At 60.4% G+C, this 62,619-nt stretch overlaps 4 protein-coding genes across 9 annotated transcripts; 3 read left to right on the top strand and 1 right to left on the bottom strand.

The window, feature by feature from the left end:
- Positions 1 to 2,104: 2,104 nt before the first annotated feature.
- On the top strand, positions 2,105 to 6,246 carry MMP9 (matrix metallopeptidase 9). The gene is made up of 13 exons (XM_062623775.1): positions 2,105 to 2,287; positions 2,447 to 2,685; positions 2,813 to 2,961; positions 3,183 to 3,311; positions 3,392 to 3,565; positions 3,642 to 3,815; positions 3,952 to 4,125; positions 4,211 to 4,366; positions 4,453 to 4,681; positions 4,800 to 4,939; positions 5,051 to 5,201; positions 5,305 to 5,408; positions 5,705 to 6,246. The coding sequence occupies exons 1-13, from the start codon at positions 2,144 to 2,146 to the stop codon at positions 5,812 to 5,814; spliced, it is 2,073 nt and encodes a 690-aa protein (XP_062479759.1). The 5' UTR covers positions 2,105 to 2,143; the 3' UTR covers positions 5,815 to 6,246.
- An 843-nt stretch (positions 6,247 to 7,089) lies between these two features.
- SLC12A5 (solute carrier family 12 member 5) lies at positions 7,090 to 32,749 on the top strand. Of its 2 annotated transcripts, none has more exons than XM_062623746.1 (26): positions 7,090 to 7,255; positions 19,314 to 19,408; positions 19,643 to 19,774; positions 19,928 to 20,074; positions 20,616 to 20,670; positions 21,477 to 21,607; positions 21,789 to 22,030; positions 22,106 to 22,317; positions 24,240 to 24,407; positions 25,583 to 25,681; positions 25,860 to 25,917; positions 26,628 to 26,802; positions 27,632 to 27,750; positions 28,081 to 28,179; positions 28,298 to 28,417; positions 28,554 to 28,658; positions 28,740 to 28,908; positions 29,799 to 29,994; positions 30,075 to 30,244; positions 30,324 to 30,455; positions 30,663 to 30,770; positions 30,906 to 31,028; positions 31,108 to 31,295; positions 31,552 to 31,566; positions 31,897 to 32,030; positions 32,403 to 32,749. In XM_062623746.1, exons 1-26 carry the CDS (start codon positions 7,144 to 7,146, stop codon positions 32,492 to 32,494), a joined length of 3,396 nt encoding a protein of 1,131 aa, XP_062479730.1. In that variant the 5' UTR covers positions 7,090 to 7,143; the 3' UTR covers positions 32,495 to 32,749. The 2 variants fall into 2 exon arrangements, with proteins under 2 accessions (XP_062479730.1, XP_062479731.1); XM_062623747.1 differs by lacking the exon at positions 7,090 to 7,255 and adding an exon at positions 12,561 to 12,824.
- Positions 32,750 to 38,049: 5,300 nt separating this feature from the next.
- NCOA5 (nuclear receptor coactivator 5) lies at positions 38,050 to 55,277 on the bottom strand. Of its 3 annotated transcripts, none has more exons than XM_062623726.1 (10): positions 55,143 to 55,277; positions 52,740 to 52,926; positions 52,142 to 52,249; positions 48,191 to 48,257; positions 44,572 to 44,922; positions 44,190 to 44,305; positions 43,945 to 44,071; positions 41,890 to 42,089; positions 39,635 to 39,958; positions 38,050 to 39,225 (listed from the first exon to the last, which is right to left on the bottom strand). In XM_062623726.1, the coding sequence occupies exons 2-10, from the start codon at positions 52,900 to 52,902 to the stop codon at positions 38,582 to 38,584; spliced, it is 2,100 nt and encodes a 699-aa protein (XP_062479710.1). In that variant the 5' UTR covers positions 52,903 to 52,926; positions 55,143 to 55,277; the 3' UTR covers positions 38,050 to 38,581. The 3 variants fall into 3 exon arrangements, with proteins under 3 accessions (XP_062479710.1, XP_062479711.1, XP_062479712.1); XM_062623727.1 differs by lacking the exon at positions 55,143 to 55,277 and adding an exon at positions 55,128 to 55,133; XM_062623728.1 differs by lacking the exons at positions 52,142 to 52,249; positions 52,740 to 52,926; positions 55,143 to 55,277 and adding an exon at positions 47,691 to 48,092 and having other exon boundaries at positions 48,191 to 48,255.
- A 927-nt stretch (positions 55,278 to 56,204) lies between these two features.
- Positions 56,205 to 61,377, top strand: CD40 (CD40 molecule). 3 transcript variants are annotated; one of them, XM_062623725.1, is made up of 9 exons: positions 56,205 to 56,642; positions 57,787 to 57,868; positions 58,422 to 58,547; positions 58,639 to 58,782; positions 58,982 to 59,081; positions 59,991 to 60,052; positions 60,295 to 60,396; positions 60,598 to 60,623; positions 60,868 to 61,375. In XM_062623725.1, the coding sequence occupies exons 1-9, from the start codon at positions 56,595 to 56,597 to the stop codon at positions 61,021 to 61,023; spliced, it is 846 nt and encodes a 281-aa protein (XP_062479709.1). In that variant the 5' UTR covers positions 56,205 to 56,594; the 3' UTR covers positions 61,024 to 61,375. The 3 variants fall into 3 exon arrangements, with proteins under 3 accessions (XP_062479709.1, XP_062479707.1, XP_062479706.1); XM_062623723.1 differs by having other exon boundaries at positions 56,587 to 56,642; positions 58,011 to 58,547; positions 60,868 to 61,377; XM_062623722.1 differs by having other exon boundaries at positions 56,620 to 56,642; positions 57,983 to 58,547; positions 60,868 to 61,377.
- Positions 61,378 to 62,619: the final 1,242 nt, after the last annotated feature.

Here is a 62,619-nt window from a genome sequence, read left to right as displayed (position 1 = left end):
CCTCTGCTCCCTGCAGAGCCTCCAGAGTCATCAGAAAATCCCCGGGCTGGTGCCAGGAGGAAGCTGGGGAGCAGGGCCGTGAGTCAGTGGGAGAGGCTGGGCCAGGGGCAGACCTGAGGCCAGAGCCCCTGCAGGAGCAGCAGCCCCCGGCTCCAGGAGAAGCTGGGCCATTGTCCTGAGCACCCCGGAGCCGTGCACCCAGCGCAACCACAGGCTGCGGGGACGTCTTTGCTCCTCCTGCCATCACTTGTGCCTGCTCTCCTCAGAGCCCTGTCCCTGCCAACGCTGCTCTGCTGGGCCATGGCTCTGTCCTCGGGGTGCCGCAGGCGGTGCAGTGCGGTGCAGGCTGTGCCATGGCAGCAAGCCCAGGCTCTGGGAGCTGCGGCTCCTGCATGCGGTAGAAATGAGCGATGGGAATAGCATGGGAAAGGCCCAGGGATCTGCCACAGCACCAGGGAAGTCTTGGGCAGCGAGCATGGGGAGCCTCCTGCCTTGCCAAGAGCTGGGCCAGGCATAGGGGTGAGCGGTGCCAGGCTGGACCCCGCAGAGGGCGGCTGGCTGTGGGGGTCCCTGTCCTGCGTTCCAAAGGGAGCAGGTCAGGCTGGATGTGTTTGTCACCCCGGGACACAGCACAGCAGCTGCTTGTGGAGCAACTTCCTGCGCCTGGGAGCCAGGGCTGCGCTTGCAGGGCTGCGGTGGGGAATGAGGCAACCCTGCAAGTTCCCAGCACCGTTTCTTCCCGGTGCTGTCTGTGAGCTCCTGGCACCCAACCACCTGTGGCACTGGTGCTGTGTCTGGCCAGCACCGGTGCCCACCGCTTGTCACTGGGTGGTGAGGGGGTCCGGAGCAGAGCCTGTGCCCATGGTGAGCTCTTCCATGAGCCCCCCTGCCCTGCACGGGCGATGCTCCCCCAGGGATGAACCCCTCTCCTCTTGCCATGCTCTGGCCGTGCTGGGCACTGGTGGAACCTGTTCCTACACTGGCTGTGCCAGGAACGGTTTGCTCCGTTCATCTGGAGCCAGGGTGATGTGGGGAGGTGGTGGCTGCAGGGGCATAGCACCGGGCCTTGGGGAGCACAGGGCACTGACAGCAATGGGGCAGCCCGGGGAGATCGTCCTCGTGGGGCACTGTCAGCAAGAGCTGGGGAAAGGGCACCCACCCCTAAACCTGCAGCTCAGGCAGCGTCGCTGGGCTGCTCCCCCCTCCTGCACGCCGCTGACACTGCGCCTTCCTCCCCGCTCTGCCATCTGTTTTCCCTCGCTCCTCATCCCTGTTTGCTTTCCCCTTCCCCACTCCTGTTCCCACAAGCGTCGGCACTTTGAGAGAAGCAGGAAAACACCATCCCATGGTGAGGTTTGTGTTGTGCCAGGTGGGAATCTGCATCAACAGTGCCCTGCGGAGCAGCCAACAGTGAGGATGGGGCACCCCTGTGCACCCCAGGCATGGAGATGCTCCCAGGGATGCGCTGCCTGGTCCCACAGGGCTCTGCCAGGCAGCTGCTGGATTAGAGGCATCTGTGGGGTGATGAGCCACAGGGATTGCCGGTGCAGGGAACGCTCTGCCCCACTGGGATGATGCAGCCACAGCAGGGGACATGGGGATGCACACTGCATCCCAGAGTCCGAGCTCTGGTGTACAGCTCCCGGGCAGGTGGCTGCAGGCACAGGGCGCTGGGCAGGGGATCTCCTTCCCTGATGCTCACCCAGGTCCTGGCGGGTCTGGCTCTGGCTACATCAGCCCTCAGCCAGCTGAGCTCAGCATGAGTCAGCCCATGTGGTGACACAGCTGTGAGGTCCTGAGCACCTGGCCAGCCTCTGGCCTCCACGCCCCACTGCTGTCCCCACTGCCACCATGGTCTTGAGCAGGGCAATACTGGCAGCCCCAGGACCGCCGTGCTGTGCCCCATCGTCCCTCCCTCGCACCCGTCCTCAGGCTGCACGTGGTGCAGGACCGAGCGTGTTTTGTAAACAAGGTGATGAAACGGTTAAGGCCAGAACAGAGGAGCCTGAGTGTGCGTTTCGTCACCGTGGGAAGGGAGCGTACGTCGAGGGGTCTGAGGGTGACTCACGGCCCTCCCCGACCATAAATAGGAGCAGGAACCGGCACCGGCACAGCCACCGTGCCCCTCCTGCCGCCGTGCACCATGGCCCCCGCGCTCCTGGCGCCGCTGGCCCTGGGGCTGTTGGCGGTCTCCTGCTGCGCGGCCCCGCTGCAGAGCAAGCCGCGGGCGGTGGTCACCTTCCCGGGGGAGCTGCTCAGCGGCTCCTCCGACCTGGAGCTGGCGGAGGTGAGGGGAGCGCGGCCCCTCCCAGCACCCCGGGACCCCGCGGGGCTCCGGGCAGCGGCGGGGGCTCCTGGGCGGGGGTCGGACACCCGGTGCGCGGTGCCTGGGGTGCCTGAGCCCCTCCCGCCGCGCTCAGCCCCTGGGGCTGCCTTCTCCCCGCAGAGCTACCTGCTGCGGTTCGGCTACACCACGGCGGCGGAGGCGCGCACGGGCACCAGGAGCGTGTCCCTGGGCAAGGCGCTGCGCCAGATGCAGGAGAAGCTGGGCCTGGAGCAGACGGGGGAGCTGGACGCCGCCACGCTGGAGGCCATGCGAGCCCCTCGCTGTGGTGTCCCCGACGTCGGAACCTTCCTCACCTTTGAGGGGGACCTCAAGTGGGACCACATGGACCTGACGTACCGGTGAGTCTGCCCTGGGAGATGAAGCCTTGCGCCCACGGGGCGTTGGTTCCCTCTGTGCACCCAAAGCAGGGTCACTCCTGCACCAGAAACCAGGACCTGGCAGCGCTGAACCCCTGCTCCCCCCCAGGGTGATGAATTACTCCCCTGACCTGGACCGTGCCGTGATCGATGATGCCTTCAAGAGGGCGTTCAAAGTGTGGAGCGATGTGACCCCTCTCACCTTCACCCAGATATACAGTGGCGAGGCGGACATCATGATCATGTTCGGCAGCCAAGGTGATGTTTCGTGGGCAGGCAGGGAGCTGGGAGATGGCTCAGCCATGGGGAAGGGGCCCATGGAATCATCACCCCACATCATGTCTGGGATCCCTCCGCCACCTCCTGTGCCAACAGGGCACGTGTGAGCATGTGGGGCATGTACTCAGGGGTCCATGCCCACACCAGGGGCACAGGAGCTCATTGATTGGAGCCAGCTCTGAGGGTGCTTGTCCCCACAGAGCATGGAGACGGGTACCCCTTCGATGGCAAGGACGGGCTCTTGGCTCATGCCTTTCCCCCTGGCCGTGGCATCCAGGGCGATGCCCACTTTGATGACGATGAGCTCTGGACGCTGGGAACAGGCTTAGGTAAGGGCAGAGAGTGGTGGGTCACGGGGGGCTGACGGCACCCATCCAGCCCCGTCACTGAGCCGCCCCTCTCCGAGCAGTGGTGAAGACCCGCCACGGGAACGCCAATGGGGCCGACTGCCACTTCCCCTTCATGTTCGAGGGCCGCTCCTACTCCCGGTGCATCACGGAGGGGCGCACGGACGGGCTGCCCTGGTGTGCCACCACGGCCAGCTACGACCGCGACAAGAAATACGGCTTCTGCCCCAGCGAGCGTGAGTAGCAGCGGCTGCAGCCCCTGCCCAGCCCTGCCAGAGCCCAGCGCTGTCCTCACCCCTCCTCACTCCACAGTCCTCTACACCAACGGCGGCAACAGCGACGGGGCTCCCTGCGTCTTCCCCTTTGTCTTTGACGGCACCTCCTACAACGCCTGCACCACGGATGGGCGCTCCGACGGCTACCGCTGGTGTGCCACCACCAGCAGCTTCGACCAGGACAAGAAATACGGCTTCTGCCCCAACCGAGGTGCGAAGGGACAGGGTGCAGAGGGAGCTGGTCCCTGGGCACAGGATGGGCACCAGAGGGGTCTTGGGGCTGCCCCATGGCCTGGCTGGTGCGCCTGGGGTCTGGGGCCAGCCCCAGTGACACTGCTACACTGCAGACACGGCAGTGATCGGCGGCAACTCCCAGGGGGACCCGTGTGTGTTCCCCTTCACCTTCCTGGGGCAGTCCTACAGCGCCTGCACCAGCCAGGGCCGGCAGGACGGCAAGCTCTGGTGTGCCACCACCAGCAACTACGACACCGACAAGAAGTGGGGCTTCTGCCCTGACAGAGGTACCGTGCTGGCATGGGGTTATGGTCCCTGGCTGGTGTGTTGTGTCCCACCCCACCAGACGCTGAGGCTGGTGCTTTCCCCCAGGTTACAGCATCTTCCTGGTGGCTGCTCATGAGTTTGGGCACTCGCTGGGGCTGGACCACTCCAGCGTGCGTGAGGCCCTGATGTACCCCATGTACAGCTACGTCCAGGACTTCCAGCTGGACCCGGATGATGTCCGGGGCATCCAGTACCTCTATGGTGAGCAGCTGTGGTGCAGCGGGAGTGCCGGAGCCCCACACTGCTAGGCTGGCCCCAGCCTCACTCGCTCCCCTGTATTGGCTCAGGTCATGGCTCTGGCCCTGAGCCCACTGCCCCTGTGCCCACACCCACTGAGGAGCCCCAGCCCCTGCCCACGGAGGCTGGCAGCACCTCCACCACTGAGGAGGAAGAGGAGGAGACACCGGAGCCCACGGCTGAGCCCATTCCTGTGGACCCCAGCCAAGATGCTTGTGTGGAGAAGAACTTCGATGCTATCACAGAGATCAATGGGGAGCTGCATTTCTTCAAGGATGGGTGAGCAGCTGTGCCTGGCACCTCCTGCCCTGGTGTGTGCCGTGGTGATGGAGGGGTGTGGGGGAACACGGGGCTGTGCCAGGCCACGGTTATCAGGATGGCTGACCTTCCCCACCAGGAAATACTGGACCCTCTCATCCTTCTGGGATTCGGGCATCCAGGGCGCCTTCTCTGTTGCGGATGTGTGGCCGGGCCTTCCAGCTGTCATCGATGCTGCTTTCCAGGATGTGCTCACCAAGAGGGTCTTTTTCTTCTCCGGTGAGCTCCGTCCCTCCTGCCTCTGCTCTGGGTGCTGCTGGCGCTGTGAGGAGCCTAGTGCCGCTGTGGCACCTCGGGGCCGGCTGACGCCCGTGCTCTCTCTGGCTGTAGGTCGGCAGTTCTGGGTGTTCTCTGGAAAAAGCGTGCTGGGCCCCCGGGGCATTGAGAAGCTGGGCATCGGCAAGGAAGCCGGGCGCATCTCGGGGGCCCTGCAGCGGGGCCGTGGCAAAGTGCTGCTCTTCAGCGGGGAGAGCTACTGGAGGTGAGCAGGTCTGATGGTGGCAATGGTGCCCACCGGCTGCCCCGGAGAGGGGCTGGGATGGGGGCTCCAGGCACCCCTAAGCATGGCTCTGCTCTCCTCACAGGCTGGACGTGAAGGTGCAGAGGGTGGACAAGGGCTACCCCCGTGCCACTGATGACGTCTTCACTGGCGTTCCCCTTGATGCACGGAACGTCTTCCTCTACCAAGGTGAGCTGGGACCTGGTGGGAGGGAGGTGGGTGGTCAGCCCCGGGCTGCCATGAGCCTCCTGTGGGCAGGGGCTACATCACCTGGGTGCTGGGCTTGGGATGCTCACAGCTCTGGGAAGTGGCCCAGGAGCAGGAAGTGCCGTCAGCACAGTGGGTCCCTGTGGTGGGGGTGGCCGGGGCCCAGCAAGGGCTCTGTGCCAGGGGCAGATCCCTGTGCCCATAGCACATGGGAGGCCACTGGGTTGGGTGCTCGCAGGTCTGGCCTCCCCCTGAAGCTGCTTTCCCTCCTTGCCCAGACAAGTACTACTTCTGCCGTGGCAGCTTCTACTGGAGGATGACGCCGCACTACCAGGTGGACCGGGTGGGCTACGTCAAGTATGATATCCTGCAGTGCCCCCAGCACTGAGGACCTGACCGGACGCCTGTGGCCGGTGTGCTGCTCCCTGCCCACCGCTCTCAACTTGCAGCCTCATCCCTGGGGCATGGGGGGCAGTGCAGCCCATGGGGCAGCCCCAGCTGAGGTGGGGGCTCTGCTATTGCCCAGCACGAGGAGGCTGGGAGTCCTGGGGTTGCCCCTCGGGAGCTGCCTGGCCAGGGGAGCCCCAGCTGGGGAGCAGGACTCTCGTTGTGCCAGCCCTGCCAGTGCCTACAGGGGTGTTTGCCTGGTGCAAAGTACGCACGGATTTCCATGACTTTTTCTTCCTGAGCCAGCTGGGCTGGGATCCACTGGGAGCTGGCGCCCAGGAACTCGGCCAGGGCAGGGCTGGGGGCTCTGCTCCGCTCCTGCCCGCTCTGCCCACCTCCATCTGCCTGTTTTTAATAAAGCCAATCCTTTGGACATGGCCTCCACGTGCTCTGTCAGCTGACTGTGGTGTGGGGAGCCCCATGGTGGTGAGCCCCACAGCATGGTGAAACCCCCAAGGTGCGGGGCAGGGGGCATTGCCCTCCTGGGCTGTGGGATTCCAGCGCTCAGGGGGAAGGGGCGCTGGGTGGGCAGGCTGCAGCCAAACCGCCCTTCTGCTGAGGGCTCTGGGATCCCGAAGAGACACGGTACCAGCAGGGAGGATGTCTCCGGTCCCAACGTCCCCGCTACCTGCCCCACACCATTTACAAGGCTCCCCCGTGCCCCTCCACCGTCCAGAGCCCCTCCTGCCCCTCTCCTCCCGGAACCCCACCAGACCCCGGCCCTCCCCTACGTTCGCGGCTCTCCATGTGCGGTGAGGGACAGGCGTTTGTCCAGGCCGGGACGCGGGGTGCGGCCGGACCCCCCACCGCTGCTGCCTGGGTGCTCCCCCCCTTTCGGAACTGCCCAACCCTGGCCAGCGCCTGCCGGACCCAGCGGAGCCCGGGGCCGGTTCATGGCCGGGGTGCCCGGGGCCGTGGCAGGGCGGGGCGGCCGCAGCCCTGGGGCTATAATTAGCTGTAATTAGCGGCCGTGGCTCCGCGCAGGGCGGGGGTAGAGCGCGGCCCCGTCGAGTCCCGCCGGGGTCCAGACCCACAACTCCTCGTGCACGGCGGCTGCGGGCGGCTCGCTGCCCGCCCCGTCGAGCTGGGCCGAGCCGAGCCGAGCCGAGCCGGGCTGAGCTTCGCTGAGCTGTGCCGATCCGTGTCAGCCCCGTAGCCGCGGGGCGGCGCGGCGGGCGGTGCCTCGGGCACTAGGACCCCGGTCAGCGCCCGCCGGGGCCGCGCTCGGCGGCAGCCGGGGCCCGGAGCCACTTGTGGAGGCGGCGGGGCCATGAGCCGGAGGTTCACCGTCACCGCGCTGCCCCGCCACGGCCCCGCTCCCGGCCGCGGTCCCGACCGCGCATCCGGCGGCGGCGGCCGCCAGCCCGGCCGCGACACCAGAGGTGAGCGCCGGGGCAGGGGCGGCGGGGCCGGCGGAGGGGGAATCTTCGTAGGGCAGAGCTCGTGGGGCACAGCCTGTGGGGAACGGCGTGGGGCAGGGTCCGTGGGTCGGGTCCGCGGGGCAGGGACGAGACGTCGGGGCACCGTGGGGGCGTGCAGGGCAGCCCGGGGCTGGCAGTCGGTCGGCCGGGCCCCTGGGAGGTGCTGGGGACCCCCTGAGAGGGGCTGCCGTGGAGCTGCAGGACTCGGGAGCCGGCGGGAGCAGAGCGGGGAGCACGTCCTGGTCGCCCGGGCAGGCCTCCTCGTACACGGGCTCTTTCCGGGGCTGCCCCCACTCCTCGGGGGGGCTGTCGCTATGGAGTGGAGTGGAGTGAGGCAGGACCGACAGTGGGATCACAGCTGGCTCGCAGGGACATGGCTGCGGGGTGCGAGGCTGCGTGCCCCTCCTTGTCAAGGAGGGTGGGCTGTAGCTGGGCTGGTGTGAGAGTGTGGGGAAGGTGGTGGTGGCGGCGGTGACCCATGGGGCTGCGGTGGGCATGGGGGTTGGCAGGCCGTCGCCCTGCGGTGCCCAGGGGATGTCGTGGCAGGGCTGCGCTGTTACCGGAGCTGTATCGATCCCAGACACCCAGCCGACGGCAGCACTGCGCTGCTCGGAGCTGTGACCTTGCACCCTTGGCGAAGGGCGCGGGTGGGAGGCAGCGAGCAGCTGGATGGGGCCGCAGAGTCCAGGCCGGGCTGTGCCCCCGTGTGTGGTGCCAGGGCTGCGTGTCACCCCATGGCATCCTGGCGCAGCTGGGCCTGGCCCATGGGCTGCACTGGGGCAGAGCAGCCCCTTCTGAGCTGGAGCCACAGCTGGAACCACAGCTGGAGCCCGTGGCCCTCCCGGAGCAGTCAGCAGCTGGGTGGCTGATGTGCTCGTGCGGGGCCGTGTGCAGAGCGAGGCTGGCTGGGGGTGCTGGGGGGGCTACACCGTAGGGGCTGTGGCAGGGATGGTGTCCCTCTGGCTGAGCTTTGACCTTGTGCCCTCGCAAAGGACGGTGGCAGCCCAGCCCTTACGGCCGCTGCCTGGACTGACCCTGCACCGCGGCTCAGTGTGGTGGGGAGCGTGTGCCGGGGGTCGGGCAGCAGGCGGGGGAGCCCTGAGGCTGCCCGCATTCATGCCCCGTGTTGCTGTGGGTGCAGCCCCGGGGGGATGGTTGAGTGACTGCCGTGGGGCTGTACCTGCAGGGCGGCCTGGGGGCGATGGGGCTGGGCCGGGCCGCAGGCGGGGGCTCGCAAGCGGCACTCCTGTCCTGCCCCACGTCACGCTGGGCTGGTAGAGGCCGGGGTGGGGGCTGCAGCCGGCCGCGGGGCTCGGTACCGGGGTGGGAGCTCCGGCCGCGGGCTGGTGCCGCGCTCTGCCCGGGGGCAGCGCTGGGGGGGGCTCAGCGCGGTGCGGGCCCGGAGCTGCCGCCCGGTGCCGGGGGGGGCGCTGCGGGGTGCGCGCGATCTCGGTGCCGCCAGGGGGCGCTGCCGGGACGGGACAGGGCAGCCTCTGGCGCGGGTGTGCCCCGCCCTCTGGCCACGCCCCTCCCGCCCCGCCCCGCCCTTGGCCCCGCCCCGCAGGGGTCCCCCCCGCCCCCGCCCCAGCCCCGGGCTCTGGCCCCGATGCGGCCGCCCTGGCTTGGGGGGGGGCACCGGAACATCCCCGGAGAGGAGCCCCCTCCGCCGTGTCCCGAGGCAGCCCCGTTCGGCGGCAGTCGCCATGGCAACCAACCGGTTAAGGAGCCTCTCTGGTTCCCATGGAAACCGGGCCCGGTGTCATCCCTGCCGGCGGTTCCTGGTGCTGGGGGGGTCCAGCCGCTCTCCCGGACCCGCCGTGGGGCTGTCAGCTGTGTGCGGCAGCGGAGCTGGGGGTAGCCCCAAGCGGGAGGGGGCCACTGGGGACCCCTAGTGCAGGGGGGCCGCTACCCCGGGAGGGCTGGGGGGTGTGTGTGGGGCAGGCTCTGCGGGGCTGTGCGGGTGGGGGATCCAGCCCCCCCTGCCGACCACACTGCTCTGCTCCCTGGGTCCCTGGGGCAGCCCAAGCCCCAACTGCCACGTGCAGCACGTGCCCAAGGCCTCTCCGTGCCACTGAACCTGCTGCGGGGTGCTCTGGTGGGGTGCCAGGGCCGGGGGGCCCGGGCCGGGGGGTGTGTGGGACACAGGACAGCCCAGTGACTTGGTCAGCTGCGCTCCGGTGCCAGACCCTTGGTAACAGCCGCTCCTCACCCTCGCTCAGCTGCAGCCACTGGCACGGGGCTGCTCAGGAGCTCCTCGGCGGCTCTGAACGGCAGCGGGGGCCGGTGGCTGATCGCTCCCAAGGCTGATCCCCGTGCTGGGCTCCCGCTGCCTCTGCCCTGCTGCTGGCAGCGCATCTGGCCCGTGCCAGCTGTGCGTGGTGCAGGGCTCTCGTGATGCAGAAGCTCGCGGCCTCCTGCCCTGCCCCGCCCCACAACCACCCTTCTGCTCTTGGCCTTGGGCAGCTTCACCGGCTCCTGGCCCCCGTGGCTCTGTCACCTTCAGGCTCTGTTATTGCCCTGTTGCTGGCCGCAGGGCCCTGACCTGTCTGCATGGGGATGAGCAAGATCCCTCCATCATTCTGAGGTGCTGCAGAACAGGCAGCCCATGGTGTCATGGGGTGTCAGGACATCGGCGCGGGACACACCATGATGCAAATCTCCTGGGATAGCCCCACTGCCCCCTGTCCTCTTGGGGGTCTCTTCTGGCCTTGTGCCCTTGAGCCCCTGGTGCTGGAACTGCCGTCCAGACAGGGTGAGGGTCAGGCAGGCTGTGACGGTGCCCGGGGATTGCTACAGGAGTGCAGCACGGGCATCTCTGCAGCGCGGTGGCCCTGACCTCCCCATCATGCTGCTGCCAGGCTGCCCGCTCCGTGCCCTTAGGAGGTTTCCCAGCGCCACTGGTGTGTGTCACGCTCCTGAGAGGTTCAACTGCTGCTGGCATCAGGATGAGCAAGGGCTGTGTGCCGGCTGCAGGGGCAGGGCTGTGGGGATGGATCCCCCACCCAGGCTCTGTTTGCCACAGGGGATGCAGGAGGGTCTGGGACGTGCTCAGGTGGCTCTGCGGTGTCTGCAGTTGCACAGTTTGCAGGGATGCTCCATGTCCCAGACCAGCTCAGGCTTTTGGGGTCTTGCATAGCTCAGCAGTCTCCATCCCGGGGGGGTGCAGAGGCATCACAGGGAATTGGTCCAGCTCTGCTGTGCCAACCCCTTGGCCTGGCAGAGGAGCTGTGCAGCTCTCCCTCGTCATTCCTGGGCATCCTCTTGCAGTTAAGTGGGGCACTGATGCTGTGCCTGGCCCCATGCCAGAATCCAGCCTGCACCCGGGTGTGGGGGCCACTTGCAGCTGATTCCCCCCCCATGCCCAGGGAAAGCCAGCTGCCTCCCTTCATCCCCAGCTCCTCTGCCCCTGCACTGCTGCAGCCCCACTGCTAGACCCCTTTTTCCTCAGCCTGGGAGCTGCGGAGTGCCAGGAAAGGGGTCTGGCACTGGCGCTGCAGGCAGCACAAGGGCCATGGATGCTGCACAGGCCATGTCCAGCCTCTCCATTCCTGGAGCACTGGGGCCATATACCCCAGCCCAGGATATCATGCTCATGGGCCAGGGTCAGGTCACTTCTGTGCTGGGAGGGTTGAGCCCTCTCGGTCTGGCTCTGTCCTGGGGACATGTTCCATGTGCCTCACTGTGTCTGTGGGACCCTGCGCATGAGATAAATAAATGCAATTGATAATGTAGCCCCCCATGCTGCTGGCAAATCCCAGCCCCTGAAATGGAGCCATAATCCAGGGATTAGGGGATTAGTGGTCTTTCACGTGCTCCCTGCCCCCCATCTGTTTTAGCAGGAAAATCCCTCTTGTGCCGAACCCACGCACTGCAGCCTCTTGTGCAAAACCACCCTCTTGGTGCTCAGCACTCACCGTGGCCCCTGTGCAGCCCCCAGCCCCCTGCCCTCCACGTGTGCATGGACTCTGCAGACCCCCAGGAAACACCATGCCAAGTGGCTCTGCCTGCAGCCCTGCCTGCAGCCCTGCCTGCTCAGGCAGAATGTGGGGGTCAGTCCTATTACTTGAGAAGAGGCAGCCCCTTGCTCTGGTGAAGTCTCCTGCTCAAGGCTGAGGGACAAGGGGGCAAAGGGATGCTGCTGCTGTGGCTGGGCAGGGTCAGCCCCACAGCATGCAGAGTCCTGGGCTGGGAGGGAGTCTGGGGGCCGGGTGAGGGCAGGAGTAGCCCCCAAGCTGTCCACCCTGCTTGTGGCCATCCCATGGCCCTTGCTGCGGAGTTGGAGTTGTGCTGGTGTGGCTCCTGCTCCCAGGGGATGCTGGGTCTGGGGATCCTGGCTGCAGCAGCCGAGGCAGGGCTGGGGCTTCTGTTAGTGCCCGATTCCTCCTGCCCCAAGGTAGGAGGTGAGGGCCGGGAGCCTCTGCGCTGCAGAGCAGCTGGCCCCGTACCAGGAGAAAGTAAACAATTAATTACAGCCGTCAAGAAGTAACTAACGCCAGCAGGCTGTCATGATCTCAGCGCGCCTGAGGAGATGTTGGGAGCTGCAGCCAGCTCCAGGGCTGGGATCCTCCCGGATTAGTGGGTGAGAGTAGGGGGGGGTTGTGAGCCGCCCTGCGGGGTCCTGCCAGCAGCCCCCAGATCAAAGGTGGCCCCAAGACTCGCGGCTCTGCTGAGGATGGGCTCAGCAGGGCCTGGGCAGTCTGTCCCTTCACAGCCTTTCTCCAGGATCAGCCCTGGATCTGCCGTGCTGCAGGTCGGGAGAGGTGTGCAGGGGTGTTAGTGGGCACTGTGTGACCCCAGCTCCCTCCTGGGGACGCCGGGGGTCAGCCCAAGCCAGCTCCCGGCTGCAGGTAGCGTTTCCAACGCTTGCAGGGTGCGGATGCCTGGCAAAGCGGGGTCAGCAGCCTCGGCCCTGCTGCTGGGTGGTCTGTGTTCCCCTGCTCCCGGGCTGCCCTTGGATACTGGGGGCCTCGGGCAGGTCCGACTGCTGAGGCAGGGGCTGGCCCCCGGCCAGGGCACTACTGCCTGCGGTCGTGTCCTCGCCGCCGCTGCCCCACCCGGGAGCTGCGGGCAGGGTCTCTCCCTGGTCCCTGGGGATGCGCAGGGTCTGTCCCGCTGCACCCCCCGACCCGGTGCCGGTCCCGGGCCTGCGCCGGGGGCTGCTGAGGGCTGGGGGTGCGGGGCTGTCCCGCAGCGCTGCCCTGCCCCAGTTCTGCCCCCAACCCCCCGCCTGGTGCAGCCGGGGGGCGGCCCCGCTCCGCTCCGCGCCCTCCCCCGCTCGCCGCTGCTCCCCTCCCCGCGGCGGCGGGGGCAATGCCTCCCGCATACGTGATGAAGTGAGCGGCCGGGCTGAGCCGTGAGCCCGGGCGCCTCCGCACTGCAGCCCCCTCCCACCGGCGGCGGCGGGGGGCGGCGCGGGGACGCGGCTGGCTGCGGAGCGCGGAGCTCGCAGCTCCCGGGCAGCGGCGGGCAGCCGGCGCCATGCTGAACAACCTGGCCGACTGCGAGGACGGCGACGGCGGCGCCAGCCAAGGTGAGGCACCGGCATCGGGGCTGCCCGGGGCGGCCGCCCCTGCAGGGCGGGTGGCGGAGGCAGCGCGGAGCCCGGAGCCGCGGAGGTTGGGGGCGGGCAGCACCGGCACCAGCACCGGCCGCGGCGATGGCTCATGGTCCGCGGCCCCGCGGGGCTGCGGTGGACGGTGCGGAGCTGTTCCCGCTCCCGGCGCCTCCGCGCAGCCCCGGCCCCGCTGTCGCCGCTGCGGCAGTCCCGGGGAACGGCAGCGCGGCTGGAGCAGCGGCTGCGGTGGGGCCGAGCCGTGCCCGGGGCTCACCAGGGAGCCTCCTCCCGGGCCGGGGCTGCGAGCTGCGCTGCGGGCACCGACCTCTGACACCTCCCGGACAGCCCCCGGCGGCCGCTGCAGCGGCCCGCTCCCGCCCGCCGGTGCCCCCGCAGGGGTCCCCACACTTACCTCCCCACCCCAGCTACCTCCTCCCCACCATCCCCCCCCTCGACTGCTACCCCCCCATCCCTGGCTTCCTCCTCCCCATCCTTTCCTCCCGCCTCCCACATCCCCGTTGCTGCCCCCCCAACCCTCCCTTCTGCCGCCCCCCATCTCCGGCTGCCGCCCCCCCATCCTTCCCTCCCGCTTCCCTCACCTCCGCTGCCGCCCCCCATCTCCGGCAGCCGCCCCCCCTCTCCGGTACACCCCCATCCCCGGCAGACCCCCATCCCCGGTATCCCCCCCATCCCGTTCCCGCCGCCTCTCCCGCATCCTCAGTCCCCCGGGGCCGATGCCGCTGTCCGCGGTGCTGAAGCGGCCGCCCGGGCCCCGCGCCGGGGCCGGCAGGAGCCGTTCGGACCGGGGCCGCGGCGGTGCCGAGCTGAGCCGTGCCAGGACGAGCCGAGCCTTGCCGTGCCGAACCGAGCCTTGTGCTGAGCCGAGCCGGTCCCCTCGATCCAGCCCGAGGCGTGCCGGGCGTGCTGCAGCCCGGCGCAGTGCAGGCAGGCTGGGGCCTGCGATCTGCAGGTGAGGGTCTGGAGCTGCAGCCCCGCAGTCTGTGGCCACTTGGCCGCTGGCTCTTTGGCCGGAGCTCCCTGCGGGGCCGTGCAGCTCCCTCTCCTGCAGGTGCCCTGTGGGGCACAGGGATGGTTTGGAGCTAGGGAAATACAGCAGTGTATCCGAGGGGACCTGTAGTGTCTCTGATCCCCCAGCCCCACACCAGGTCCCCTCGTGGGGTCTGAACACTCCAGCCAGGAGGGGACAGCTGCCTCTGGCAGCTGCTGCAGAAGTCCCTGCTGCCTGCAGTAAGGCTCTGGGCACGGCTGTGATGAGGGTTTTAGTGTTTGCTCTGCTCCACTGACCTGAGCCTGTTTATTTGCTTGTTTATTCGTGGCACTCAAGGTCAGGGCTTGCAGGAGTTTTCTGGGAGCACCTTTCTGGGTTGGGGGGAGCCACACTGGCACCCAGCCGTGCCCTTCCCTGGGCTCTCTCCCTCCCCTTGCCCTCTACAGCACCAGGATCTATCCTGCTATTTCCATCGCGGCAGTGGCGGCAGGCGTTTCTGCCTTGCTGGGGTCTGGCGGGAAGGCTGGGCATGGTGCTACTACAGATGGACCAGGCAGTCTGTCCCTGGAGCTGGGCCTGGTGAGATGGTGTCCTGTGGGCTGGCAGGAGCAGGGCTGGAGGCACTGGGGCCCTGGGGGCTTGGCGGAGGATCTGTGGGGAGTGGTAGGGCAGAGCCCCCTACACCTATGGTGAGGGCGGCTGCTGCAGGGGTGGGGGATCACCCCCCATGCCAAGGATTGCACTGAGCTCTCTGTGCAGGGCCTGTTTGCAGGGAACATGGATGACCCAGGGTGGGTGGCAGAGCTGTTGCATGCCAGCAGGCCCCCCCATGAGTCCTGGCTGCTCCAGCACTGGCAAGGGAGGGACTTGCTGAGCCCAGTAGAACTGCTGAAGCCTTGGGTGCTGCTTAGGCCATTTCTGTTGGAAAGGCCGAGCAGTATCCCTGCACTGGACAGCCTGTGCCGGCCTCATGACAAGGGCTGGAAGGGCTCCAGTCCTGGCAGCCCAGAGAGGGTTGGGACCGTGGCAGACCCTCTGGGGAGGTGGTGGGGAGTTCGGGAGGGGGCAGGACTGCTGTCTGCAGTGTCCAGGCTGGCAGCTTTTACTGCTGTTTGGGGTGTGGAAATGTCAGGCACAGCCCCGATGCAGGCTGCTGGAGGCACTGGGCTGACCAAGGAGGGCAGACCCTGGGCTGGGAGCTTTGCTGGAGCTTCAGTCCACAGCGATTTCCAAGGCAGAGCTCTGGCTGTCAGGGAATTTGGGAAGCTGTTAAAATGCAGCCAGGCAAAGCGCCTGTGCTGAAATCCTGCGCCTGCAGGGCTGGCTGATCAAAGAGAGGATAATCCCGGGTTTAGGAAGGAAGAGGATAGGTCTGAAGTAGCAGTTGGTCCAATTTGGGTCAAGCAGTGAAAGAATCCTGCCCAAAAAGCCATTTGGTGTGCTCTCTGGCTGGAGGGGCAAAGCACAGTCCAGGGTGGGGGGACCATCCTCCACCCCAGCACCGCAGGAGCCGGCACTGCTGCACACACTGCCACACGGGCCAGTGCTGCCCCGGCCACTGGTTGTTGCTGCCTTGGCGGGGCATGGAAGCTCTGCTGCTTCTCCAAGGGGGGCAGCTGGCAGATAGATAACCTTGCTGAAGAGAGAAGGAAGCCTGGGTGGGAGCAGAGGTGCCAGACACCATAAGGGTCCTTTGGCCATCCCCATCTGATTTAGGCACTCCCTGACCAGTGGCCCAGGGCCAGGCCAGTGGATGAGCGGCCAAGTCCCCTTCATGCCTGGGGGTGACAGAACAGCACCATGGCTGCCCCAGACAGCAGCTCCTGCAGAACAGCAGCAGCTGGGGACACGAGCCAGGGCCACGTGCTCACCCATGTGCTCGTTGTGCTGCTGGGGTCACCCTGGGGTGCACCTTGCCGCTGGCTGCGGGCAGAGCCCCGGGGAGCAGGAGGAGGCTTCTCAGAACACTCTGGCAAAACTCAAGGTGCCCTGAGTGCCTGGAGGAGCCCTGGGGCAGCCCCGGGCGCACGAGCAGCTGCTGCACTGCTGCTGGCCCCGGGATGTTGGGACTGGTGCAAGGGGTGCCACAGGAGGGGTCAGTGGCCAGGCTCATGCAGGGGCTCTGTGCTGTCAGCACTCCTGTGCCAGCACCGGGCAGGCCCTCAGGTGCTGCAGGAGCACTAACGGAGGTGCCTGGTGGTGCAAGGGAGCTGGCCCTCACGGGGTGCCATGGACAGGACAGGCTGGCTGTGGCTGGGCAGGAGGAGGCAGCAGCTCTGTTTAATTAGCCCATAGGGGTTGGCTGCTCGGACTCCCTGCAGGCAGCGCTTGGTGCCCTGCACCATGTAAAGTGATTAGGGAGGATTTGGGATGGGGGACATGACGCTTCCCAACCTAATTTAGGGCTGAGTTAAAAGCCATTAGGAGATCAGACTGTGGCTGATACTGCAGCCAGAGCACTGCCCTGTGGGGCAGGTAAGATCTGGGACACAGGGATGGTCCCTTGGCTCTCGGGGTGCTGAGATGGGCAGCGAGGTCGGCCTTTGAATGCCCTGAGCAGGCAGGGCCGGTGGTAACCCCGCGGCGAGCGGGACGGCGCGGTGCCCACAGCAGGGCTGCGGGTTCCTGCCAGCAATCCCGCCGCGAGCCCTTCCAGCCGCCGCAGCAAATTAAAAGGCCGATTCGTGTTGAGCGATCCCTGGGGAGGGGGCAGCTGAGCGCCGGGATCGAAGCCTGGCACAGCTCAGCTCGGCTCTGCTCACACTGCCTCTCCCAAGCCGCTGCCCGGCCTCGTCCTGCCCCCGAGCTGCTCGCCTGGGGCTCTGCTGGGGGCATGGGCAGGCCTGGCTGGTGCGGGGGCACCGGCAGTGTCCGTGTGCCCCGTGGCCGGGAGGTGTCACCCCCTCGGTGCCGCCGGGCCGGTGGGTGGTAGGGTGAGCCCTGCCCTGGCCGGGCTGCGGGGTCCTGCGTGCCGCTGCCTGCACAGAGCACAGATCCTGTGGCAGCTGCTGAGGAGAGGCTGCACCAGCCCCTCTGCGGCAAAATGGTCTCCGGCAGGAGCGGGGAGCGCGTTGTCACCTGGGACCCCGCGGCCCTGGCGCTTAACTCCTTCCAGCCTGGGGGTCAGGGTTCCCCTGAGCCGTGCCCCAGGAATGCCGGAGCTGTGCCGTGTCCATCCCTGGATCCCCACCTCCCGCCCCTCCCGGCGGCACCACCCGGCGAGGGGCTCCTGTGGCCCCTCTGGCCCTGGCAGCCCGGGCGGTGCCGGCTCGGAGCCGTGGTCCATGTGGTGATGCAGAGGGCTGGCGCGCCGGGACAGGGCAGAGGGGCGGCGAGGTTTGGTGCCGGCAGTGCCGGCGGGTTGGAGCACGGGCACCCGGGGGTGCTGCTGTCTGTCGGTGGGGCCCGTCGGGCCAGTCGGTGGCCGATGCCGGTGGCCGAGACGCGGGGGGCACCGGTGCGTTACATAAGCGCGGGAGCGGGCGGCCGTGGCTCGCCGTTGCCATGGAAACCAGCGCAGTGATGTCGTCGCCGGGTACCAGGAGGCGGCGAGGCCCCGTGGGCTCTGCTCTCCCTGTGAGGCCCCCGGGCCTCGGTCTCCCCCCCCCCCGCGCTGACCCTGTCCCCGTGCTCCCCGGCGCTGTCCAGCCCTGCATGGGGTCCCGGGGAGCAGAGGTGGCTCTGACACCCCCGTTCCTGCACCCCTGGGGGTGTCCTATTGGCATAGTGGGCATCCCACATCCACATGGTGCCAGAGCCGGTGCAGTGGGTGGGAGCCATGGCCAGCAGGGGTGTGCCAGCCTGCACTGCTGCCCAGCACTGCTGAGTGCTGGGTGCGGCTCTTGAGACCAAACCCCAGCAAGGAGCATGTTGGTCCATGCTGAGACCCCCCTGCACATCCTTTGGTGGGGGACACGGGGCAGACCACGTGCCAGCCGTGAAGCACATGGTGCCAGGCATCCATCTAAAGGGGTCCGGGATGAGGGTGGGGTGTCCGGGTGCTGCCACCACAGCCATTCCTGCCCAGAAGTAGGGTTGGGCTCTTCTTTCACTTCAGTTGTACTGCTGGGGATGCTGCTGCCCTGTGCTGGAGGGGACCAGGGACTGCTGAGAGATGGGGGACAGCCTGTGGGTCAGCATTACCTGTGGCACTCAGGGCTTCACCTCCGGTCAGCCATGATGAATGCAGATGGTGAATCACCACTGCACGCTGGCTCCCAGGATCCCGAACATGAGTCAACAGGCAGGAGGCCTGCAAAGGACCTGCTCCAAACAGTTGTGGGGTCTGTCCCGCAGGGGGTGGGTGTTGGCACTGCCCTGGACCATGGGTCCCCCCTGCATCCTCTCTGGGCACCCCCAGGCTCTGTGCTCAAGGCCAGTGGAGGGGATGGCTCTTGCCCCTGTCCTGGGATGTGGAGTGGGTCTTTATTCCTGCATGTGCAGGCAGCCTGCCCTGCAGAGCTGCTGCCACCAGCAGGGCCATTGCCCTGGCTGCAGGGCCATGATGGGTGAATGGGCGTGTGGTGAGGAGCCCCTCTCCTCCCACTCAGGGCTGGTTTCTTTGTGCCATAGGGGCCATCACCCACTGAGCCTCTCTGCCCATCACCATGTCCTTTGGCTTCCCAGGCTCTCACTGCCCCTGCCCCCCTTGTTTTGGGCCTCCACTCAGGGCTACACCACTCCGGCAGCACCATCTTCGCTGCTGCTCCATTTCCAGCCTGATTTATTTCTGCTGCTCTGCAGCTCGGCTGTTTTCCTTGCTATTAAGCCGGCTCCGGGTTTCTTCTGCATGAGGTCGTTAATGCAGTGAGCAGCCATGGCCCTGTCCCAGCAGCTCTGCAGGCTCTGCAAGCTGTGGCCTCTCCCATGGCCCAGCAGTGCCTGCCCTCAGTGGTGGCACCTCCAGACACCTCCCTGCCTTGAGGTGCAGCCAGTGAGACTGCAGGCCCTGCTCCCATGGTGCATGTTGTGGAGCACGACCAGGATTCTGGCCACTCGCCGCACTCCCGGGAACCATGCCGGGACCATCCCTGCTACAATTGCATGCAGAGCATCTGGCCGCATCCTGCCGCTGCAGGCACAGCGCTGTGAGTAGCCCCAGCGCGCTCACCCACCGTGAGTTATTGCTGCCAGCATCCTGCTGGGAGGGTTCCCCATGGATCCACACCACTCACCTCACTGCGCGGATGCGCCTGGCCGCGCAGGGCAGCACGTGGCTCCTGGGGACAGGCAGGAGCCTCCCCTGACCATGTGTGGCCCAGAGGTGATGCTGATGGCTGGACACAGGAGCTGCCCTTGCCTGTCCTGGGACTGGGCACAAGTGCGGTGCCCATGGCCCCTACCACAGGAGCTGGGTGCAGCTGCAGCCCCCAGCAGCAACAGCCTTGCAGGGTGGCCGCTCTTGCAGCACAGGCTGGGGCTGGGACTGCGTGGGTGACTCTGCACTGTCCCCACAGGAGATGGCAATCCCAAGGAGAGCAGCCCCTTCATCAATAGCACAGACCTGGAGAAGGGAAAAGAGTACGATGGCAAGAACATGGCCCTCTTTGAGGTAGGGCATGCATGGTGGGAAGAGGGGTCCATGGGGAGGGGGCTCAGCTGGGCAGCTCCCACAGCACCTGATCTGCACCCTGGCACCCAAACAGAGCCTCAGGCTGGGTCCGCTCTGCTGCAGCCATGCCTGCGGGGCAGGCAGTGCAGTGGCATCTGGTGAGGAGCTGGTGTTGTGGGGCTGGCCAGGGCCCTGAAGGCCTGTCCTCATGGCGCTGGGCTCTGCTGTCTGCAGGAGGAGATGGACACCAGCCCCATGGTCTCGTCCCTGCTGAGTGGCCTGGCCAACTACACCAACCTGCCGCAGGGGAGCCGGGAGCACGAGGAGGCTGAGAACAATGACGGGGGCAAGAAGAAGCCGGTTCAGGTGGGGGATGCAGCCCCTTCTCCCAGGCCCCCGGGCATGTGCTGGGCAGTGCTTTCAACCAGGGTCCCTGGCTGTGTTGCAGGAGGAGCAGGACCCCTCGCTCCTCTGCCAGCCAGGCCTGTGAGCTTTGATGGCTGCCTGTTCCCTTGGCAGGCCCCACGGATGGGCACCTTCATGGGCGTCTACCTGCCCTGTCTCCAGAACATCTTTGGGGTCATTCTTTTCCTGCGCCTCACCTGGGTGGTGGGGATTGCCGGCATCATGGAGTCCTTCTGCATGGTCTTCCTCTGCTGCTCTTGCGTGAGTGATGGAGCTGCCGGGTCCCCCCTTACCTCCCTAAGGTCTGGGGTTCACCAGTCAGGCTGGGCAGGCTGTGGATGCGGGCATATACTGCCCTGCCTGTGCCCCTCTTAGAGCAAGGAGAAGCCTTCTGCTTCCCAAAGGAATCGGCAGCAGAACGATGCTCAAATGGTGACCCAGATCATAGCAGCCATGTGAGGGGATGTGATGGGGGGATGTGGAGGGAGGGTTGTGGAGGGGGATCCCTTGCCCTGGCCCCATATGCCGTGCTGCAATGAGCCATCCCAACAGGACAGCGACCCCAGGGTCAGGGGGCTGAATATGGGCAGCATCCTGGGCAGCCCAGGGACTGCCTGCCCCTCGCAGCACTGCCAGGCAACTGCCTGCCTGCCCGTCCATCCATCTACCCGTCCTGGTCCTGTGGCACATCTCAGCATGGTCCCAGGGAGCCCCATGTCCCAGCGTGGTCCCAGCTCTCCCTTCCTGCTCCCAAGCGTGGAGGGAGCTCTGCCAGGCGCTGACATCGTGTTTCTTCCCACAGACGATGCTGACGGCCATTTCCATGAGCGCGATCGCCACCAACGGTGTGGTGCCAGGTACAGCCGAGCCCGCGTCCGTGTGTGTGCCATGGGCGAGGGCCGCCGGCTCCCTGCGGGTCCCTGTGTCCGTGTTGCATGGGAGCTCACAGCGCCACCAGCCGCCCCCCGGCTCCTGCCACCCCCCGTGCGGGTTCCCCATGGCCCTGGGGAGCGCGGAGCTGGAGCTCTCACCCGTCCCCAGAGCAGCGAGGTGCAGATGGAGCGAGAGCCGCCAGCCGCGGCTCCTCCCAACGCCAGCCTGGCGCGGCCGCGGGGGAGACGCGGTGGCAGGAGGATGGGAGCCGCGGGCTGGGCGGTGGGGTCTCTGCCCCGGGAGGCACCGCGGGGTCTGGTGTGCGGGCTGGCACCCCCAGAGCACGTCCAGCCCGGGGAGCTGCACTGCCATGGTTGATCTGCCGTGGGCTGCTCTGCCATGGGCTGGGCATGGCACTGATGGCCCCAGCACACGGTGCAATTAAAGCTATTCATCATCCTGCTGCTGCAGTGGGACCATCGATCCCAGCAGCACCACTGTAAGGGCTCCTCTGGGAGGATGGAGCAGGACATGGCCCGTGTTCCTGAGGCTTCATTGCCCATCTGGTGTCCCAGGGGACAACGTGTCCGCAAAGCCGTCACACCTGGCTGCTGGGCTCCCGTGAAACAGCTCTGCCAGCCTGGCTGCTCTGGGGCCCTGGGGACTGCATCCTACTTCATGCTGGAGCAGGGTCCAGGGCTGCCCTGGCTCCATCCGGCCCCCTGGGATACCTGGCAGGGCTGAGGTTGCCACGGGGTCTGGCTGGGACCCATCTTTGCTCTCTTTGCAGCGGGTGGATCCTACTACATGATCTCGCGCTCCCTGGGACCTGAGTTTGGTGGGGCCGTGGGGCTCTGCTTCTACCTGGGCACCACCTTTGCCGGCGCCATGTACATCCTGGGCACCATCGAAATCCTGCTGGTGCGTGTCTGGGTCTTCCACTCACATGGTGCCGAGGGCTCAAGTCCTGGCAGGGCAGCTCAGCCTTTGCCTGCCCATGCTGCCTGCTCCTCATGGCCTGTCAGGGAGCTGAGGCTTTGCAGTGGGGCTGAGGGGTCCCCTCCACAAGACTTTTAGCAGTGATGCCATGACTCTCTCCCAGGCCTACATCTTCCCGGCTATGGCCATCTTCAAGGCAGAGGACGCCAGCGGCGAGGCAGCAGCGATGCTCAACAACATGCGTGTGTACGGCACCTGTGTGCTGACCTGCATGGCCACGGTGGTGTTTGTGGGGGTCAAGTACGTCAACAAGTTTGCCCTGGTCTTCCTGGGCTGCGTCATCCTCTCCATCCTCGCTATCTATGCTGGTGTCATCAAGTCAGCCTTCGACCCACCGAGCTTCCCGTGAGTACGGTGTCCCATGGGGCTCCGGCAGGGCCACTGTGTGTGTGCATGTGCTGAGTGCCTGCTCCCCTCCAGGATCTGCCTCCTGGGCAACAGGACCCTCTCACGCCACGGCTTTGACCTCTGCACCAAGGTGGTGATGGAGGGGAACGAGACGGTGGGCTCCAAGCTCTGGGAGCTCTTCTGCACCTCCCGCTTCCTCAATGCCACCTGTGATGAGTACTTCACCATGAACAACGTGACCGAGATCGAGGGCATCCCTGGTGCCGCCAGTGGCCTTATCCAAGGTGGGCTTGGCACAGGGGCAGAGGCATGGGAATGGGCACAGGGCTGGAAGAGCAGGGAGGGAGGTGTGGGGATGTGGGTGCAAGGAAGAGGCACAGGACTAGGCACAAATGAGACATTAGGAAGGAGTTCTTCCATATGAGGGTGCTGAGGCGCTGGCACAGGGTGCCCAGAGAAGCTGTGGCTGCCCCATCCCTGGCAGTGTTCAAGGCCAGGCTGGATGGGGCTTGGAGCAAGCTGCTCCAGGGGAAGGTGTCCCTGCCCGTGGCAGGGGTTGGAGCTGGAGGAGCCTTAAGTTCTCTTCAACTCAAACCAGGCTGTGGTTCTGTGATTTTATGGCAAGCCCCGGGGGAGCTGTGGTGGGGCAGTGGCCATGCTGGCAGGGCTGGTGGAGAGGCTGGTGCCATGGGGGGCATTGTGGGCACAGATGGGTGGCCAGCCCCTTGGCCATGCCAGGCTGGTGTTGTGGGGGCAGCTGGGTGATCCCTGCTGTGGGTGATCCCTGCCGTGGGTGATCCCTGCCATGGGCTGCTCTGCCACTTGGGCACAGTGAGCCGCGCTCACACTGTACCAAGCAGCAGGATGGACTCCAGCACCATCAACTGAGCTGGGTGCTGTAGCTGCCTGCGTGGGGTCTGCGCCAGCCGGACTGCAGCAGGATGGCTCCAAGGATGCCCAAAGGCTGGGGAGGAATAAATCCTCCCTCCACTTCTGCTTGGCCTTTGGAAAGGCTGGTATTGATCTGAGGTTTTGTGAGGAGCGATCGCTCCTAAGGGGCACTTTGTTGCTGCGGCTGCAGCGGCACCTGGAGAGGGGCCATGGCTGCAGAACTGCTCGTGGCTTTGCTGGGAGGAGCCACCTGTGAGCTGTTTTCCTGGAGCCGCTGGTCCATTTGCCAGGTGCTCACAGTCCACAGTGGGCAGGGGAGGCCAATGCTCAGTGCCACGCTTGGGTTGTTGGACCCGGCTGTGGGAGCTTGGACTTCACCAAGCCTGTGGTGCTTGGGGCTGTGGCTAGCAGGCTGTGTCACAGCAAGGTGGTAGAGTGCATTCCCTGGGTATTCGAGAGGCTCCTCATGGTCTGAGGTCTTGTGACCTGGAGCCTCGGTCAAAAGCCTGAGGACTTGTGGAGGAGGATCTGGCCGCTGAGTACAGCCCTTTTCTGCTGGGGAGGGGATGCAGTCCCCAACCCAGCCTGACAGTCAGGGCAGCAGCCAGCAAACGCTCCCTCATCTGGGATGTGCAGGGCAGAGCCAGGGCTGACACCATCTGACTGGGCTGGCAACATTGCGAATCAGGGTGGCACCACGCCGTGCCGGCAGAGTTGGCTGGGGATGGCTGTGCCCAGGCACTGGGTGTCCCTGAGGGGAGAAATGAGCTGTTCTGGGAGGGTGCTGAGGGCTGGTCCCTGTGGACCCACTCAGTAGCTGTTCCCAGGTGCTGGCTGCTCTCTGCTGCTCCAGTTTCTCACTGTGATGCGCAGCCAAGGCAGCACGCGGAGGGCCACTAAGCCTGTTACATCAGCCCTGCGCTCGTAATCCCATCACAAACATTACCAAGTTGCTCTGACACGATCCACTTTCCTTAAACCTCTGTTGATCAGCATTAATTATATTACCCTCTTAATTATTTGCTACCACAATCCTGTGTCATCTGCTCCAGTATCTTGCAGGATTGATACCAGTAGCAGGACAGACCCACTCCACTTGTTCACCCGTGCTGCCTATCTGGGTGTTTTTGCGCATTCATGACAGGCTGGGGATGCCATGTCCCTCACCTGCTCGATGCCAGTGGCCCTGGTGCTCAGTGATGCTGGAGTGGGGAGAGGTGGTGCTCCGTCCCTTTGGGCTGTGGGGCAGGAGGTGCTGTGCTGGGTGTGGGTGACTCTCCAGCACCTCCTCATGCCAGCCTCTGCCTCCTCACAGAGAACCTCTGGAGCTCGTACCTGACCAAGGGTGTGATTGTGGAGAAGCGGGGGCTGCCCTCTGTGAGCACCCCTGACACACCGGTGGACATGGACCAGCCCTACGTCTTCAGTGACATGACTTCTTACTTCACGCTGCTTGTCGGCATCTACTTCCCCTCGGTCACAGGTGGGAGCTGTGGTCATGCCAAGGGGCACTGTTTGGCACATGTGCCATGATGTGCTCTGGCACAGCCCAATGTGCACTGCCTCGTGCTGAGTGTGGGGATTGGTGTAGGGATAGGTGCAGGGATGGATATCGGGTTGGGTGCAGGGATGGATGTGAGGGTGAGCGCAGGGATGGATGTGAGGGTGGATGCAGGGATGGATGCGGGGATGGATGTGAGGATGGATGCAGGGATGGATGCGGGGATGGATGTGAGGATGGATGCAGGGATGGATGCGGGGATGGATGTGAGGATGGATGCAGGGATGGATGCGGGGATGGATCGCAGCCCGCACCTCCCGCGCACCCACCCGCGCTCCAGATCTGACGGAGCCGCTCGGCGCTGACGTCCCAGCGCTCAGATATTTATAGCTCCCGGGGGCGGAGGAGCCCCCCCCGGCCCAGTCCCGCTGCGGAGCCGCCGCGGTGCCGCCGGCGGGTCCCACTTCGCTAATGCCGGAGCCGGGGTCCTCCCAGGGTTGTCCCGGGCAGGGCGATCACCGGCCGAGTCTGGCGCTGCGGGGCGGGGGGGGGCCCTCCAGCCGGGCGGACCCTGCAGCGCCGCTCCGCACACGGACCCTGCCGGCATCCCGCCCGCGCCCGCCGGCCGCAGGTCCCGGTGTTTGTGTGGTGCTGGTGCCGTCCCCTCGGTGACACGGGCTGAGCTGCAGGCGGCTGCAGGGCTGTGCGGTGGCAGCCGTGGCCGATGCCACAACAGGAACGCGGGTCGTCCCTCTGGCTGTGCCGGACCTGCTGGTCCCAGCCATGTCCCAGCTGTGTCCCAGCCTGGTCTCCTGCCTTCCCAGCGCAGCGGCTGGGCTGGACCCTGTCACTGCTGCAGCCGCCATCACAGATTGAGCTAATTAAGGGCTAATGAGACAAGTCACTTAAAAGCATTTTGAGCTAATCCTTGAGTGGCCTCAGACTGCGGCTTGGGGAGGGGAAGTGCTGAGGGGCACAGGGAAGGGTGGACTGGGGACCCCGAGTCATGGCAGTGCCAGCTCCACTGCCAGCTCTGTGCCCGCTGCCTGTCCTCGCACACTGCAGAGCTGGTGCCCTGCAGCACCCAGGGCTCGCACTGTGCCTGGCATGAGCTGTGCTGCTCGGGGCTGCACCGGCACCATCCGCTCTCATCCCAGGCATCATGGCCGGCTCCAACCGCTCCGGAGACCTGCGGGACGCCCAGAAGTCCATCCCCACAGGCACCATCCTGGCCATCGCCACCACCTCTGCTGTCTGTATCCTTCAGGACTCGCCTAAGCCTGGGCCATGGGCTGGGGCTGTGTGGGTTTGCTGTTCAGGGACCCGCTTGGGTGCTCCACTGGGCTGGGACAGGGGTCCCGGCACCCCACCGGTGGTGGTGGTGGTTCACGGGGGGACTCCACAGCCTCCTGGCTCTCCTTGACCAGCTGGCAGATATCAGCTCTGTCGTCCTTTTCGGGGCGTGCATCGAGGGGGTCGTCCTGCGTGACAAGTGAGTGTCCCACGGCCGTGCAGGGCCCCGGGAACGGGCTGAGGCAGAGTGGCCCCGATGGGAGGTGGGGACACTGGTGGGGGGCTGCAGCTGGGGCACACCGGGCAGAAGGAGGGGTCTGCGGGGATCTGGGGTGAGAGCGCAGGGGGTTTGGGGGGGGGGGCTCTCGGGGGAGACCCGAACTTGTAACAGGCGTTAAGGGCTCGTTTGTGCCCTGTCATGTCGTGCCTGCCCCCCCCCCCCCCCCCCCCCCCCGATGTTTTGCTGCGCATCCGCAGCCCTTCCTCCCGCTCCCACGCTGCCGGCAGCGCTCGTTTGTCAACAGGCGGATCTGGGGCAGCCCAGCGCACTGCCGCTGCAGGTGACACTTCTGGGCTGCCAGCACCAGCACAACCGGGATCCAGCCACACGCAGCCTTAGCGGCTTCCTCCCGGCACAGGGAACGGGGAGCGCCCGTCCCCTGCCTCCCCTTGTCCACGCGTGCCAGGATGGGGACAGACTCCCAGTACCTGAGACCCCACTCCCGTGCTTGCCCCCGGGAAACTGGGGACCATCACCAGCCAGGGCAGGGCCCTTCCCTGATCCTGTCCGGTCCCCCCATGGTGGTGTCTCTCAGTGTCTAACCTGCCTGTGGGGCTGAGCTGTGCTCCTGTGGCATTCATGGGGCTCAGCCACAGGATGGAGCCACAGGTGATGCTGCTGCCCCACAGGTTTGGTGAAGCTGTGAATGGGAACCTGGTGGTTGGCACCCTGGCATGGCCATCCCCATGGGTCATTGTCATCGGCTCCTTCTTCTCCACGTGTGGGGCTGGGCTGCAGAGCCTCACAGGAGCCCCCCGCCTCCTGCAAGCCATCTCCAGGGATGGGATCGTGCCCTTCCTCAGGGTAGGTGTCCCCCGAGCCCAGCCAGCCCCGAGCACCCACCATGGCCGTGGCTCTCCCAGCACGGGAGCCTGGTGAGCGCCCGCGCTGCCTGCCCTCCTCCCGCGGTTACCGGCGGTGGGCGGCCGCAGTGGGCTGCGGTGTCGGTGAGACGCTAGTGTGGGAAAGGGCACCCCCCCGCTGCCGTGCCGCTTCGTATTTATGTGCTCTCCGAAGACGCGTTCTCACAACCTCATCTCCCCAAATCCGAGCCGACAGCTCCCCCCAGGGAAGAACGGGCTAATTTTATCCTCCCTTCCTCTCGCTCGCTCGCGCCGCCCGCAGCCTCTAATGCATCCAGACACGCACCCCTGTCGCCTGCCTTGCACCGGGCCCCCCCTGTTCCCACAGCTGCAGCGTGTCCGTCCCAGGCACGGGGTGCCTGACTCCACACTGACTGAGCTGGGGCTCATCCCTGGGTGGGGTCCCGGGGGCACAGGGGCCGCTCTGGGTGGGGGGTCTGCCAGGAATGGGGCTGTACCAGCAGTGGGAACCAGTCCTGCCAGCCCTGGGACCGCTGACCTGGTAGGACCTGCCATAGAATCACAGAATGGTTTGGGTTGGAAAGGACCTTAAGATCATCCAGTTCCACGCCGCTGCCATGGGCAGGGATGCCTCACATTAGACCGTGTTTCCCAAGGCTCTGTCCTACCTGGCCTTGAACACTGCCAGGGATGGGGCACCCGACTGGCTTGGGATGTGTCAGCTCCCATGTGACCCCTGGCCCCTGCTTCTGGCAGGGCTGGGTGCACGGTGGGGGGGTTCTGACGCGTGCCCTCCCCGTCTCTCCCAGGTCTTCGGCCACGGCAAAGCCAATGGGGAGCCAACATGGGCACTGCTGCTTACAGCCTGCATCTGCGAGATCGGGATCCTGATCGCCTCCCTGGACGAGGTGGCTCCCATCCTCTCCATGTAGGCAGCATGCTCTGTCCACACACACCTTTGCGAGTGGCGGATGGGCCCACGTTCCCTCACCCAGGCCAGGCGGGTGGCACTTGTGGGTCTCAGCTCCTCAGGGGTTTTGTCCCCATTGCCCCAGCCCCTGCCCAGGAAGAAGGGAACCCCTCAGGGACCCCAGAGCCCCTCCTTGCCTGGTGTTGGGGTCTGGTTGCTCTGTGTCCCCCAGCTCCCTTGTCCATTGGAGGGTCCCGCTCCAGCATCGGCCACACGGGGCTGGGAGGTGCGGTGGGATCCGGCTGTGGCCCTGGAGCTCCCGGCTCAACCTCATGCTCTCTCCTGCAGGTTTTTCCTCATGTGCTACATGTTTGTCAACCTGGCATGTGCAGTGCAGACGCTGCTGCGAACGCCCAACTGGCGGCCCCGGTTCCGCTACTACCACTGGTGAGCAGCGATGGGATGGGACAGGAATGAACGGGTGTCCTGCCGCACCCTGTCACCCCCCACCACCCCGGTCACTGCTGCGGGCCAGGGCACGCTGAGCACACGTTGCTCTCTGCAGGACCCTGTCATTCCTGGGCATGAGCCTCTGCCTGGCGCTGATGTTCATCTGCTCCTGGTACTATGCCCTGGTCGCCATGCTCATCGCTGGCCTCATCTACAAATACATCGAGTACCGTGGGTAAGGGCGGCTGGGGGTGCCACAGACCCTGCCCAGCACTGACAGATGCCCCAGGCTGCTCGTCCTGGGGTGCTCCGGCGTGCCAGGGTGGTGATCCATGGCCGGAGCATCCCTTACCTGCTGACGGTTCCCACAGGGCGGAGAAGGAATGGGGAGACGGGATCCGGGGGCTGTCCCTGAGCGCAGCCCGCTATGCCCTGCTGCGGCTGGAGGAGGGACCCCCCCACACCAAGAACTGGAGGTGAGGCTGGGGGAGCTGTGGGGACCAGGGGGACCGGGGCTGGCTGGGACATGGGCACTGACTGCAGAACCATCCTTTCAGGCCACAGCTGCTGGTCCTGGTCCGTGGAGATCAGGAGCAGAACGTGGTGCACCCCCAGCTCCTGTCCTTCACGTCGCAGCTCAAGGCTGGCAAGGGCCTCACCATCGTGGCCTCCGTGCTGGAAGGGACCTTCCTGGACAACCACCCACAGGCACAGAGGGCAGAGGAGGTGAGAGCTGCCCACGCCAGGGCTGCTGCCATCCTGGGAGTGGTGCTGCCCCATGGCCAGAGCTGGTGGACCCAGCTGGCCGGGAGAACACTGAGGTGGCACCGGGTAGAGCCCAAAGACTCGATGTTTTGCCTGTGCTTGGGGCACTATGGGGACCTCTGGACCCATGCCCCCTTTCTCAGATTCCAGAGACAGCAGCACCAGGCAGGCAGTGGTCCCAGTCTCAGCTGCAGCAGGGCTTGGCATGGCACGGTGCATGGTACATGGCCTGGCACATAGCATGTGGTACAGCACATGGTACATGGCACACGGCATGGCACAGCCTGGCAAGGTGCTGCTGTTCTGAGCAGCCCCTCCACTGTCCTGCAGCTGCCACAGCTGCCACAGCCCCGACCCTCCCCAGAGCCCCCCGCCCCACCCCATGGCCCCCCAGCCCCAGTGCCAGGGTGGGACTCGGTTCCTTCCCTGCTGCAGCAAAGCCATCCCCACCCCCAGCCCAGCATCATATTAACGAGATTAAGCCCTCGGAAGCAAACACTTTCTCTCCCATGCAGACACGTTATAATTTCTCTGTGTAAATACCTCTAATTGCTGCTCCGCCGCCCGGCAGAGCCCCGGCACGGGGACACCCCCTGCTCGGCACAGTGCAGCCATGCGCCAGCGCCGCTCACCATCGGGGCTTACCCCTGCCAGCCCGGAGCCGCCAGCCTGCCCTGGGGCACGGAGACCTGGCACCGCACAGGGGCCTGCACCACACACCCTGCACCCACGCTCCATACCCCACACCCTGCACCCACAGGCTGTGGTGCTGCAGCTGGGGCTGTGGTTGATAGCTGCACCGGGCGCCCATCCCCTGTCCCCCTGGTCTCTGACCTCCCTCTGCCCTCCAGTCCATCCGCCGCCTGATGGAAGCAGAGAAGGTGAAGGGCTTCTGCCAGGTCGTGATCTCCTCCAACCTGCGGGATGGGATGTCCCACCTCATCCAGTCCAGCGGGCTGGGGGGGCTGCAGCACAACACGGTGCTGGTGGGGTGGCCCCGCAGCTGGCGCCAGAAGGAGGATCACCAGACCTGGAGGAACTTCATTGGTAGGTGCCACAAAGGGCGGGTGCTGCCGCTGCCGGCGAGGCTGTGACCCGCTGCAGTTGACATGGCCCTTCCCCTCCAGAGCTGGTGCGAGAGACCACGGCCGGGCACCTGGCCCTGCTGGTGGCCAAGAACGTCGCCATGTTCCCAGGCAACCAGGAGCGGTTCTCTGAGGGCCACATCGACGTCTGGTGGATTGTGCATGACGGGGGGATGCTCATGCTGCTGCCCTTCCTCCTGCGGCACCACAAGGTAGCCCGGGCCCCGCGGTGTGGGGCAGGGGGCCGGGGCCGTCTCCGCCGGGCCGTGGCCATGCCTCCCTCCCTTGCAGGTCTGGCGCAAGTGCAAGATGCGCATCTTCACGGTGGCGCAGATGGACGACAACAGCATCCAGATGAAGAAGGACCTGACCACGTTCCTGTACCACCTCCGCATCACTGCGGAGGTGGAGGTGGTGGAGATGGTGAGTGCTAGGATGGGGCATGTGCCGCAGCTGGGGATGCTGCATGTGGGGGAGCCAGACTGACCCTGCCCTGGGAGGACACGGGACCATGGTGGGGGAAACCCACTGCCACAGGGACACATAGGTCCATGGAGAACTGCAGGGCCAGGCTGGGAGCAGTGGGTGCAGCTCACCTTGCACCATGGTTTCTCCTGCTCCCCTCCACAGCACGAGAGCGACATCTCTGCCTACACCTATGAGAAGACTCTGGTGATGGAGCAGCGCTCCCAGATCCTCAAGCAAATGCACCTCACCAAGAACGAGCGGGAGCGGGAGGTGAGGCTGCAGCACAGCCTGTGGGGGTCCAGCCCCGTGGCGGCTTTGCTGCACTCATCCTGCGGGGCAGCAGGCTGGGGTCTGCCCGGCCAACCCCCCTCTGCCCTGCTCCCCGGCTGACTCTGTCCCGCACAGATCCAGAGCATCACGGACGAGTCCCGCGGCTCCATCCGGCGCAAGAACCCAGCCAACACGCGCCTGCGCCTGAGCGTTCCCGAGGAGCAGGGGGGCGACGGCGAGGAGAAGCCGGAGGAGGAGGTGAGGGACGGTGCCAGGACAGGGCTGGGCTCCCGGCTGCCCCCAGCCCCTGCCCACCGGCGCCCTCTCCTCTCTGCAGGTCCAGCTCATCCATGACAAAAACGCCACCACCTTCTCCAGCAGCTCCCAGTCCCCCGGTGACGAGGTGGAGACGGCCCCTGAGAAGGTGCATCTCACCTGGACCAAGGAGAAGTCTGTTGCTGAGAAGAACAAGAGCAAGAGCCCCGTCAGCCCTGAGGGCATCAAGGACTTCTTCAACATGAAGCCGTACGGCCCCACATGCTGCCACCCCATTCCCCCCTGCATCCTGCACCCCGGTCATCCCTGCCTGCCCCAGGCAGGGCCCTGGCAGCACTTTACCCAGAGGGACCCCTGCAGCCACTGAGCTGAACCCTGCGATTGGTGGTGGGAGGTGGGGTGGGGGGGTCCCTCAGCGTGTGCAGGGACGTGGGGGCACACGTGGCGCTCACTCTTCTCTTTCTTTCTCTCTCCCTCCGCCCTGGCCCCGTCGTGCTCCTGGCAGGGAGTGGGAGAACCTGTAAGTGTGGGTTTGGCTGGGGCCGGGGCAGGGGTGGGGAAGCTGGGCCACGCTCACAGCGTCACGGTTGCCCCATGCACGAGTGTGGTTGGTGCTGCCAGCGCAGCCCCTGTGGCCATGCAGCCCTGCCTGCCCTGGCTCATTGCTGAGGGCTCCCTGCAGAGCTGGCTCGGGCACCAGTAGTGCTGCTGCCCGTGGGCACCATGCATGGCCCTGCAGCTCACCGCTGCCACTGCGGGCAGAGAGCTCACTGCCCCCCCCCAGCTCGTGGCACCCCTTGGGGCCGGTGGCTGCAGCCGTCCCTGTGCCCACACGTGCTGTCACCCGCAGGAACCAGTCCAACGTGCGGAGGATGCACACAGCCGTGAAGCTCAACGAGGTGATTGTGAAGAAGTCCCAGGACGCCAAGCTGGTCCTGCTGAACATGCCAGGGCCTCCCCGCAACCGGAAAGGGGATGAGAACTGTATCCTTCCTGTGGGGCCACTGCCCCGGGCTGGCCTGAGTCCAGACTCCCCTACACCTCTTGCCCCAAGCTGGGTCCGACACCCATTGGCATCAGGCTGCCGGCCCAGCAGACCTGATGTACATGGGACGGGTGCTGGGGACACCTGACATTGCACCCACATGTGTGAGTGCTGCGGTGGGCTCAGCCACGGTCCCCGCTGTGTGGCACCAGTGGTGCTGGGTTCCCCTGGCCCCTTGGCTCAGGACAGCTCCAGGCTCTGTTGTGGGGCTGTCGGTGCCCTGGGCTCTGCTCCCTGGGTTGGAGGCCTGGCAGGGATGGGGCAGAGCAGTCCCCATGCTGTGGTGCTGGTCCTCCTTGACGGCCGTGCAGACATGGAGTTCCTGGAGGTGCTGACGGAGCACCTGGACCGAGTGCTCCTGGTGCGCGGTGGGGGCCGGGAGGTCATCACCATCTACTCCTGAGGCACGGCGCGAGAGGTTTGTCTGCACGCTGAGAGCCCCGCCACCCCCTTGCACCGCGCGCCGGAGGGAAGGCCGGATGGCAGCCGGTGCACAGAAACTTCACCTGGCTTTGGCCGTGCCCCTGATCTCTCCATTCGAACTGCAGCACCAGATCTTCCGGGAGCATCCAGCACCAGAGCAGCTGTTCCTCATTGCAACATCACAGCACTGCTGTCCTTGTTTATATATAAATATATACAGTGTACCGCGGACCGAGCACCAGAGCCCCGCGCTGCCGCCGCTGCCCATCCCTGCGGGGCCAGCCCCAGCACTGCAGCCCCTGGCTGGGCAGGAGGGCGCCGTGCCCAGCCCCACCGTTCCGCTGCCCTGCGCCGAGCTTGGCGGGACGCACCGGTGCCCCGTGACCGCCCGCCGCGGCGCTGGGGAAGCCAGAGGCCACCAGCACGCCTCCCTCACCGACGCTCCTCTCGCCGCCCCGGCAGCCCTGCGCCAGCATGGCCCTGGACAGCCCGACCCGACCTCGCCGCTGCCTCGGTGCCACTGCCTCAAGAGGCCACGGGCCAAGCTTGTTGGAGATGCAGCGTGATGGTTTGGAGGGGGCAGAGGGTGGGGGGCAGCCGCGGGGGGTGGGTGCTGGGGTGCTCCCCATCCCCTTCCCCACTGACTCCAGGTTCCCCCTGCCCTGATGCTCTCCTGGTGCTTGTGCAGCGGTTGCAGCATGGAGCTGCGGTGTCCGGAGCTGAGCAGAGGCTCCACCATGTGCAGCCTGCACCGAGCGGTGCTGCTCACCCCTGGCGCCAGCTCCTGTCCCAGGCCCGAACCCACTCCCCACCACACTGCACCAGGGCACCAGCCACCCCTGCTCATGCGTTGCGGTGCCCTGATGCCCCACTGGGCTCCCTGCTGTTCCCAGGGCTTCGCTGCTAACCCGGCCCCAGGCAGGCACGGACGCTGGAGCTGTCAGGACGTCTGGATCCCTGCGCAGTTTTAACATATGCAAAGTGCATTTGGCTGCTCTGACAGGCCTGACCCCGCAGTGAGGGCTGACTTCGGGGTCCCACCACTGCAGCATCAGGGCGCTCCCTCACCGGGAGCCTGCACCGGCACAGCTCAGACATGTCCCGCCTCAGGCAGCAGCTGCAGGGTTGCCCCCAGTTGTCGTCCTCCCCCCCCCAGCATCTCTCATGCCAGAGAAACTGAGGAGCTTTTAACAAATGTGAACGGTTCCAGGAACCAGGCGGGAAGCGGTGCCGAGGGCCCCCGCCGGCACCCGCCCAGCCCCGTGTACATAGTGTACATAATACAGTACGTGTATTTTTAAAGTGATCATATTTATGTTAATAGAACCAGATGAAGTCTATATATAGAGATCTATATCTATTCTGAGAGATGCAGGGCTCTGCTAGCACCAGGCCGTGGGGATGGAGAGCCGAGACCCGCTGCTCCTGCATGGAGCAGGTGCCCGCCTGTCACACTGGGTGTGCTGGGGCCACGGTGGAGGCTGCAGCTCCCCTGGCACCCAGCAGCCCCTGGCAAAGGGCCAGGTCGCAGGTTCATTCTCTTCTCAATTCCGCTTCTTAAGAGTTTTCAGGGAAAAGAAGTCACAGACTTTTCTGAACTTATTTCACAGCAGATTTGAGCTTCCACTCCAAGTGCAGCCTGCTAAGAGTTGCCCTCTCCCGGCTGCTCCGTGCCAGCCTGGCCTGAATGAGCAGCGCTTTGTCCCAGCACTGAGCCCCGGCACTGCAGCGGGTGCCTCCTGTGTCCCCATGCACGGCCTGGCAGCAGCTGCCTGCCCAAACCTTCTGCCAGCTCCTGCCTCTCTCTGCACCAGGCTCCAGCTCCTCAGCTCCTGCTTGCTCTGCAGAGCTCCCCTGCACCTCCAGGTCCAGGCCAAAGCTCTTTGGGGCTGCTTGGAGAAAAAGCAGGGGGGCTTCTTATTTCCTTTTTACCCTTTAAGATACAGCGTGGACACAGTCCCAGACCAAAACCAAGCCCCAGCTTCACGTCTGTGCTTGCTCATACCTTGCTTTTCATTTCCATCACTCCCAAAGTGCCTCCCTTTGCTCCAGCAGCAGCCCCAGCCTGACTTCCTGGCAGCTTTCACTACCTGCACAGCTGCATCGGTCTGTGCCGCAGGCTCCGGGGTGGCAGCTATCCCAGGGGCACCAGGAGCTTGGTGTTCACAGGAGGTAACCACCGGGGTGAGCTGAGGCCTGGTTTCAGCGCAGGAGCTCTGGACCGCGGGTGCAGACACACAGGGCAGCGCTCTGCTCCTGGACGAGCAGGCAGGCATCTGCAAGGTTCCTTTAGCTTTGGAAAGGGCAGCGCCACGGGAACCAGGCTGTGCTGGTGAGCCCCTTGGAGCTCATCCTGCACCGCCACACAAGCTCATGTGCTGTTTCCAGCCTCCCAGAGTGATCTGAGGCAAGGGGGAGGCGAGTGCAGCAACCTGCCCACTCATCTCATGTGCCAGCTCCACGCCTGTTGGGCCTGGGACGCCTGTCAGCTGCTCTGCCTTCACAAGATGCCGCCTGCTCCTGGCACCCGCCCTCCCCTCACAGCCTGGCTCTTGCCCTGCCGCTGGCCCCGCAGCAATGAGCCGGGTCTCCCCTCCTGCCCCAGGTCTGCACCGAGGGCCGCGGGGCAGGGCTAGGTTGTGCCTCTGCTGAGGCTCCATCCGCCTCGACGGCCCCGGTGCAGGGAGCGGGGTCGATGTCCGCAATGCAGCGGGGACGCCGCGGCCAGGCCACGCTTCCCCGGTGAGAGATTTGCTCACCACCTCCCCGGCATCACCAGCAGATCCCATTCCCCCCCAGCACCACCTTATCCCCCGCAGTGAAGCATGGTCCCGGCCCCCCCAGGAGCAGGAAGGGCAGCCCTCTCCTGCTCGCTGCTGCTGGAAAAAGGCATTTCCCTTCCTCATCCTCAGCAGGTGCAGGGGCACAGCGCGAGACAGAGACAGGGCTGCCTCAACACCCCCGCCAGGCAAAATTTGGCCGTGGCAAGAAACGGGCTGGTTCCACAGCGGGTGCTCGCTCGCCGTGGCTGAGAGGGCCACTTCTAGCAGACAGCACTGCATGTTAGTTTACAAACCCAGCCCTGCACGTTTGGCCTCCGAGAGTGTTCGGTTTTCCCATGGAGCACCCTTCTGCCGTTCCACCTTGGTGAAGACAGTGTCCTCCTCCGGTAGACGTGCAAGTTCCTCCTTGGCACATGCGCAGATGCGGTTCGGTTTGTGTTCCAGACAGGGAGGTCTTGAGCCCGGTTTGTGCCATGGGCTCTGTGGCGCTGCGCAGCGCTGCAGGACAGGGCAGAGCAAGGACGCAGCGCACGCTCCGGTTCCTGCGGCGGGAGCGGTGGGTGGCCCTGTCCCCACGTGCAGCAGCAGCAGCCACCGCGCAGTACGGGTTCCAAGGCACAAGACAGCACTTGCCAGAGGCACAGGCAGCTCCAGCCTGGGCCGGTGTTGGTCCATGGCTGGATGAGAGGCAGGATGAGATACTGCACAAGGGTAGGAGTTGCACTAGAAGAGTCAAGACCCTCCTCTGTGTAGCAGGACTAAAAACTAGCAGAAAGACCAAAGGGTCTGAGATTTGCTGGTTACACCACTTTCTGTGCTACATGTGCAATATATTTGTTATGAATGTTACCACACAGTCAGCTCATTCAATAATCTTTTAACCACCGTAGCTTGATGTTTTGCGTCCATTCAAGTGACTTTTATTCGAGTGCAATACTTCAATAGACACGTAGTGACCTAGTATGCTTTGTGTTTTAGAGAACCTGTGTGCAGAGCAATGCAATTAAGTTTAAAACCTTGTAAATAAAATGGGTTGCAAACCAAAAAAAGGAAAAAAAAAAAGAAAAAAAGTAACAGTATTAGGCTTGCATTTGATTTCTGTGTTTCACTATTGTGCATTAGGCCGCCTCAGTACAGCCCCTGTGTTCTCTGTGCAGGTATTAATGGAGGAGTGGCTCCTCAGCTGTTGAATGCTCCCTGTTAATGCTTTACTGCTTTAACTGTATCCATTTTTCTAGACTCCTGTCTGCACAAAATGCAATAAACGATTTTATTACACCCTTCACTACTCGCATGGGGAATCTTCACTTGCTTCCAGGATCTCCACAGCTATTTAGCACTTGGCTGATTCTATTCCCATAACTAGGAGAAATCCCCAACAGGGAACAGCAGATTGTAGAGGAAGCAAAACGTCAGGAGAGGAACAGCCTCTCCCCAGGGCCAGTTCCCATGTTTAAGCTCATGCAAATTTCTGATTACCCCAGCAAAGTCTTTACCTGTCAGTGGGGCTGTAGAGACAGAGAAAGGGATCTAACAAAGACAGACTGGAGGAGGAAAGACAGCAAACACACTCCCACCCACTTGAAGGTTGCAGCAGTGGCAGCACCACGTTGAGGAAGGCCAGTGCTGAACGCATGGGGAGGTGCAGCCCTGCCTTCATGCAGCAGCCGTGCAGCTCCGTGGCACTGAAGCAGCTCACAGCAGCACAGGAGCAGCTCGCTGCTTTCCGAGCATCCCTCCCCTCCACACCCGCTCCCAGTGTTGGGACCCCACATGCCAGTCCCGCCTCATGCCAACCGCAGTAGCTCTGCCTGTGGCCACCCAAGTGCTCTGCCAGCAAAAGGGTGTGAGAGGTGCTGCCTGAGGCACTCTCACAGCAGGTCACAGCAAGGTTCCTATGCTGCCCGCTTCGCATCCGGTTTTGGGCAGCGCCTGACATGGCTCATCTGAAAGCAGAGAGCAATGGCAAATGCTGTGGAATGGGGCACTCCAGTAGTAGAAAAGCTGTCAAGTGTCAAAACCACAACAAAACACAAAACTTTTTTCCCACCTTTTTATTAGAAAGTAAAGTCCTCCTGTTAACAGCACAGAGAGCAAAAAAAATCAACTGCTACAACACAAACCACCTGGGACAAAGGAACCCTCAGCTCCGAGAACACTGCTCCCTTAGTACTGCCTGGACTAAGGGGCTGTGATGGGGAGGACCATGTCGTTCAGAGATGTTTTGTGTTCTGGTATCAAAGTATGTTACTGGTTATAAACACGGTGAAGAATCACTGCCCCATTGTCCACTCAACTGCCTGCTGCAGCTACCAAAGTGTTGAAGAAAATGTATAAAATGATAGTATTGCATCATGGCACTGCCTCACCTCCTCAGATGGACAGAACACCAACCAACAGTGAGAGCAGACACTCACCCCTTGTAACTGGCTCCAGGTATTGCCAAGGCAGGGCCAGCAGCATGGCTGTGGCTGAGCTCTTGGGCTACAGCAACCAACTGTCCCCAGTCAGGGTTAGATGAGAGGAAATTTATACACCAAATTTAACAGATCAATCTTAACACCAACTGCTGAGTGCAGGAAAACTGACAGCCCATTTCAAATCTCTGCCTTGGCTGGAAGCTCATTTCAGATCTGCCACAGTACTGGAGCCAAAGCTGCTGCTTTCCATGGGCTGGGTGTGATGAGCAGCACTCCTGTCGGGACACTCCAGCAAGGGAAGTCCATACAGTGCGGTCCTGGGTGACTGAGTAGGGTCAGGCATGTATTCCATGAGTTCAGCTCTAATGCTACCACTGGACCTTCCAACTGGCTTATGTGTCATAAAAAAAAAATAAAAATTGAAAAAAGAAACCCAAAGAAAAACAGTGCCCACTCTGAGGAGGTGCGTCTCCAAGAGGCCAGTCAGGTTCTGTCCAGTCCCCTGTTTCTTCAAAACCATTGACCCAAAACTATACTGAGACCATTCAAGACCAGGCTGCACCTCAACATGGAGATGCACCAGGTGCTGGAAGCGAGAAAAATGCAGCAGGGCCATCACTGCAGCAGCTTCTGGGACTGGACAACACAACCGACTATCAAAAGCAGCTCCTGCCACCAGGGGATCAGAGCACGCTTCTCCAGACACTGCCAGCCAGAGCACAGTGCCACCGGGGTACGCTCTCACCAACTGGAGAGCACATGCATATCCAGGGGCATTTGTCCCGTGTCAAGGACAGGAAACTCTTTAAACAAGTATAAGTATGGAATGGCAAAGGGAGGGGGAAAGGGCCTGACAGCTCAGCTTTAGTAGTGTCGCTGGTATGAACCCATAGGTTGCTGGGCTGAGGACCCTGCTCGCCCCTGGGCCACTGTTTGGCTCACTAAGTGAGAGAGTGCAGGACCACTCTGGATAAGGGTGTCCAAGGCTTTCTGCACACTGGGGTTGTCGAAGTTGATACCAGAAGATACTGGCCTTGGAGCAGGTACATTGCTAGGTGCAGGGAGGCGATTCTGGTGCTGACCATAGAGCGACTGAGCTTGTGGAGGAGCTCCAGGCCTTGGACCTGCATTTCTTGAAGGGCCTTGGAGAGCAGGAATCTGTGTGCTTGGAGTCGGCAATCTCTGCTGAGCCTGGTTTAAGTTTCCAGCACCCATCTGTGCTGGGCGGGCCTGGCCACTGCCCATGCTAGCAAAGTTCTGGCTTGGTGTGCTGCCCGACGTGCCGGCAGCGGCTGCGGGAGTGCTGTTGGCCACTGCTGCTGCCCCACTGTTGAAGAGACTGAGGATTTTTGCCTGAAGCTCCTGCTGAGGATTAGAAGAGGACACTGGAACAGAAGGAGCAGAGACCAGAGGCTGTGCACCCTGATGAGCTTGATTGCTTGGAAGGCTGGACTGACCACCCAGAGATGATCCTGAAGGTGCCCCCAAAGACTGTCTTGACATGGGTGCTGGGAAAGAAAGGGAAGAGGGTTAAAGCTCTGCACATGCCCGTGAAGGGACACCTAAAGAAAACTCATGAAACAGCTACCAAAGCCACAAGACTCAGTGAATACCCTCCTCTGAACAGGAGAGCTGCACAGCTCTGGGGAACCCAAACCACTCTGCAGAGCTGTTGCTCTGCTTGAGCAGCCAAACAAGTTATGGCAGCTCCATCGCTTCCTGAGAGAATCCAGCATAAAAGTTCTTTCACATGAAAGATCTGAATGGTCTCAGCTGCCCCAGGGCCATGCCCATTTCAGCAAACTGGGGTGCTGGGTGAGGCAGTTATGGCACTAGGACTTCTCTGGAATCCCGGTACCTTCCCTGTCCCAGCCCAGAGGGAGCAGACACCGCACCACCGGTGGCCCCGAGCCTCACCCTGCAGGGCCTCGGTGCTGCCCCTCAGCAGCCGCTCCTTCCGGTCCCTCAGGTAGTTGATCACTTTGTCCATCTCCTCGGCAGTCAGGTAGCGGTTGTCTGCCAGCAGGTTCAGGAGAGTCTGGATCGCCGGGGGGTGACTCCCCCGGGCCCCCTCGTCCCCAGGGCCCGCGCGCTCCCGCTCCTGCAGGACAGCCTCATCTGCCATCTTGGCCGCCTGCCGGGCGATCTCGTCACGCTCCTTCTCCCGACACTCCGTTTTGTAGCGCTCGTAATTCCTGGCCACCAGCAGCATGGCATCCACCTGGGGCATGTTGCGGTGCTCTGCACGACGGAAAGCAAAGGAGGGTAACAGGAGGTGCCTTGCCTCGTGCACACCAGCACGTCTCAGTCAGCAGGCGAGGACTGCAGGCACAGAGTTGGGAAGCTTCCCAGGCACACAGTAACACCTCCATTTGCTAAGCCAACAACAGGCTCAAGGCTATCACCCAGCAAGGCCATCCCTTCCTTCCGCAGCTCAGGGCTCTGACAAGATACTGGATCAGACCCATTTAAGAAGGGACAGCAGCTCCCTCTACCTCTCACGTTAAGTTCTCTGTCCTCTAAGAAGAGATTTCCAGCCGCTAAACCCTCGGGCAGATCCCAAACTTGTCCTCTGAAGGCTGTGAAAGCTTTCCGGAGGAGGACAGCAGCAGGAATACTTGGTTCTGTACTGCCAACCCCTCAATAAGGTGTGTGTACACAGGAGGTGGGGAGGAGAGCACTGGCTCAAGGTCACATTGCTGCTTATGTTTACTACTCAGGGGCAGTAAGCAGCAATCAAGCTCTACAATGCAACCAGTAATGGCCAATTGCAACACTCTTTGGTGTTTTGTGCAGCTGCTTTTTGAAGTTTTCGAGGTCATTATTTCCACCTCACAAAGCACAGACACAAACAATGCCCTGAACACAGCTTTATGCAGGGAAATAAAAAGAGCCTTCACATTCCAAAGAGTGCCCAAAGCTCTGAGCACTTTTCACACCTGCAGAACATTAATTCCTGGCACCCATTTCCTCCTAACAGGAAAGTGGGGTTCATTTTAACATTATGCTTTGCACCAGTGGTGAAAGAGTTCCCTGAAACTGATGTGAACGCAAAGTTGGCTGTGTGTGGTTCAAGTGAGCATGTTTCATCTCTAGAAAGAGCTGTGGATGAGCTGGGGTTCTTATCAGATGTGATACACCATTAGATCCAGAAAAGAAGGTAAACTTTGTGGGAGGATGGGTGTTAACCAAAGGACTTAAGAGTTAAAACCAAGGGCAGTGGAAAGCCCAGTGAAGTGTGTGAGCTGTATTTCTGCACAAGTTAGGGAACCCTCTTACCATGTCTGCACCCCATGCTAAAGAAACCTAGGCTTCCTCAGTCAGTGAGCACTCAAAAAGCAGTGCCTGTGCATTCAGATGTTTACTCTCCCTGATGAACCTCACAAAACACTACTTGAGAACACAGTAAGGGAGCAATAACCTCCCAAAGCTCAAGTGCAGCCTCACAAGCCCCATGTGTAAACAGAGGATGTGCAGAGCCTTCTATGAGAGCACAGGCTGCTCTCCAAAATCACATTCTGATGAGACTTGTTTTAATACCTACACCCACCCTCACAACCACCAAGTCACACCTTGGGATGAAGTGATGTGACAAGTGTAAGCAGCGCTCAGAAGGTGGTGTGCATAGACCCAACACCTTTATAGTCCAGTCTTTTTAGAACCCTTTCCAGTTTCATGACTGGATCTTTACCTTGCCCACACACGTGATCATTATCCTGTTTTCCTTAAATTACATTTGGTTTTAAAATCTGTCCTGTAATTTGCCATATTCCAAACATGCTCTCCTTCAGAACAACAAGTGATAACCTGAGTCTGGACTGGTCTTACTCAGAAATCTGCCAGGGCAATGCCGTCATTTCTAGAGCTGGGGCTCACAGCTTGCCCTCAGATGCAAAGGCTGGTGGTATTAGGTGCTGAGAATGCAGCACCTGAGATTCCCTCTTGGTAGAAATAAAACAGTCCTCTTTTGACAAGGGACAAATAAAGTATTATGGAAACTTGTAAATAACAATATTCACATTTATGACATGGTGTTAAGTCATTAATAACTACTTATGTCACAGCAAGGATGAACCTTGTCCTGTGTGATTCTGCTCAAAAGTGCTCTGAAGCAGCACTTGGAGTGGTTCAAAGCAAACACACAACTACAGAGCCTATTGAGACCTCAGTACCTTGTGGGGTGCCAAACATGATGTTAACAGTGCAAGAGCGGTGAACTTGATGCTGTTGGGTGATGACAATGGCAAAAGGAGACCCTCCTCTGCTCACATCGTCCAGGGCTTGCGTCAGTGACATCTCTGTGTTGAGGAAGATCAGGTCCACTACCATGCCCAGATCCCGCACTTTCCGCCCCACTGACTCCGCATACTCCCTACCACAAAGCAAAGCCAGTGAGTTTAACACGTCAGTCACACAGAAACAGAAACCCTGGCACACCCACCCTCGCTGTCACCTCAGATTCGCTGCTCTGACGGCTTGCCAAATCTCACAGTGTGTAACAGGACAGTATTACACCAACCTCATTACAGTGATGCAAGAGCCCTTGTTTTGATCTGAATAAGTCATTTCAGTTTAACTGAAATAAATTACAAATCAAACCTTAGCTTAGCTGAGAAACAGTGTTTGCAAAAGGATTTACACTATTATAGACTGGTTTGCATATAAATGTGTTTAAACTGAACTCATTAAGTGAGTTAATTTATGCCCACAGGAATCTAAGGGGCAAATAGCAGAGCAGCCAACCTACAGAAGTTACTTGTGCTACATTCAGCATCTTAACTGTTCAAATGTGCCTTATTCCTTATTTCTTGCTCATTTGTTCTACCTGCTGCTTTCTGCTCTAGCCCAGCATCAACACAGCATCTATGAATCCACTGTTCTTGTATCCTCTCTCCTGCAGTCTAGTCTGTGCGCACCCACGCCTTCTGAAAGAGGTTTAGTTCATCATCTTTGGATGTGAACACTGTTAACAATGACAAAAACTGTTCCCCCTCAGCTGTCTTTCTAAGGATTTCTAAGTTACATGGACCATGTACCCAAGTCATTTAGGAGTCCCCTTTAACAGTTCTATAGTAGGTGACATCATTGCTTCAATACCCAACACTTATTACATGCTCCAGCTCTTAAGGTTTCTAGCTGTTAGAGACCAAAATGATCCTCAGGTTATTAAGCTGGTCCTCTTGAACAAAAAATTTCTCCCTATATCAAGTACAATAACTTGTGCCCTATTAGAATATCTTCTAAAGACTTTTAGTCACCAAGGGATAAACAATCTATAATTTCCTTTCAAGATTTGTTCCAATAGGCAATCAACTCCATTAAAAGCAAAACACAGTTTATTTCTAGTTTCACTGCTACCCTTGTTCCCATTTCCTGTTCTGTCTTCCACCACCAGGCCAGGCAAGCACCAGCTCTGCTTTTCTGCCGCACAGATAGAGCAGAGTGAAATAAAACTAACACTTGATCTTTTTTCTGCAGGGCTACAGAGACAGAGCCTTACATCTCCCCTTGACAAACACTTTCACTAGACTCCAGGCCAAGTCTATGATTTATTTACTATTTTCTATTCTTCAATGTATTTATGTGTAAAGCTGTAGACATCGGAGTGGTGCCATCATTACAGCCCCCCCTCCCACTGTACCAGGCACAGATGTGCCCCCCTGTTCCCAGTCCAGTGCTTGGGCTGCCTCAGGAGCTCGCCCTGGTTACTACTCACATGTGCTCCGACACCGCTCATGACTGGCAGCAGTGATTTTGTATTTCTTGCACGTTAGATTGGCAGTGATGACAGGTATCTGTCCTAGTAACCAGTGTGACAGGAGCTCTGAAACTAACACCCCCACGACTCCCTCAACACCTGCTCTGCACTATGTGCTGGTTGGCACATATGAGTAAGTTCTGTATCACTCAACCCATGAATAGCAAGTACAGACTGCTATAACCTGTCACGGCAGTAGGCTGATATGAAGAGTAAGTAGAAAAGTAACAGGAGAAGGTATAGTGACAGGTGACAAGAAAGAAATAAAAGTAAAGTACAAGATACAACATTTCTCCACCTCATCAACCTATGTTCCCAGAACAGCAACAGGCGCTGTGGCTTTCCAAGGGCTCTAAAGCCACATCCTTCAAAAACAACTAGCAAGACAAAAAGCCTCAAAGCAGGACTAAGTTTAGTTCTATTTTCTTTTACCATGCGATAATAAAATTTGTCATAACTGTTTCCTTACTTTGTCTGTTTATTCACCACGATCACAGAACAATCCACGGGTCTCTCTGCATCAAAACGTCTCTTGATTTCCTCGTAGTACTGACGGTACAGCTCCTCCCGGCGCCGCTCCTCACGCTTCAGGCGCTCTGAAAGCCAGGCCCAGGGACAGAACACATGATGCCTTCAGCTCAAGATACCACAGCATCTCCCGCACCCTCCAGCGGGAGATGTCAATCTGCCCATTACAACGTTACAGGTACTCACCATCTGAATTCACTGGTGCTCTGTCAAAATGCTCTTTGTAACGGTCGTAGTAAGAGTCGTCCTTCCGCCGACAGTAGTCTTCGAAGCGAATGTAACGGTCATAGGATTCATCTCGCCTGCAACGTTTACAGAAGCAGCAAAGGTTTCCATGCTCCAGCACCAGCTCAGGCAATAACTTTGGCCAATGCAGCACACGCAAACCCTCCTTGATTTCAATTCTGGAGTACCCACCTGCTCCCCACAAGACTCAAAGCAGGCACCCAACTGTCCCCAGCTGGAGCAATTTCCTGATCTTAGATGCCTGATACCACTCAATCCGGCACAGCCATTGAGGCAGGAACACCATAAAATGTGTTGGCAAATACAATCCCAGGGAAATTACCTGTACAAAGGGTCCCGAGGGTCTCTCATATCCCGTGGATCCCTCACATCTCGTGGATTTCTCATATCCCGTGGATCCCTGTATCGATCATACAGCGGCTCCCGTGGGTCACGAAGGTCTCGAACATCACGAGGGTCCCGCAGGTCTCTTGGATCCCTGATGTCCCGGGGGTCCCGCAGGTCCCGGGGGTCCCTGTGGTCTCTGGCATCACGCATGTCTCTAGCTCGAATGTCTCGAGTGTCTCTGGAATCTCGGCCATTTCTACCATCTCTGGGGTCTCTCCGTGGGCTCCCCCGAAGAGGGGAGCGGTCACGTCTGGTGTCTCGGCCATCCCCGTAGGCATAGGGCTCCCTGAGGAAAACACCAGTCCATTAGACTGCTAATGACACCAGTACAATTACCCCTAGATCTCTTACCTGAGGTGCCAAAGCAGTTGAATCCTCCCTCCTAACCCACCATAGCAAGAACTGCCCCAAAACCTTATTTGTTGAAGCAGCGTGGAGAAGCTTTTAACTGCAATATTTCTCATACCAAACAAGACCCAGACAGCTACTTAATGAAGCATCACTAAAAGTGTAGAGCACCTGTGGAAGAAGTTAACAGGCACCTGAGAAAACACCATTTCAAGGCCTCCAGCCTCATAACTATTAAATGTGCTTTTGCAAGTTCTTTGAGAGCATTCAAGGTGCTGGAGCCCAATACCCACAGATCTGCAGTAGCCAGGAGCATTCATGGGATCCATTAAGTTCACCAGTCAATGACAGCAGAATACCTGAAATAATCTGTTATTGTCATACGATTAAAAAAGGAGTTTGCTGTGACCAAAGGCACTGCAGCTTCCATGTTGTGGTTGGGTTACTGCTACCAGCAGAAAGCAGTGACAGCGGCCGCCGTGTCCTGCACTGGAAGGGAGAGTCTCTGTACAAAGCCAGTCTTATACGTATGATGGCCCTGTTAAGGGGGTACCAAACCCCACCAGCACCACATCCTCAGCAGCAACAGCTTCTCTGTTGTATCTGAATGATCCATCTCATTCAGACTTTGTACTGCATTGTCTTCGGAGGAAAGGAAGAATAACATCCCAGTCTTCAACTTTTCCCCAAAAAGTAGGTTTTTTTCCAGGTCATATTTTGTTTTCCAGAAAAAAAAACCACATCAATTCACTGCAGTCTAAGCCAAACAGAAAAAAAAACTTGTAGAGAAACTATTGAGACTCAAGTGTTCAGAATGTTCTTTCCCCAAGATACTGACAGCCATCAGAAGAAACCCAGCTTTTTGAATCTTTTTATTTCCAAAACTTGACAGACATTTAGAGTCCTCTATCAGTATAATCCAGGTTAGGAAAGACAAGCAGAACACAAGTCTGCTTCCACTATGGTGCATTCACGTGGTAGTCACCTGGAGAGAACAGCAGGAGTAGCGAGTCAGATGTGTCCAAGTTCATTGTCAGGCAGAGACAGATGTGAAGAGCCTGTGCATGGATTTGGGTGGTTACACCCAGCTGTGCTGGGAGGCACACAGAAGCACTGGCATTCCCTGCTTTTATGTCAGGTATGAAACAAACTTCAGGACAACTACAGAGGTGCCACCAAGAACACACATAGTGTCCTCCTGTGAAAGAAACACTATTGGCATACACACAAGTGCAAACTCCCTCAGCCTCCTGGACACACAGATCCACTTCTCTGTGATCTGTATTGAAACCACATCATATGAGATACATTGTCCTTGTCCCCTTCCCCCCCCAGCCTACAGTGAACCATGGCAGAAGCTCAGGGGAAATTTCCCACTTGCTCTAATGGATACTGAGTACCTGGTCATTCTGTAGCTGCAGAACTACAGCAAAACAGCCAGATGCAGCAGGATTGTTTGGCATAGGACATTTATTCCAGCTGGAAGTGGAGTGACCAGAACAGGCCACATCCACTATTTGCAGAGACAAATAGATCCAGAACGAGAACCGCATAACTGCCACAGAAGCACAGACATGGCGTGGATTTCCTGTGCTCCCCCTCACTGTCAGGCTGCTTGCAGAGAGGCAGCAGCACAAAGGCACAGTGGCCTTCTGCACCTCCATCACCACAGTCTGACTCCTACCACATCAGCCCCGCTGGCCACGTCTGCTCAGGACTCAGCACTGTGGCACAGGAATCCACCGCTGTCATTCACACACCTGCAGCATGGACCAGGTCCATTATCCACGCCCAGGACTTTGATGCCCACAGTGCTGCTTGGGACTGGTGCTAGTGACATGGGATGGCCATGATGTCTGCAGTGCCAGCTGGAATCCAGTGCCTGTCTCAGCGGCACCACAGCCTTCGACATGCTCATGCAGCTTCAGTGCTCCTTGGGGGCCTTGATGTGGCCATCTGCTCTTGCACACGCAGGATGACACGGGTCCCAGTGCATCGGGACCTGCTGTTTTTCCCCTCCCAGTGTGGTCTGAGGACCAACGCTCATGGCATCAGAGCCTGAGGCCAAAGACATGCCATCAGTGCCGGCTGCCCATGTACCTGCAGTGTGCTTGGGGTCCTTGTGCCAGCACTGAGCACACCTCACACGGCCCAGGCCCAAGGCTTGGATGTTTACAGATGTGTAATGGGACCCCCCAGCTGTGTGGCCAAAGTGGTTCCTGTAGCATGATGGTCTCTGCAAGTGCATTCGGCCCTGTGCAGGCTAAGTGCAGCACATATAAAAGACCTAGATGATGCCAACTATTGCAGCTATGCATTTGCTGCTTTTTTTTTTTGGTGGCAGATGTTTTTCTGGCTGCACTTTTTCCTCATTTTTTTTTTGTAATTTAACAGGTCAAGTTCATAGACCACGCCAGACATGTCAGGGCTTGATAACCTTCAAGTCCAACAAGAAACAGTGTGGAAAGCTTCACAGTACAGGCACAGAAGATGCACACTTCACACCAAGCTACCACCACAGCACATCTTTATGTGCTCCCAGTAGTGCCATGGAAAGGAACCTGAAGTTGCCCTCCTGTGACAGGACAGTCTGTGTCTTCTCCACTTGCCTGTGACTTCACACATGGAGGAGGTGCAGGAGTGGCACGCGCTGTGCCTACCGAGGGACGGAAAATGACGAGAAGCTGGCAGGTGCCCATCACTAACCTGGCTCCAGGTCCTGGCAGACAGGACAGTGCAAGAGAGATGTTTGCTCTCTTGTGCTTCACTCGTATGTTCTTTTCCAGTCTCATTTCAGCACTAGAAGCTTCTGACATCAGAAGAGACAAGATCCTGAAGTCCTCTGCAGCATGGCACTGGGAATACTACGGCCCAGTAGCATTCCCTAGATATGCCCCGGCTTCTCTGACACTTGAGGCAGGAGAGAACATCAAATGTATTCTTCCTCACAAGTCCCCTACAACTTTTGCTGCAAAACATCACACTTAGCTGCAGTCACAGCAGCAGACACAAGGTTTTCCTCATGCCTCCTGAGGTGCCAGTGCCAGAAGGCCCCCGAGAGCTGCAGCAGCCACGTCCCAGCTGTCTCACTTGAGTGTCGCCGTCTGACTGGGGGTGGCCGTGGGGGAGACAAACACATTTAGCACAGGCGACTGGGCTCACGCCCTGACCTTCCTACTACAACTCACTGCTTCCAGGTACTTTACCTTCGTGCCGGACTGGACCTTGATGAAGCCTTATTCATATTTCTTCTTTCCACTGCTTTATTAATATCTGTAAAGAATAATCAACCCATCTGTTCAATGCTATGGAACAAAAAAAATATCATCAGCACAATTCAAATGAAAGCAACTTAAGCTCAACAACATCCAGATGGTGCAAGAAAATCCATTCAGCAGAGAGACATTGTCACTTTGACAATTTTTTATTAAGTTTAGACAGTACAACATAATGAAATGTTCATGTATTTCTGCCTTCAAAATAGGGTGGACAGCCTGGGTAGAGTTTTAACCCTTTATGTTCAGGCCCACATGCAGACTCTTCATTCCATAAGAGAATCTCTTTCTTCTGCAGTCTATGAGCGAGCAGAAAGCAACTCATGGACTCTAGGAGAAAAAGCAGAGTCTGAAAACCTCCAAGAAAGGAAGCTGATAGTCAGCACAGTCTCAAGTTCCCAGCCAGACCTGCTCAACAGAGCATACTGCTACCCTTATTGAGAACATGGGGGCTCTCAAGTGGCACATGCAACTGCATCCCAAGGCATGGCTGCAGCCTCCACTCAGTGAGCGGGATCCAGGGAGCCTGAGGCACAAGCTTCTGGGGAAGGTCAACATGACGCATTCAAAGCACCACTGTTAACACGATGCAAAGTGATGCAACAGATCAGAAACTGAGAACTGGTTGGCTTCTGAGCACCTCCATGAAAATCACCATGAAGTCAAATACAAAGAAGTAAGAGAACTGGATAAACAGAGTCTTGTCCTCAACTAGAAAAAAATGAAGCTGCCCAGAACTGGAAGGGACCGATTTGTTCTACTGTGAGGAAACAAAGCGTTTGGTAACAGCTGACTGAGGATGAAATAAGACACTGGAGAGGGGGCAAGAACAGACAGAAATGTCTTCAGATGTTTTTTCAGATGTTTCAGAGCCTTTAAAGGACACAAACAAAACCAACCCAAGTTGTATCTGCTTCCCAAGAGCCTATCAACAATTAAAGAAGTCCGATTAGCTGTTTGTATTAGCTCCTTTCAAAGCTCTTGCAAGAGAATAAACATGCCGCTTGGCTTTAGTAAGACTCAGTCTTATCTTTTGCAGCTTCATAAATGATCCTTTAGAACTTCCAGTTACAGGATCTGTCCTAAGCTTTGCTCCCGTTGTCCACCAAGGAGCAGCTTGTTCTCTTTTTTGGGGGGAGAGAAGCAAGTGCAGCCTGAACCTGAACTGCAGCACCAGAGCACTCAACACCACAGAGCAGTCCCCAGAATCAATCCCCAGGATCGGCTGCATTCTTGCCTGCTGTCACAAACTTTGATGGGCATTTATTCCCTACATAGCTTTAGCCATTAAAGATAATTAAAACACTTCAATGTGTTTGTGGAAGCATTAGTATAATGCAACACTGGAGTTGAACTCTCCCAAAGTCTTTTACCGACTTGCGTCCTTAGCAGTTAATATTTAATGCTCATGCAGTGTAACTGAAGCAACTCTTCTCCTTGCATTTATTTTTTAGTTGAGATTTTCGTCCCCTTAAAGGCAAGTGTTATCTTTAAGCAAGACACTATCTGCTTTCTTTGGTTTAAGATTATTTTTATTCTTTTATGATGCCATTGCCGACACCTATCAGGATTTTTACACTCAAAACCATACATTACTTGGAAAAAAAAAAAATCTGAACAAAAATATTTTCCTAGAAGAAAAAAAACCACCTTTGACAGGGACCCTCTTCTGGTGCAAAAAGAACAGATTTAATAACATTTTATTTAATGCTAACAGCATTTACAGGTTAAGTATGTGAACAGTGACAAAACTTCAGAGAAAAAAAGAAAGTCTTCTGTCCTGCAGGGTTCTGAGGTGACAGGGCCACTGCAGTGACCTCCTGAATGAACACGGGTGACAAGAGAGCCTTGAATCACATTCCTATCTCAAGTGCAGCAGTGGCATTGAGCTCAAGCTTATCTTTTAGCAGAACATTCAATTCCAATTTAAAAGTTTTCAGAGCACAGAAAGCACCAAAGCTTCAGTGAGTTATTCCAGAAGTCAATTACTTTGCTGCTGAAGAAAACTATTTATTTCCATTTAAGGATTTGTCATGCCTAAGCCTACTAGATTAAAACTTGCTTATCTTCAGGTCTGTCTGTTACACAGATCACATCACTCCTTTATCTCAAGACTTTTGCTAGGACTTGTTCTTCAGCTCTTTAAGCCTTCTTCAAGTTTTTCTGAGGCTTCTCCCATTTAGCACTATCCTCTTTGAAACAGGCATACCAGATCTGAACACAGTATTCCAGCAGTATACCCCAGGTAGCAAACCCTCCCTGCTTACAAAGCTGCTTTGTACAGCCAGGAATGACAAAAGCACTCTTGCTGGATGCAGATCTTCCCTTCTGGGTTTAGTGAGAGCTCAGCTCTGCCTGCATCCAGCTTAGGAAGAAGTCCAGGTCATTTCACCACCAGTAACTCCATCTTCATTATTTCATTCTCTTTCTGAAACATGATTGTCTTTTGTCCCCAAGTCACTTATAAAAGCACTGCATGGCCAGGAATCAGTTTTTCCAGAACACCACTCAAAGCACTGAGCAATTTCATCTATATTACACTGAGCTCCATTTAACCCTATGTTGGTTTTAATTGTTTAGCTGCTTAATCAAACCAAACATCTTACAGAAGCCTTTACATCAACACTGCTCTCTCAGCCATAAAGCTCCCAGTATCAGTGGAGTAAGAGGTAGGATTTCTTTTGATTTGCATTAATGAATTCCCTTCTCAGTGGGTGTCAGGTGGAAGAATTCCTTTGTTATCAGGGGCTGATGCCTTGCTTGTCCCACTTACACTGCTGACTGGCACATCTACAGCGCTCTGCTATGGCCCTGGAAAATCCCTGGTTTTCCCAAGGCTTGTAGGAAAACAACAGGAACAGCCTAGGCAGGTCTGCACTGAGCCTCAAATACAAGAGATTTAAACTTTTTGAGAGGTCCAGTTTTGGTAGCTGCTGCTCTACCTTTTCAATTTTGCTACTGAAATGCAATTTATATTAAAGCTCCTTGTGCCTCTTCAAAGAGAGACAGCAGAAACTGAGGACCAAGTGGTCTTTCCAGTTAGAAACCGTTATCATTCCCTGACAGTTACACCTCAGCTTCTAAAGCAGCTGCAGTTGTTCCTGCTTAAACTTATAGACTTAGACAACAGTGGCCATAACTTCTTCTTGTATCCTTCTACCCTCCTTGTCTGTTTGCCTGCATTTCCATCTTGAGGCTTGGGCTTGTCACTCTACACACACCTTCCCACAAGTCATCGTTTAATGCTCCTTTCATTCCTTTCTAAGTCAAACTGTTTGTCTTCAAATTAGCACAGGTTTACTTCAAGAGTAATTTTTTTTGCTTGCATGTAACAGATTACTCAGCTTTCTAACAATTTGCTCCTGTTCAAGTTTGCTCCCAGTACATTTAGCTGAATTATTTTTATCTTTATGAAAATGACCTCTTTAAAGCACCTGGTACTTACACACTGCTTTCAGACTGACAAGTGCAAACCCACCCAAGATTACTGGGCTCACAAGCTGCTGAGTGCTGTGACCAATTCCTGAGCCTGCCAAGAAGAACCAGTGCTGCTCTACAAATGTTTTTAAATGTTTTAAAACTACATGCATGAGGTTGTAATGAGCACTGCCTAGGGCTAGAGCAGCCTCTTGCACAGGGCAGCAGACCTTTTCAAACACTAACACACAAAGGTAAGCTCAGAGTAAGACCTAGGTAGGAAGGTGAAACACACAGCACTTACAGCAAGTAACTGAAGGGAAATACATAGCTACTAAAAGTGATTTGAGTCTAACACCAGGCAAGTGTCACATAAGGATCTTTCTGGAGAGCTTTAGAACAAGAGCACTCTCTACTGGGATGCATGCTGGGGTCAGTGGGAGAGCACGGAGCAGTTTTCCTTACCTAATCTATACCCTTTATAAAGGCGGCCCTTCTCCCCGTCCAGAGCGGCCTGGACATCCTCCAGACGGTCGTACTGCACGAACCCATAGCCATGGTACATGCTGAGGGCTGGAAAAGGCAACAGCAGGGCAAGACTGGTTACAACCAGGGGACACCATCAACCCACGCCCAGGCCACCGCTTAACCCCCAGCCAAGAAACCACTGCAAGTTTCCTGGGAAAACCACATCCACCAGGATCAAAATGCAGAGCTTAAAGGCTCTGAAATGCATTTCATAGATCCACTGCCTTCTGACAAGGCAGTGAGCAAAATACAGCCTGTGATGTGACCAAGATTTGATTAAGAGACTATGAAGTTACTTGAAAGAGTCTTGTAACATCATACTGCAAACCCAAAGCCGAAATGTAGCTGATACACACACGTTACATCTCAGCTGTGCTGAAGGAATCCCTTTTTCAGACAAAGTTATCACTGAAAGGTCACTTTTTAGGAACAGGATTAGTCACTCCTCCCATCATCAGCAAATACCATTTGACAAGCATGAAAGTGGTATTTCTGAGTTCCCAGGCACAAAAAGGCATAAAGATAAAATACTAACCCCTGATTTTGCCATATTTTGAAAATATCTCTTCCATTTCTTCACGAGTCATGTGGTCTGTGGGCAAATTGCCGACAAAAAGTCTTCTCTCCAAGTCCTGGGGGTTGGTGCTGTTGGTGAAGTCGCTCTGTTTGATGCTATTGCTCTTGCGCCCTCGAGCCATTTTGCTGTCGTCCCAAATGCAACTCTTCGCAAAAAAGAAAAAGGGCCATGCACATCACGTGTGTCACTGCAACCCCACACACCAAACCGGGCATTCAACTGGACTGCTTTGTGGCTGGAAACCAACCAAGGCTTCGCAACGTAAATGACACTCCAGGGGAATCCTAGCCCACGGATACAGAGCTCTGGGAAGAACATGTACTGAGGCTTTTCACTTGGGATTTTCTGCAATACTGAAAGGCACCAACCCCAATTATTTCACAGACAAGTTTTAATGGTTTAACTCCAAAGTAAGATACAAATAAAACTCATTTTCCATTAACACACCTTGACTTTAAGCTTTTCAGAACACCCATTTCTTCAGTCCACTGATAACCAGAGTTGAAGTCTATGCAGTATTTTAACACGCAGAAAGGAAACACTCATCACAACATTGCATAACCCAAAGATTTCAATACAGGCTTTGAGCAAGACACCAGGAAGCACTGCCCAAATGCTCCAAGGGACCACACCTGGATTGCTTCACTGCATGTGGAATCTTGGCTTTCAGTGCCAAAATGCAGTTTCTCATTCAGCCCCTGGGGAACAGCACGTCCTCGGCCCCATCCAGGTGTGGGCTCCCACAGAAGGCGGGTCCACATGGGAATTTGGGGACCCCCATGGAAGCGCCATGCCCCTTCCCCACCACCACAGCCCACTGTGGACCCCGCCGCCACAGAGCAGGCACTGCACAAACTCACGCAGAGCTCCACAGCAAAACCACCCCGGCAAACAGAACCCACCACAACCCCCACCACAGCAACCAACCCCCACCCAGACCCACTGCCTAGCTTAAGAGTCACCATTACATAAAGCTTAAAAAACCCCAGAAACACTGAAACTTTCAAGATGAACTTGAAAGACTGAATGCTATTTAATGAAGTTCCCATACTTCCTAAACGTCCATCTACAGGAAAGCAAGATGGGATTTCCATTTACAACATGCAAGAAACCTGGGAAAAAAGCTGAACTCGAGTGTATCAACAGGAGCTACTCCCGGTAACCAGCCAACACCTAACCCACATTTGTTACAATTTACAACTAGTCTCTAAATAAACAAGTCAAATGCCTAAAAATATAAACAACTTTAGGTAAATACTTTGCAAGAGTTTCCCACGTGAAGAAACCAGGGAGCTACTTTCCCACTTGCAGGTCACTTTCAAACCAAAGCAATAACTCAGCTGGATAGGTTGAATTACTGAAGAACTTCCATACAAGAGCATTTACTGCCTCCTACCATTTTCCACTTGCCAAATTGCATAGTTAGGAGCCATTTAGCAACCAGAAGACCAGAACAACTGACTGTTGTCCAAGCTTCGGGCACACTGAACCAGGTGAACCGATTTCCACATTAAGCCTTTCCTATGAATGCAGCCAGAGGCCAACTCTGAGCCGAGGTGGTTTCAAGGTGCCAATCCCCTGTGCAGAAACCCACGGCCAGGTTTGTACACGCGGCCAGTCCCAGCCAGCTCGGGTGCAGTAAGCCCTCGGGAAGTGAACCAAAGCCACGTTTCCCTAAAAAACTTATATTTAAACCCAAAGTCATTTATTAACAGCACTACAGCTTCAGAAAGCGAGACACAACGGATGTAACTAACTAACACAACGGAAGGGGACACACAGGCCCGCAGGAGGTTCCCGGGCAAGGCAGCAGCAGTGACTGCAGCCGCCACCGACATGAAGGGGGCGAGGAGCAGCGTCCTTCAAGGCTCCGGCAGCCCCGAAGCCAGGCCCGGCCCGGGAGGCCGCTGTCGGCGGCCCTCCCTCAGCCTCGCTCGCACCGGGACCCCGCACCGGGACCGCAAGCGAGGGTAGAGGTACCTGTGCGGAAAGCGGGTAGCAGGCCCTGCCGAACGCCCCACCGGCGGCCACAGGCCTCGCACCCGGCCGCCGCGGGCCGAGCTCGCCACCAGAGTTACGAGGAATCCACCTGCGGCAACCACCGGCCCGGCAGCATGCGCTTTTGAGCCCCGTTACCCCTGCGACACCGACCCGCCCCGGGGCAGCTCCCAGCGAACCCGCGCTCCCGCTCCTCAGGAGCGGCGAGGCGTATGCGCGGCCGGCCCGCAGGCCGCAGGGCACGCCCGACCAGGCCCGGCCCAGCCCCGCCTGGCAGCCGGGAGGGACCCGGCCCCCCGGGAGGGCTCACCGAGCGCGCCGCAGCCGCGGGGCCGCCGCAGTACTCACCGCCGCGCCGGGCACCGCCACCGCCGCCGCCGCCGCCAGGACAAAGGCGCCAACCGCCGCTGCCGTACGGCGCCGTCGCGACTACGATGCTCCACGCTTTACGACGCAAGGCGCTGACGTGCCGCCCGCTGCCATGCCTGCCGCGGCGAGGGCCCGGCGCGCGGGGCTGCACGTCCCGCCTGGCTCCCGGCATGCCCCGCGAGGCGCCGCCGCACGGCACGCTGGGACTCGTAGTTCCGCGGAGGGCGAGGCGCGAGGCCGCTGGGTGGCGCAATCAGATCTCGCGCGGGGCGAGGCGGGACCGGGACCGGCGCCGCCGCACCCGCGCCCCGGTGCCTGCTTCCCTGCCGGGCGGCTCCTGCCGGGCTCCGCCGCTCGTCCTGCGCGCGGCCGGTGCCCGGGGCTGCGGGACTTCCCCTGCCGGCCCCGCGGGAGCCAGGCACAAAAATCCCCCCCGGCTTCGCCTCCAGGGCTCTGCCCTCGGCGCTCCCCCGGGACCCATCGTGCTCTCGAGTGACTCAGTTCTGGGAAGTGACGGCGGGATGGGGAAACCGCCGCTCCCGCCCGCCAGCACCAGGGCAGGGGGCACCGGCGGAGGCCGCACGTGGCACGCAGCCCCCAGGCCAGGGCTGAGGCAGCGGCTGTGGTCACTGCGGTGCTGTCACGGTGCAGCACAGGGGGGACAGGGCACGGGGAGGTGCGGAGGAACCGCCGGTCCCTGCCAGGCCATGGCGAGAAAGGGTTCCGGGAAAGCCTCTCTAACAGGAGGGGAGCCTGGAACTTCCCAGGGACCACACCGGGGGACTCCTGAGGGAGCTGAGGCAGGGGCGGGCTGGCGGTCCCCAGCACAGCCGGGCCTGCGGCACTTTGGCCCGTTCCCGTTTCGGGCTGGTACATTTACGGGAACTGGTCTGGAGGCCAGAGCCTGCGGGCAGCCGTGAGGGGCTCTCCAGGGCCACAGCGCGGGGTTACCGCTGGGAAGGTGAAGTGAAACCTTGAACTTGTCTCAGTTCTGTCTCTGGTGGAACCAGAACATGCACTTCTCTCACCATGGCCCACAGCCAACTCCTGCCTCTGCTGGCACCTCCTTTTCCTGGGAGACACCGGCAGGGCAGCGGCTCCGTGGGGCTGGCAGGAGCCCCTCTCCCACCTCCAGCCTTACCAGGACATTCCCGTGCAGCCGCTGCCCAGGGACCCCCAGCCTCAGCGGCTCTGCCGAGGGACCGGACAGGTCCCGGGTCCCGGTAGGGATGGCTGCTACCCCGGCGGGGATAGGGCCGGGGTGCGGGAGAGCCGGCGGGGAGCTGTGCCCCGCGCCCCCCCCCGCCCCGGCCGTGCGGCGCCGGGGCTGCCCGGGCCCGAGAGCCGGTCGGGGCTTCCCCGAGGGCGGCCCAACGCCGTTTCCTGGGCGGGAACGGGACAAGGCGTTATAGGGCGGGCGGTCGGTCGGACGCGGGGTGCGACATCATGCAGAGGCTGGGGCTAGTGGGGCTGCTCGGCGCGGCGCTGCTGGGGGTGAGTGGGGCCGGGGCACGGGCATGGGCTGGGGTAGTGGCAGCGGCCGTTCCCCCTTCCCTCGGGCCGAGCCCCGGCCCGCAGCCGCCCGGCTTTCCGGGAAGGGGCACGGTCCGGCCCTTCACCTCGGCGCGGCCCACCCCGGAGGGAGGCCCACGGCCGGGGCCGTGCCCGCGGCGGCAGAGCGGGAGGTGGCACCGGCAGCGCTGCCGCCCGAGCCGAGCCGGCCGGGTCCGACCCGCTCGAACTCCGCACCGGAGCCGGGCTCGTCAAGGCGGCTCCCGTCCGGCCCAACTCGGCTTCGCCTTCCTCCGAGGAGCGGGGCCCGCCCGGGGCAGGGAGGAGGGACCTGCGGGCACGGACGGACAGCGTCGGGCTCCAGAGCACCGCCGGGCCCTGAGAGGCTGCGGGGCGCAGGGAGGGGGCCGCCTGAGCCCCTTCCACTTCCCTTTCTGCTCACTGTCACCGTGCGGGGCGGCAGCGCCGGCTCCCCTCTGCCAGCTCGGGCGTACCCCGAGGCGCCCCGTGGGGTCTCAGCACCCCTCATGCCCACAGCCCCGCAGTCACCTCGCTTGAGGGATTTGCTGGAGACCCCGTCCTGCTCCCTGGGGTGGCTGGGCTCAGCGGCAGCGTGGGGTTTGCTCTGTGCGGTGGTCTGATGCTGTGGGTGCCCTGCACCCGTACTGGCCCGAGGTCCCATTACCTGCCTGCTCTCCATTCTTCCCGGTGCCCACACACCCCTGGTAGTAGGCGCATGGAAGTCCGCTGTACGTGCCCTGGGGCTTTTCCTGCCCCTCAGGCGGATGCATCAGCCTTGGGAAAGGGCTGGCAGCTCTCTGGGCACGGGAGGCTCTGTTAACACCGCTGCTGCTGTGCAGGACCCTGTTGGCAGTGGCACAGGGCAATGTGCAATCGTCATCTGATAGGAAATCTGGGGAATCGCTGCCACCCCACTTCAAAGAGCACTGGTGGCATGAGGCAGCGCCGGTGGCTCTGCTGCGGTCTGTGGTTAGCACAGGCAGGGCAGGAGCAGTGCTGAGAAGCCCTCGCCTCGGGATGTGAGCTAGCTCCCATGTGCTTGCAGAAGCAAGGAGGTGCTGAAGCACTGAGGAGCACCCTGAATTCCAGGTCTTGTTTCTTCCAGTGCTGGAAGCCTGGTGATGCTGTCAGATGCTTTGATAAGCAGTATGAATACAGAGGCAGGTGCTGCAACCGGTGTCATCCAGGTACGGAGACCCCTTCCCCTTCCTGTACCCCAGGGCCTGACTGTACCAGGACCCACAGCTGGACCACAGTAGAGCACAGCTCAGCATGACTGAGCTCCTCCACCCCACGGGCAGCTTCACCTCTGTGTCACTCCAGTGCTAGAGCAACTGGGAGCCTCACGGGTGCTCTGGGAGACCCCCTGGACTTCCCCGAATCTGCCACAACTCTCTTGGGACTGTCTGTGCTCCTGCAGCTGCAGGACCCCAGGGCACAGGCAGCTTGCAGGGAGACTGCTGCCACTGCCAAATTGTGATGTTATTTTCAGCTCCTGCTTTTACTGCAGATCATTTCCCAGCCCCTAAAGGCAGTGAATGCCCCCCCACCCCGTGCTCTCCTGCCCCAGCACCAATCACCCCTCCCCAGTGGGGAGCTGGTCCCTGCAGCCCTGGCTGCCAGAGCAGCATCAGCACTCACCGTTGCCAGTGCTCCCATCTCCCACTAGCAGAGCTACTGCCTGGGGAGGAGGAAGCCCCCTTGCTCCTCCTCACGCCCTTCTCACTTCCTCTATTGCAGGGGAAAAGCTGGTCTCTGAATGCAGTGACACAGAGGACTCTATCTGCACCCCCTGTGAGAGTGGCCACTACCAGCGGAGCTGGACCAAGGAGAAGCATTGTGCCCCCCATGATATCTGTGAAGACAGTAAGTGCTGCCCATGCCCACCGGCCCCACTGTCCCCCCAGGCTCACCCACCCGTGCCTCACCTCACCTCGCCCCTGCTCCCTTTGCCCAGACACTGGCCTCATCGTGAAGACGCATGGCAACGCAACGCACAACACGGTGTGCCAGTGCCGGGCCGGCACGCACTGCTCCGACGCCAGCTGCCAGACCTGCGTGGAGAACCAGCCCTGCCAGCGTGGCTTCGGCTTCGTGGCGGGTGAGTCCGACCAGCTCATCCCTCTCAGCAGCCCCGGCAGCGCTGACCTCAGGTCCTCCAGGGGAAGGGGGGCTCCCTCAGCGAGGTGCCCCTCGCAGGGCTCCAGCAGCACTTTGCCTGCTGCTGTGCCTGGCAGCATTGCCACAGCCCCTCGCTCCCACTTCCCACGCTGACCTTCCTGCAACCTCTGCTCCTCCAGCCAAAGCCATGGCCCGGATGACATCCCCCTGTGAGCCCTGTGCAGAAGGCACCTTCTCCAATGTCTCTTCCAAAACAGAGCCGTGCCATCCCTGGACAAGGTATTGTCTCAGTGCTGACCACATCGTCCACCTATCCCCAGCTGTTCGCTATCCCTCTGAGCACATCCTCTGCTGCCAGCCTCTTCAGTGGCCTTGGGGAGCAGATGGCTGGGCAGTCTGAGTGACACAGTGTCAGGCTGGCATAGGAGCAGAGCTATGAGTGTGGTGGGGCCCAGGGTGGCAGGCTGAGCTCGAGGCAGACATCCAGGAGCTTGTGACCATCTCTCTGCATGTGTGCAGAGTGCTCACCCCTTCAGGGATGTCCACCCTGTCATCTGCACTGGGGAGCAAGGGATGAGGGGTTTTGGGGATCCCCAGTGCCCTGTCCAGGCTCTCCCTTGCAGCACTCCTTGACTCATCAGCTGGGGCACCAGCCCTGAGGACTTTGGCTTTGAGGATACCATGGGCTGGCAGGTCATCTATGTCTTTAGAAAGCTGCTTGAGGGTTAATTGCACTCATGGTAGAAACATTAGCCTTATTTCCAGGCTGAATTAGTCTTGCTTCAGCTGCCAGCCATTGGATTTCACTTTGCTTTTATCTGTGCCCAGAAATTACCTCCCCACAGAGACACTTATAGCCTGTCATCAAGTCCCTTCCTGGCTGTTCTGCAGGAGCTGTGGTTTCTGAGCCCTGCATCTCCCTGGACCGGGCAGGTCTCAGGTGTCTGCTTCTTCCTGTGCCTTGTCCCCAGACTTGTCCCTATCTTCAGCAGTTTCAACACCTCTAGACCAGGACCATGCTGTGGGGCCCTGCTGTGTACCTGGTCTCCCCATCACGCAGCACTGGCTCCTGGACACTCATCCCCCTGGAGCCTGGCAGGCTTGGTGCAGGTCATGCAGCAGCTGCTCCTGGTCAGGCTTCCCATGTGCCCAGGCTGCTGTGGTTACACGGTCTTGTTCTTCCTACAGCTGTGAGGAAAAAGGGCTGATGGTGAAGGTGAAAGGGACCAACGCCTCAGATGTCATCTGTGGTAAGTGCCTAGTGCCAGGCTGATGCAGAGCAGAGATCTGGTGCTCCTACAGCAATGGGAGGAGCTGGCCTGGCTCGTAAGTGTTTTGGAGAGAGCAGGGTCTGACTGTGGTGCCAGCACAATCCTTCCGTCTCCTGTCTGTCCCCGTGAGGCATCCCTGCGGGACTGGCCCTGGAGAAAGGCAGCTCTGGGTACTTGGTGTCTTGGTGCTGCACGGTGCCTCACTGGCTGTCTCCTCACAGAGTCGGGCAGGCGGTCCTCGCTCTCGGTGCTCATCCCCATTGCTGCCGTGGCTGTCCCATGCCTCGTGGTCATCTCCATCTACTGCTACCTGGTGCACAGGGGTAAGGGGCTGCCTTGGCCAGTGTGACCTCATGGGGCTCAGGAGCTGAGAAGGGGGCATGGTGGCAGCTCTGCCAAAAGCGGGGCAGCCCCTCTGGGAACACTGCTGGGACACGGCTGCCCCAGCCCCATGCCCTACCGGGTCAGCATGGCAGGAATGCTCTGCCCTGACTGTCACCTTCTCTGTCCCTCTTTCCATCCAGATCCCAAGCAACAGATGCAGAAACAGGTGAGTCCAGAGCCACCCTCCAGCAGCGGGTTGGGGTCCCTTCTGGGCACAGCCAGAGGTGTGCCAGCAGCAGAGCTGGGGCTGTGGCTCTGCAGTGCAAGGGGCACACGGGGGTGCTGCTGGCAAATACAGAGAAGGGGGACGCTCACAGGGTGAGGTTCTGCCCTGCATGGCAGCGGAGCAGGAACCTGTGGAAAGCCATGGGGGGTGAACCTGCCTATCCCTGGCTTCTGCCCCTGTGCAGGGAAAACCTGGGAAGCCCGAGGAGAACCTGGAGACACATCAGCCCACTGAGGAGTGGGAGGATCCCTTCCCTGTGCAGGAGACGTTGCTCAGGTGCCAGCCCGTGGCACAGGAGGACGGCAAGGAGAGCCGCATCGCCGAGCAGGAGAGGCTGTGAAGGGGCCGGGCGCTGCGCCGGCCACCAGCGCGCACCGGGGCCAGCGCCATCTCCTCTGTTCCCGCTCCAGCCTGGGAGAAGTGTGGCACCTGGGCTGGCCACAGGCGCTCTGACACCGCAGCAGAGCACGGCGCGGCCAGCGCCACCGAGGCCCCACAGCAGCGCCCGTGCTGCGGCAGAGCAGCGCCCCGCTGCCGGCACCGGGACGCGGAGCGGAGCCCGCTGCCGCGGCAGAGCACGGCCGCTGACGCCGAGACCCTGCGGCGGGGCCCGGTCAGGCCGAGAACCGGAGCGGCGAGTGCGGGACCGGGGCGCCCCGCGCTGCCGCCGGCTCCGCGCGGACAAGGGCAGCCCGCGCTGCCGCGCCCGTCCCGCCGCGCTCGTCTCAGCGGGACCGGGGCCACGGCCGCGCGCGTGGCGGCCGGCAGGCGGCGCTGCTGCACCGGCGGCGGTGGGGCGGCCCCGCGCCCCCGGCCCCGCGGCAGGGGCGGCCCCAGCGCGGCCGCGGTGCCGTGCGCGGTCCGGGCCCCTGCAGCTCCGCGCGCCTCGCCCCGCCGTGGGGGCCCGCGCCAGTGCGGGGCGCTGGGGGCTGCAGAGGAGCCGCCGCGCACCCTGACTCACGGGCGTGGCGCTGGACGGCGGCAGCACCGAGCCCGGGGCAGGACCCGGGCAGCAGGCGCCGTGGCAGCCCGTGACCCGCCACCACCGGAGGGCATGCGGCAGGGCGTAGGAGGGGCCATAAATCCCAGAGCCAGAAGCAGCCGGAACAGAGTGACTTTTACTGTGTGGCAGTGGCACATTATTTAAGCCTCCTCTTAAAACCTAATGTTAGGTTTGAGAAGGGAGGTAAAGGCACGGCAACATCTTCTGCTCAGGGCTCTGTGCTCTTGGCAGTGCTGGTGGAACGGTCCCAGGATGGGCAGCGTCCCCTTGACACAAGAGCCCAGTGAACAAACACCCTGTCCTGGGGACAGGTATGAGCCTGATTCCCGCTGGCATCAGCACGTGGGCAAGAGACCCAGAGCCTCTGCCCCCAAACAGCACCTCCACAGACCAGCCCTTCTGGCTCCTGACCTCCCCCAGTGCCGACCCCTCCCTGCCCACATACAGCGTGTTCAACACCTGCTCCCATGTCAGACATGTGCCTTCTCATTAGCGGGTCTGTCCCCCAGAGTGAGAAGGGGAACGCATGAGATCTAATTGAATGTAACTAATTATTCACTCTGAAAATGCTCTGTTTAAATGGGATTGTGAGGGACAGAATTACTCATTCTGAAAAGGGGAGAGAAAGAAAGACAGAGATAAAACGGAGGCGAATGCTGGAGCTGCAGCTCACTCTCTCTCTGCAGAATACCAATTACTGGATGAAGTGATTGTATAAATCTTTACCAAGTGAACGAACTGTGCTAGTCACTTACTCTTGTCCTCTTATTATAAGGAAGCAATGAAAAATCATCCCACTCTCCAGTCCAGTTAAGAGCTCCCAGTTGCTGTCTCAGATGCTGCCTGCAAGCTCATCCCGGTGCTTTCCCAGTGTGGGTGTCCTGCAGTGACAGGGCTGAGCCAGGAAGCGTAGCACTCCTGCACCCCAGCGAG

The sequence above is a fragment of the Pezoporus occidentalis genome, unplaced genomic scaffold, assembly GCF_034315485.1.
Source record: "Pezoporus occidentalis ecotype Australia unplaced genomic scaffold, CSIRO_AGI_Poc_V1 ctg259, whole genome shotgun sequence".
In the NCBI taxonomy this organism is placed as follows: domain Eukaryota; kingdom Metazoa; phylum Chordata; class Aves; order Psittaciformes; family Psittacidae; genus Pezoporus; species Pezoporus occidentalis.
This window is presented reverse-complemented; position numbering and strand designations above follow the sequence as displayed.

Coding starts and splice junctions, on each gene's coding strand:
- MMP9 (XM_062623775.1), top strand. CDS start 2,144: ATGGCCCCCGCGCTCCTGGCGCCGCTGGCCCTGGGGCTGTTGGCGGTC. Junction 3,312..3,391: donor GACGCTGGGAACAGGCTTAG/GTAAGGGCAGAG, acceptor CTCTCCGAGCAG/TGGTGAAGACCCGCCACGGG. Junction 5,409..5,704: donor GAACGTCTTCCTCTACCAAG/GTGAGCTGGGAC, acceptor CTCCTTGCCCAG/ACAAGTACTACTTCTGCCGT.
- SLC12A5 (XM_062623746.1), top strand. CDS start 7,144: ATGAGCCGGAGGTTCACCGTCACCGCGCTGCCCCGCCACGGCCCCGCT. Junction 22,318..24,239: donor CGCCAGTGGCCTTATCCAAG/GTGGGCTTGGCA, acceptor GCCTCCTCACAG/AGAACCTCTGGAGCTCGTAC. Junction 24,408..25,582: donor CTACTTCCCCTCGGTCACAG/GTGGGAGCTGTG, acceptor CTCTCATCCCAG/GCATCATGGCCGGCTCCAAC.
- CD40 (XM_062623723.1), top strand. CDS start 58,220: ATGCCCCCCCACCCCGTGCTCTCCTGCCCCAGCACCAATCACCCCTCC. Junction 60,397..60,597: donor CTGCTACCTGGTGCACAGGG/GTAAGGGGCTGC, acceptor CTTTCCATCCAG/ATCCCAAGCAACAGATGCAG. Junction 60,624..60,867: donor AGCAACAGATGCAGAAACAG/GTGAGTCCAGAG, acceptor GCCCCTGTGCAG/GGAAAACCTGGGAAGCCCGA.
- NCOA5 (XM_062623726.1), bottom strand. CDS start 52,902: ATGGCTCGAGGGCGCAAGAGCAATAGCATCAAACAGAGCGACTTCACC. Junction 52,250..52,739: donor AAAATATGGCAAAATCAGGG/GTTAGTATTTTA, acceptor TGCCTTTTCCAG/CCCTCAGCATGTACCATGGC. Junction 44,072..44,189: donor AGCACCAGTGAATTCAGATG/GTGAGTACCTGT, acceptor CCTGGCTTTCAG/AGCGCCTGAAGCGTGAGGAG.